Source organism: Protopterus annectens, chromosome 10.part0, assembly GCF_019279795.1.
Source record: "Protopterus annectens isolate FY-2018-M chromosome 10.part0, PAN1.0, whole genome shotgun sequence".
NCBI lineage: Eukaryota > Metazoa > Chordata > Ceratodontiformes > Protopteridae > Protopterus > Protopterus annectens.
Genome location: NC_056744.1, coordinates 1,066,673,542 through 1,066,745,630, shown reverse-complemented (window position 1 = coordinate 1,066,745,630; position 72,089 = coordinate 1,066,673,542).

Here is a 72,089-nt window from a genome sequence, read left to right as displayed (position 1 = left end):
CACACACACACACACACACGTATATAAATATATATATATATATATATATATGTGTATATATATATATATATATATATATATATATATATATATATATACACACACATTCTAATTGTCTTTTATGTTAACTGTGCATAATGTACCTTTACAGTTGTATAAACTATGTTTATGTTCATTTTGGAATCTCAACAATCCTTAAAATATGTATTTTACATAGACTTATAGTTTATAGGTCGATACTACGTAAGCAGCCACCAAGGTCATTAAGAACCTAGGTGAATAAGTTCCTTGAACAACTATGGATTTCAGTAATGTTCACTCACTTTATCTAGAAGTATTACCTAGGGTAACCAGAAAAAAATTTATTATTGCTCAACCAGTTATCAGGATAAACTTTGAATGCGGCCAGAGTACTACTTTTAGTTGACAAGTGGGTAGTTTGCTCTATAGATTGTAAATGCTTTGGGTTAATTATTTTTCCTAACCAAAAACAGGAAATCAAAACTAATCCAAAAAAAGTAGAATAAAATTTCCAGGTACCACAATCATAAACCAAATAATCCACTTTAATGCAATAAATTCACAGGAGCAACCACCATTAGCGCTTTCGTCTTAGCCACAAGACTTCTTCAGATACTCCTTCCATGTGTTACAGATCTTTTATATACAACATAATTGAATGTTAATTGACAATTTAAAAAATTGATTGACAATTTAAAGAAACAATGCCAAGTGACACTTCAAATTCATCCTAAAAAGTATCAGAAAACCATTGTATTAACCATCGTCCCTTTTTGAATTTTTGCCTTTTTGAAAAATATATAATAACTCCTTAACTTTAACAAATGTTAAAACCTTTACTTAAAAAAGGAATATTAAAAATACTAAAATAATACCATATCAGCAATTTAAATAATAATGCTTGTAAACAATAATCTTAAGGGCTATGGACCTAACCCTTCTAAATACCTTACCTGAAAAATTCACACTAAAGATGCTTTTTGTACTAAAACTGGTTTGACAAAAATATATTCGTTTAATCCAGGGGGTATGTTAGATTTTAACCTTAGTTGCCGTTTTAATTCTTTATTAAGCAACATATTCTTTAAATCACCACCCCCTGTATTGTTTCTAACTATGTCTATAATGCCATATTTGTATCCACTAAACAACCTACAATGGATCAAATATTTATATAAAACACTAGTCTCTTTCTTGGTTTTGACATCATAACAATGTTCGTATATCCTGTCTTTGAATGCCCTCTCCGTTTTACCCACATAATATGCGGGGCATCCATTACACCTAGCCAAATGCACTAGCATCTTTGTGTTACAGTTACCTTTGCAGAATTTAACCAAACTGCCAAGCCCATTTGCCAACTGTATATTATTCTCCCTCAGAATATTAGAACATTGTTTACAACTATCACAGGGAACTGTAGCCTTTCCATCATAATTCTTTTGAGGTAAAGGTACCTCAAAAATTCTTTTAAAATTGATACCTGTCCTAAAAGAAAAAGAAGGTCCTTGACCAATCATTTCAAACAGTTCCTTGTTATTCTTCAACATACTCCAATTGCTCCCTATTATTTGCATAAAAGGTTCAGAAAAACCATTATACTCTATTACACATGCCCTTTGATATTTATTAACAATTGCTGTTTTAGGGTTATAAATACGATGTGTGGTAACATTATTGATATTATTATTATTTGCCCTATCTATCAATGGCTTACCTAAAAGTGATCTATATTTATGTCCCCAACCTCTATAAACTTCTTCCAATACCTCATCAATCAATGTATCAGGGTATCCCCTCTCAACGAACATAAGTTTCAGTTTCCTAAACTCATGTTCTAGGTCCTCATGCTCTGATGTCATATGGTCAATACGCACTGCCTGCCCTTTAATTAAACTCCTTTTCATGAACATGGGATGATTACTAGAAAAATGTAAGTAACTATTACACCATGTAGTCTTCTTATATATTTTGGACTTAAAACCATTTTTAGTTTGTAATATAGTAGTGTCCAAATAATTAATAGCTATCTTATCCCATGTATATGTAAATCTAAGAAAGGGGGTGCTGCCATTAATGTACTCAACAAAATTTTTTACACAATCTTCCTCTCCTGCCCATAATATGAATATATCATCCAAAAATCTAACATATAGACAAATGTTCTTCATATAATCACTTTGAAATACAAATTTATTCTCCCATTCTAACATAACTAAGTTCGCATAAACTGGTGCGCATGCTGCCCCCATTGCAACACCACTAATCTGCTGATAATATTCACTCTGAAAGTGTATATAATTATTATCCAGCACTACCACCATCAATTCCAAAATTAGCTGAATTTTATCATAGGGCAAAGTAGATAGTTTATAAACACTGTCACTGAAATATTTAAACCCCTCAGCTCTAGGTATACTAGTAAATAAATCATTAACATCAATAGTAAGAAAATTCAAGTTTTCCTGCCAAACCTCATGGGTTAGTTTACTCAAAAATTCCCAAGAATCTTTGATTAAATGATTAGTGTTTACTACTATTTCCTTCATCCAGTAATCTATAAATAATGAAATGGGATGTGTTTTTGAACCCTTAGCCGATACAATTGCCCTAAATGGAGGCTCCTTAATACTTTTATAATATAATATATAATATTATAAATATATAATATAAATTGTCAATCATTTTTTTAAATTGTCAATTAACGTTCAGTTATGTTGTATATAAAAGATCTGTAACACATGGAAGGAGTATCTGAAGAAGTCTTGTGGCTAAGACAAAAGTGCTAATGGTGGTTGCACCTGTGAATTTATTGCATCAAAGTGGATTATTTGGTTTATGACTGTGGTACCTGGGCATTTTATTCTATTTTAATTATTTTTTCTGCCAGTGAGTTAATTTGTTGATGTCTCTTGGCAAAGAGACTTGTGAATCTGGGCAGGAGGTTGAACAGGGCAATGTTTTTCTGGGCTTGATAAGGAAGGCAAACACCATTGTGAAGGATCAGTATTGATTCAGTAAGCAAATTTATGTTAACAAATTAATAAATAAATAAACTGGATTAAATGGCTTTTGATCAAATGTGGTTGGTGTAGTAGTTGAACAAGTCAGTGAATTTAGGATTAGAACTGAAATTTAGGTATGGATAAATAGAATCCCCTATGACACACATATACACTTGCCTTGTGGACTTTGTTCTTGGGGGATCACTGGGTGAAGGCTTATGTGTGGTGTTTGTTTTTGGAGTATGCTTTAACATTTGCTGAGGATAGGTGTTGCCATTTTACAGCTTAGGAATATTTGAGGTATGGAGAGGTTTCTTTTAACAGCCTCAGCATAAAAAGGTCTGTGTACGTGGTGAGCAGTATGTGTGAATGATGTAGTGAATGTGTTCTTGAAACCTTGTTTGTAAGAGAAGTTTTTGCATCCAAGGAAGTTATGTATGTACATCTCTTGCATACTGTGTTAGTTTCTTTAAGGATTAAAAGATTATCTACATGAGACAATTTCTACATTGTCTCAGGATGCCCATATCTACCAAGCTGGCCACAGAGACATTAGGTAATTGCAAATCCATGTTGTTAGGACATTTATTTGGGTTGAGCCATTATGGTTTAGGGGCTTGGTTTTACAGGGATCACCTGAGTGGTGTCTAGAGTTAAGACTAGATGTTCGATAGTGCTAGGATCTGATATTAGAGCTGTTTTATGCATTAACTAGCTGCCCTAAGCTTAGCACGATACAAAGCCTTTCAGTGTTACATACTAAAGTCATAAGTACTAGCTTTATAGGCTACTAGCTTAGAGAGACTTACCTGATCAGCAAAGGAAAAAACAAAATGTATTTGCCTGCATTCTCCACCATTTGTATGTCATAAACAATGTATTTATATCCCACTGTCTTGAGTTGTCATTATCAAGCCTTCATCTTTTGGTTTAAATTCTCCACTCTTTAGCTATTCATTGCCAAATATTGATCAATGTTTAATTGCTCCAGCAGTTCTACATATGTACTGCTATAATTGAGAGGTTTCCTGATTTCTTTCCTTTTCTTCTGGTCAAGTTCCTTTTATCATCTCCATGATGCACTGTCTGATGTTATGAGAGGGGATAAGCAGTGACATCATGAAGGACATGCCCCCATCTGTTGTGGATACTTCCCACAAATGCTCACCCATCCACATTATAGCACCTGTCTTACTACTATTGTCTGTGCCTTACCTGCATTTCCCCAGCAAATTCCTACATGCTCTCCTGGAAGGGCCTGGAAAGCTCTCTCATCATTCCTCCTTTCTCCATGCCAGTTCCAACAACAGTCTGAATCAGTCGTCAAACTCAGATTACCAAGGCTGTAGTTTGTGTTTTATTTCATTATGCAATGGAGCTGACTCTTATGACTGTCTTCCTAACTAACCCATCACCCTTGTAATTATCTGATTTCACCCATGTGGGTTGATGTTAAGGGTGGATCTGGTACCTCACTATATATCTCATTCTTTGCTGTTCTCTACAGCTATATCACTCGTATACACACGCACACACGCACAAACGCACACACGCACACACACACACACACACACACACACACACACACACACACACACACACACGCACACACACGCACGCACACACACACTCCATTTGGCTAATTTCCTTTCTTAATATATTTATATATTGTTTGGGGATTACTTTTTAGCTTGCAATACGTATGCCAGTAATTATTTTCTTTTAAGGGTGACCATCATGCTTATGAATGCTAGCATTGAGCACTAAAAAGTTTAATTTATTAGGGTAATTTTATAAGCACAACTATTGGCAAAGTTTGATATTTTTTGTTAACTGGTAAATACCTTAGAGCTAATTTCAGCTGTAACTCAGGAATTTTGTTCTTTTTTGTTGACTTGTTCAGAAATGCACAATACTGAAAGAATCAATTACTTCAAATGCAGGATGTAACTTACTTGCCACTTGCTACTTTACTCACTATGCTATCCATTATTTAGGAAAGAAACCTATCCTAAGAAAACCAAACACTTGATACATTAGTTGCTAAGATATGCTAGTAGTCATGTAGAATGTAATGTCATTACAGACAAATGATATGATCCTCAGCTATGCTATAAAGCAAAATAAAACACCTTAAATCATCCTGCTCTGCCCACAATAAGTGAGTTTTTTCTTGTTTTTGGCTCCCTGCAAGACATTACCCAATAGCTGCTCTACCTGCACTTGATCAGCCTGTTCATTGTGGGGGAGTTGGGAGGTGGAAAGTCTTGGGCTAGGTTAGAACCCTATGACCTGCTTGTTCCTGCCTAGGAATCCCAATCAACTTTCAGTTCCTCAGTAAGAGTAGGTGGTAGGGAGCAGGCTAGCTTACTGGTCCTGTTCAGTGTTAGCCCATCCTATGCCACTGGGAGCACGCCTTCTCCTCTTGGTAGTTCTTATGATTTCTGCTATCACTGTCTTCTAAGTTCCTTTTGTCTCATGAGTGCGAATGTGCTCAGACCATACAAGTTTGCCAGGCTTGGACTCCACTGGATGTTATACCTAATGCTCCTGCTAGGTTAAATGCATATGGAGAATCATAACAGCATCCCTCACCACAAGATGGGTGAGCCAGGAGTGTCCACATACTCCTATCCTCCTTGGTCAACTGCTATATGTACCACAGTCTCTAAATGAACTTGGGCAGCCTGCATTGTATTCAGGGCTTTATGTACCAAGATAACTACTTACTGAATACTCTTGAGAGTTTATGTTTTTAACAAGTAAGCAGTCAAGCTAATAAATACAGACATGCACCTATGTAAATATAAAAAATGTTTCACTGAAATATGTTTTTAAATATTTTAGATGCAAGGCATACTGTGCCACACAACATTTGTACTGTGGGATCATGGTTCTGACTGTGACTCAGGCAACCAGCATTTGATTAACAGCTCCTGCACTGGATGAGCCAGTAAGGAAGGGGGAGAGGTGAAGAGGTGTGGCTCACTTGTTTTTACCAAGCAACTGGGGAAGGGTGCGTGCACTCAGAGGCACAAAGGGCAGTGTGATTTCCTTCATGGAGACCACCACTCATGCTTTCAGGTACAACCCTTGTACAAGTGAGGGGATGTCCTTCATATTTAGCCCATTGCATGTTCTCTTTCTTTAGCCCGCCGCATGTCTCCTGCCAGGACCTGGACTTTACCGGGTCCTGACAGAGGCTAGGGCTTAAAAACAAACATCTCAAAACTCCACTGATTGTTGTCTAAATGGTGGTCTCTCCCAGCTGACATTTGCTCCACTGATGGAGAAGAACTGTAACAAATGACACAGAGGACTGATGATCCACATCAACAGGCAGTGGAGCACAAAGACAGAAACAAAATTTATATTGTTGAATTCATATTCAGAAATAAAAGGTGTGATCAGAGGCATAGTCTTTCCCTCTGAGCACTCTGAAAGTGATCTTCTTCTTCTTCTTCTTCTTTCGGCTGCTCCCGTAAGGGGTCGCCACAGCAGATCAACTGTTTTCATTTCTTCCTGTCCTCTGCATCTTGCTCTGTCACACCAACCACCTGCATGTCCTCTCTCACCACATCCATAAACCTTATCTTAGGCCTTCCTCTTTTCCTGTTACCTGGCAGCTTCATCCTTAGCATCTTTTTCCCAATATACTCTGCATCTCTCCTCAGCACATGTCCAAACCAATGTAAACTTGCCTCTCTGGCTTTGTCTCCAAACCTTCCAACCTGGGCTCACCCTCTAATATACTTATTCCTAATCCTGTCCATCCTCGTCATACCCAGTGCAAATCTTAACATCTTCATCTTTGCCACGCCAAGCTCTGACTCCTGCCTTTTTGTCAATGCCACTGTCTCCAACCCATATAACATAGCTGGTCTCACTACCCTCTTGTAGACCTTCCCTTTCACTCTTACTGGTACTCGTCTGTCACAAATCACTCCTGACACTCTTCTCCACCCACTCTATCCTGCCTGTACTCTCTTTTCACCTCTCTTCCACACTCACCACTACTCTGAATTGTTGATCCCAAGTACTTAAACTCATTCACCACCTCTACTCCCTGCATCCTCACCATTCCTCTATCCTCCCTCTCATTCACACACATATATTCTGTCTTAGTCCTGCTGACCTTCATTCCTCTTCTCTCTAGAGCATATTTCCACCTCTCCAGGGTCTCCTCCACCTGTTCCCTACTCTCACTACAGATCACAATGTCATCTGCAAACATCATAGTCCACGGGGACTCCTGTCTGATCTCGTCTGTCAACCTGTCCATCACCATTGCAAATAAGAAAGGGCTCAGAGCTGATCCTTGATGTAATCCCACCTCCACCTTAAACGCATCTGTCACTCCCACCGCAGACCTCGCCGCTGTCACACTACCCTCGTACATATCCTGTACCACTCTTACATACTTCTCTGACACTCCCGACTTCTTCATACAATACCACAACTCCTCTCTAGGCACTCTGAAATGATGCAGAGTATTTATTTTTTTGCTAATATTAAAAACTTGCAGATGCTCAAAACATTCTAATATGTTTAGGATACTTTCAAAGGGCTTCTTTACTAAAATAAAGTCTGGAATTTCAGAACTGTAAATTTTTTAGTCAGTTGAGCCCACTGTACCTCCATCAAGTAACATTACTGCCTTTTTTAGACATGCAAATTCTAAATATGGTATGAAAATGCAACAAGTATTCTAAAACTGTTACAGTAGAAGCCTTTAACAGGATGCCTAGTAATACAGCAAATGTACATGTATCACACTGCACAGTAATCTTCTTTACTGCATTACTATAAAAAATTGATTTATGTATTTGAAAGTGGGATGTTGTTGTTTTGACATATCATGGTCTTCAGCAAAATAGCAGCTCAGTATTGTCTCATAGTTTACTCATTTCATTCAAAGACTGAAGTAACATAAAACAATTGATTATTTTCACTTGTGTGCCTTCCAGCTGTACAGCTGAAGTAAAGAGAACTTTCCACCAGGCAGTTCTAATGTGATGAAGGGTTAAACAAAGAACCAACAAGTCATACATCTGAGTCCTGGCACACTTTTTCCTGCAACAAACCTGCACATATGGATATGAAGAGTAATGATGGTAGCCTAATGAATCATCGCACCATTGGCAGCTCTGCAGTGTCACAGTGTGTAGTACTTTTGATTCATGCAGCTGAAATCATCAGCCAAGAATGTGAATCACTGGCTCAGGAATTTGATTTAGGTGAATCTGCATGCAGATACAGCTGAAAAAATGTACAGTTTTTGCTGAATATTCCTGATTTTGTCTTCTGTTTTTGTCATGTTCACCATAACATTTTTGAGTTTCTGATGTATCACCGCAGATCACAACCAGTCAATAATGCCAGACAATAAGAATTTCATAGTTTTATTGTTGATAAAATTAATATTCATGCAAAACCTATTGTTCTATTACATTTTTAAGTGAATTAGAGTAATATTTGAAGCTTGTCCTTGATTTTGGAAGTTTGTCCTACCATTATTTTTGTCTTTGTTTCGAATTCTTGAGCAAACAGGTTGACAGGTACAAAAAGAACAGCAAGACAGGCAAACAAAGAAAAAAATGATTTTTAATTAAACACAGGATATCTTTACAAAGACTGTCCCAACTTTATGAATGTTAGGGATGCCACTGCCTGAGACCCTTTCATTCCCGCATCTATATATGCATATAGGTTCAAAGGTTCATAGGTAAGTACTAGGCTAGCTGCTCTTGTGGGCCATTTAAGCCTATCCAATTTCCTTTTTGGTGCTCAAAATTTATTTGTTTATTGACATTTGATTACCAGGAAAGTCCAACTGGGTAGGAGCTCATTTTCAGCGGAGACCCAGGAAGAAAAGCTTCAGAGTATTGCAAAACATGGTCAAACTAGTGGGTCTGTAGTTCTGGATAGTTTGGTAATATAAAATATATTGCAACCCTCCCCACATTCACATGGGCACATGTACAGTTTGCCTCCATACCTATCAGTTATAGTCACTTTGTTGACTGTATCCCCCTCCCGCTATGTCTCTCTGTCTCTCTCTCTCTCAAGCACACAGACACAAACACACAGGCACACATGCATGCACACACATGCATGCACACAGCAGTCATAATCTCTCTCTCTTTCACACATACACACACTCATGAGCGTGCGCGCACACATGCACACACACACACGAACACACACACACTCACACAAAGCAGTCATAATTGCTCACAGAAACTACATACAAACACACACAGCAGTCATAGTCTGATATACACCCACACCCACACAAACATATCCACACATGCCACGCACACAGACACACACACACACACACACACACACACACACACACACACACACACACACACACACACACACACACGCATGGACGCACACTTATGACATGTTAATAAAAAGGCAAGCTATGGCACTTTATCAAAAAGGCAAGCCAAATATTCCAAATGTACTTACAATGTTTTCAAAATGATGGAATTAGCTTTGCACTTTAATGTAAAGATGGCAGTGATTTCCTACTACTATAATCAGATCTGCTGTGCTAGATCCAGACAGCGTTGTATTATGATGCCACTCCTGGACTGATTGGGCTGCACTGCTGGCTCAGTGATCATGCTCCTCCTAAGATTCCTCGAGCCTTTGTAGTCAGATCACTTGAAAGAAGGATTCTGTAGCAGTCTTCAGCAATAATTTCCTGACAAAAATAAATAGATAAATAAATAGAACATTGTTATCAGACAATTCTTATTTTAGAATCTGGGAATAAAAGATTTGGATATCTGGTGTGTGTGTGTGTGTGTGTGTGTGTGTGTGTGTGTGTGTGTGTGTGGGCGGGGCGTGATATGCAAGAGACTAGAACTGAGAATCCAGTTGGTTACTGACACAACACCACACCCTCATAAGCTGCAATTAAGAATCTGGGCTTTGTTGGTGAATATTCAACCATACAAGGCAAGCACAGCAAAAAAAAAAAAAAAATATAAATATATATATATATATATATATATATATATATATACATACACACACACACACACACACACACACACACACACACATGCACACACACACACATATATATATATATATATATATATATATATTTTTTTTTTTTTCCAATTTGTGTTGTACATTCATATCTTGCACTAGTGCAGAACTAAGAAGAGGCTTAATTACTACTGCTTTACTGAATCTAGACACATATTCATGGTAATGGCTTGTTGTATACAGCACTACCATGCACATCATTTTTTCACTGTTTCCAAACATAAGCAATAGCAAAGAAAGGTGGATAAACAGAGTATAAAATGTAAGGAATACAGTTTGTCCACTTTTTGAACTCTATTCATACCAGCAGGTTTTTACTGTTGTGTTAAACATGTCCACATATGCAAACAGCATTAGGTTGTAACTCACTGAATAAAATACTGACCAGTAGTCTATATAACTGAGGCTGAAAAAATAATTACAGAAGCAGTATTAAAATGTTTAGCAATATAATACCTAGTGAGGTTTGAAGCTGAATATGGATTCCTTAAATGAGTATGCACTTAACGATTTGCTAATGCACAAGTATTTTGTACAGTGTAATGAATGCTATGCATATTTAAAGGTAACACTGGTGATCTGTGTTCCTCATGTCAAAAGTTGGATGATTTGATTTCCATTGTTAGAAGTAAATGTAGACTTACTGATGATGATTGTACTTGCGCAATTGGCATGGTTGGAGAACTGTTGTTGCATATATTAATGACTGGACTGGTGAGATAAACAATGTTAGGCAAACAGCAAATAGAACACATTTAGGAAATTATGCATGTATAGTCTGCAAAGATCATTTACCCCTATGAAACAAGATGATGCCGCTGACAACTTTGGAATTCTGCGTGCAAGTATTCAGCAATCTGAGGATCCAGTTTGTTTAGAAGGAAACAAAAAAAGAAAGAAAGGAAGAAGTTCCCTACAAATTAGGAAGAAAAAGAAACTGATTGCAAAGGAAAGAGAATACATAGTAAAAATGACACTGTTTTGTTATGTAACACACAGGCTACAGGGAATGATAAAATTTATGTATCAGAAAACCCTCAGTCTACATAAAAAGGCATCATCTTTCCAATGGAGAAGGTAGAAAAAAGTGGCAAGGTGCGGGTGAAAAGGAAGAAATCAAAACTGAATGTGGAAGGATTGAAGAACATTACTGTAAGGAAAAAGAAGAGAAAGGCAGATGTTGACTACATGACTCAAGCTGTGGATTTACAATGCCAGCTGGATGAAAATGTAATACACAATGAAAACAGTGGGATTAATAAGACTAATAGTGATGAAGCTCTATCCTTCGTAACAATTGATAGAGCAGATATTACTGTATTAGAAGCTGAAAATTCTTCAGAGGTGGCCAGCAAAGATATTCTTGTAATTGGAGATTCAATTATGAGAGGACCTGATACTTATATTTGCAGAGATGATAATGAACATCAGATAGTTTTATGCTTACTAGTTGCCTCTGAACGCCTTAATGTAAGGAAGTATGGACCTGTTTTTATTCATATTGGTACAAATTATGTCACTGGCAAGGATTCTCTGACTGTTAGTAGGGGAGTTATAGCCATCTTAGATAATATAGCTTGTACTGGTGTTAGAACGTATTTCTCACAAATCACCTATAGAAAGGATAGTCAGGTCTCTGTGAATGAAAAGATTTCTTGGGTAAATACCTACATGGAAAAAAATGTCTTGTTTTAAAAAATGGAAATGTGTAGAGCATCAAAGCCTTGTTGTGGACACACATGTTCAGACAGGATGGTGTGCATTTGTTAAGATCAGGGAAGATAATTTTTGCAGCAGATGTTTTGCAGTGTTTGACAAACACTAGGCAGAATTTTTGCCAGGTTAAAAATTTAACAGTTCACAGACAGCAACATTTGATGCATCTCTGGTGGTTGTTAATGCTAGGAGCATTAATAATATTTTTTTAATTGGAAAATTTGCTATATTCCCACAAGATTGGTGTTGTTATTGCTTGTGAAACATGACTAAAGAACAATGACTGAAAACCAGTTCTGTCAGGGTATAAATGTTTTTACTGTAACAGATATTCTAACAAAAAATCAGGTGGAGGTGTTATGATAGGGATTAAAGATAGCTATGAGACCTGTGATTATTACATGTTCAATGATAACACCAATACTACAGACTGTGTAACTGTGACAATAAAGACAACCCTGGAACATATAACAATTGTTGGAGTGCACAGACCACCAAAGTCAAGTGCAGATGACCTTGAGGAATTCATACATTTCTTACATGAAATGCAGGAGGGAATAATAATATTAGCTGGGGACTTAAATTTACCAGAAACAGACTGGAATAATATTGATTCAACAACATTAGTAAGGAAATTATTCACAGCATATGTTCAGGAACAACAGTTGCTTCAGATTGTAAAAAAAAACTACCAGGGGATGGAACATACTAGACATTGTTTGTATTCCCAAATAAATTACTGTAACTTCAAGTCAAGTTTTACCACCACTGATGTGGTTATAAATGTTAATTTGTTGCTAGATAATTCTGCCAAACTGAAATCTAAGCCAATGCACAGAAGGTTAATTACAGATTATATGGAAGCGAAATAGTTACTGTGTAAAACTAACTGGAGTGAGGTGTTCAGTGGAAAAACTGCAGATGGAATATGGAAAGTTTTGAAAGAGAAATTACATTTTTTTTTTTCAAAACAAGTTTATTGTTTTAACATATAAGAGAAATATCATAACAATTTTATACAAATAATTAAAAATAGGTATTATTATAATATTCAACAAAACAACTAAAGTATTTACAAAGACATCCACTACAATCAGATCAATTAATTAAACTAAAATACTGTGCTATTGAAATTAGAATTTTTTTAACAAATTTTGTAAATTATCCCATACAATAAAATGTGATGTTTTTCTAGTTGTTCTCATTCTAATTGTGCTTATTTCCATATGACACATTATATTCATAACATTTTTAAATTCATTGAACGAAGGAGGTGTATCTGAAATCCAATTTCTAGTTATTATTTTCCTAGCCACTGCTAGGATAGACCATAACAAGGGAAGCTTAATCTTTTTAACACATTGAGGTACCGTGTGTTGAATAATATAAGAGACTTAGAAATAATGAAATTATCTGTAAAAGAGCCTGCAAAAATTCATTAATTGACTTCCAGTATTCTTTCAACTTCATACAGTCATAAAACATATGAGCCCAGTCAGCATTAATTTCTACATTACATCTCTTACATAGATTATCTTTATTATTAATTTTATTCATCATCAAAGGTGTATAAAAAGATCTATGTAAAAATTTCCATGTATAAAGTCTCCAGACAATGGAAGATGTAGTTCTATAAGCAGATTCCAATATATATTGTTTATCTTGTTGAGTTGGTGGGTCCCCATTAATAGAGGTGAAATAATTCCAGTATGAATCTACATTGTAAAAAGTTTCTTGTCTGATAATTTTATGTATATATGAAAGTTTACCTTTATCAGAAACTTTATGCTGTAAATTTATTATCAAGTAATCAATCAGTTTTGGAATAGATTCTTTAACTGTTATAGACATTAGATCTATTCTATCAATGAGATGTTGTCTAAAGATCTGAACCTCTAACCAGCAAGTTTCTCTTAGATCAAATTCTTGTTTTAAGAAATCTAGATTTTTAACTTTATTATCAGATATCAGCTGATACCAGTACTTTAGATTATTATCTATAGCTAAATGAGCTCCTTCAGAAGTAGATGACATAAGCATACCCTGAGTATAAATTATAGGGAATACAATAAAATTCCATTCCCTATACTTAGGGTGCATGAATATAAAGTTACGATAACTAATAATAATATTTAATGGGTAACAGACCATATGTTTAGGTGTAATAGGTGAAGTACAAAATTCCTTTAGCAACCACAACATGGAGTTATTTATAATCATATTTTTATGTGTTAAGGAGATTTTCATGAAGTGCATACTAATTAGCTCCCAATAATCTTTCCATTTTGACATATGACCGATCTATTAATAAAGTAATAACTTTTATAATAGAAGAGATAATATATAAATTAAAGTCTGGAAAAGAAATACCCCTTGAGACCAGCTATTAGTATGTTTCTTTAATGCAATCCTAGGTCTATTAGGTGCCCATAAGAAATTTAACATTAGTGTATCCAGTTTCTTGATAATTATTTTTGTAGGTGAAAGTATTATTGTTTGTATTAAGTATAAAATCTTGGGGAATATTATCATTTTAATAATTGTAAGTCTCTCCTCCATAGTAAAAACATATTATTCCAGGTATTAAAAAGATTTTGTATATTAAGAAAACAGGTATTATAGTTATTATATATAATAGATTTAATATCTTTAGATAGTATTATACCTAAATAAGTTATCTGACCTGAGTTGGGTACATATTTAGTAAAATCACTAATGAGAGTATTTTTTCGTGTATATATAGGTAGTATTTTAGTTTTTTCTTCATTGAATATTAAACCAGAAATACTTTTAAAATTCATCATTTTATCAAATAAAGACTGCATAGAAACATTAGATCCTGCTGATGTAATTAGAACATCATCTGCAAAAAGTTGAATTTTTGATGTTGTATTTTCTTCTATTTCAAAACCCTCTATGTCAGTACTGTTTCTAATCAAATTAGCCCAAGGCTCCATTACTAAAGTGAATAATAGTGGAGAAAGTGGACATCCTTGCTTTGTACCTTTAAGAATGGGTATTTTTTGTGAAACATATGTTCCTACCTTAATATAAGCCAGCGTTCCTTTGTATAAATGCTCAATTAAATTTACAAATGCATCAGAGAAATTTGTGCATTTCAGTAAGGTAAACAGATAGTCCCAACTTACTGAATCAAATGCTGAACCTATATCAAGACTAATAAGTGTTAAATCTTTCTTTTTCCTATTTGCAAAATCAATTAATGTTAAAGTTCTTCTTATATTATCAAAAGTATTTCTATTTACAATGAAGCCCGTCTGATCTATGTCTATAATGCCGGGGATAATTGTCTTCAATCTATCAGCAAAAATACTCATAAACATTTTATAATCAACATTAAGTAATGAGATGGGTCGATATGAAGAACATCTAGTTGGATCTTTATTAGGTTTTAAAATTGGTGAAATAAATGTATATTGCCAAGATGGGGGGGTTAACTCAGTTTGGGCCAGAATAAAAACCTTATGTATTAATGAATATGTAGTTTTAGAAAGGATTTTATATATCTCTGGTATAATACCATCATTACCCGGTGCTTTGTTTGATTTAAGCTTATTTATTTGTGTAATAACTTCTGTATATGAAATACTCTTGTCCAATAGTTTAATCTGTTGTTTATTAAGCTTTTTATTCATGTTTGTGGTTATAAACTTCTTTATTTTATCTTTAGGTTCCATGTTAATGTTGTTATGGTTAATCTCGTGAAAGTGATTTCTAAATTCATCCAGTATTTCTGGTATACTAGAAACATTCTTCTTTTTCCTTAGAGAAAAGATTTCTTTGATATGGTTTTGTTTATTCAATCTTTTTGTTTTATTTTTAAGTCTATGTAAGTATTTGGGGCTTATTGAATAAGACAAAAACTTGTATTTCTCTAAAGTTATTTTAACTTTATGAGTTAAAATTTCTTTGTATTTCTCATTTAGTTTGTTTATTTCTTCAATAACTTTCTTGTCCATAATATTTTCTTTATTATTATGTTTATAAGAGTCTAGTTTACTTTGAATATCTAACAATTCCTTATCCCAAGATTTCCTTTTGTTATTATACCATCTGATACTTTGTCCATATAGATATGATTTTAAGGCATCCCAAACATAAACAATGGAGACTTCAGGAGTATTATTTATGTCTAGAAAATGTTGCACTTCTGAAAGTATATATTCTTTATAGTATTTTTGCTGAGTTAAGTATGCTGGTATCCTTTTGATCTGAACATTAAGAGTATTTTTTATCATGAATTCAAAAACAATTGAGTTATGATCAGATATAGGACATGAAATGATTTTGGAATTAATTAAATCTGTTACCATCTGGTTAGAAATAAAGACCCTATCTATTTTTGAATAAGTTTTGTATCTGTTAGAAAAAAAGGTGTATGGTAATGATTTTGACTCTATCTGATTATTAATATCATTCAAATGATAAGAATTAGCAAAATCATTTAAATGTTTTGCATTAGATGTAATTCTTCTTTTCTTTATAGTGGTAGTATCACTTTCATGTAGTATACAATTAAAATCACCAGCTAAAATAATATGCCCTACAGAGAATGATATGATCTTATCAATATGATGTTTCACTGTATTAATACCAATTCCAGGTATCCAATATACATTAATTAAAGTGTAAGTCTTCCCATTAATTTATATTGTAACCATACAAAACATTCCTTTGTCATCCTGATAAGACTTAATGGTTTTAGGAATGGGCATACTTTTATTCCATAAAATAGCCACTCCTCTTTTTTCTGAGTGTGCTCTGAACTAACCAATACTGTATACTTATTAGTGGCTAGTTTATCAATATCTTTTTCAAGAGATGGGTTTCTTGCAGGAAGACTAGATTGGCCTTGTGTAGATTAATGTATCTTATTAGGCTTGCCCTTTTACACGGATTATTCAATCCATTAATGTTTAAAGAAATTCCTTTTAAAGATGTCATTTGGCATTTTTAAAACTCAAGAATCTTATGATCGAAATAACAAATAACAAGATAAATAATGTTACATCTCCTCTTTTAGGTGTACCTTTAAATATAGCTGTATTTATTAAATCTCTTATGGGATTTTGTATAGGATTCAATTTTGTTTGTAGAGACAATGAGTGTACAAAATATATTGTGGATGTCAAAACTATATATATATATAACAATGAACAAGTGAAAATAATGTAAGGATTAAACCTTGCATCCCGCCTGGAGTTGAAAACTCCAACTTAGAGCAGTATTTACTACTCAAGTTAACCCCCTACCCTAAGCAGCAGTACCTCAGCTACCACCTTATCAATTTAATACTAGTTATATTTAACTGAGGTTAACAGTTTTCAATTCAATTATCTATCAAGACAAAACTACACATTTGGTAAAACAGCATCATATAAACTAAAATAAACTTTTTTTTTTTTTTTTTTAAAAACTGTTCATACTATTATATAGATCTATGTAATATATAACACTTGTATTCTAATAGCATTCAAATAATCTTAATGTTAGAAATCAAGAGGAGAGAAAATTATGTTCTAACATTCATTTAAATCAAAAACTTTGGCTAATATGATTCAGACATTACATGCATTAAGATGCATCTATTTTCTGTCATGTGAATTCTATCAACAGCTTCCCAAAAATCTTGAATTGTTTGTATATGAGCATTTACTTAAACTCATTATTGTCAATAGAGTAAAATATTGTATTCATAAAATTATTATAAATCATATTGCATAGTTATGCAGATTCTCAGAAACACCTGCGTTATTACCTAAAAAAAGCCATCACACACATAAACACAGACACACACACATACATATACACACACACATATACACACACACACATACCCACACACACACACACACACACACACACACACATACATATACACATACACATATATACATACATACACACACACACACACACACACACACACACACACACACACACACACACACACACACACACACACACACATACACATATATATATATATATATATATGATCTCACTGAGTTGTGTCTTTGTAGAGCACTATCCTACTTGCTGTCCCTAGAATAAATCTGTCTGCTTTATACAAAATAATGCACAGCAAACACATATTAGTAACCAGATTTTACAATCATGCTAACCTACTGCTTTAAAATATATCACATGACATTTCTTCCAGAATAGAGTTATAAGATTATTTATGCTTGTCAATCAGATGAATTAAATGAGTTATAGTAAAGTATATGTTTGGGACACAAGTTTTAACACAGATTATTATGCTACTGTTAAGTAGATTTTCAAAACATTTAAATAAATGTTTCATTTTCTATGCCTTCTAAAATAAGATATTTACTTGCTACAAGAAACTACATCATCTAAACTCATCATAACTGACACATTTTATGAATAGAGTATTTTTCCTGAATCTGTGGTGTGTCAGTGTGATAACCTTGTCAATGTTTATACTAACTGCTTTCAGTTTCTCTGTGAAAATTCTGTGAGTGAAGCTTCTGAGGAAACTCATGGACACTGTGCATGAGACAGCCCACATCCCAGATTGTCTCCCTTAACATTTTGGCGGAAACTTATTAAAACTTGTGGCAAACATTCATTTTGTCAATAGAGTAAAATATTGTATTCATAGAAATTATTATAAATCATATTGGATAGTTATGCAGATTCTCAGAAAAAAGCCATCACACTCACACACACACACACACACACACACACACACACACACACACACACACACACACATATATATATATATATATATATATATATATATATCTGATCTCACTGAGTTGTGTCTTTGTAGAGCACTATCCTACTTGCTGTCCCTAGAATAAATCTGTCTGCTTTATACAAAATAATGCACAGCAAACACATATTGGTAACCAGATTTTACAATCATGCTAACCTACTGCTTTAAAATATATCACATGACATTTCTTCCAGAATAGAGTTATAAGATTATTTATGTTTGTCAATCAGATGAATTAAATGAGTTATAGTAAAGTATATGTTTGGAACACAAATTTTTAACACAGATTATTATGCTGCTAAGTAGATTTTCAAAAACATTTAAATAAATGTTTCATTTTTATGCCTTCTAAAATAAGACATTTACTTACTACAAGAAACTACATCATTTAAACTCATTATAACTGACATATTTTATGAACAGAGTATTTTTCCTGAATCTGTGGTGTGTCAGTGTGATAACCTTGTCAATGTTTATACTAACTGCTTTCAGTTTCTCTGTGAGAATTCTGTGATTTGAAGATTCTGAGGTAACTCAAGGACATTGTGCATAAGACAGCCCACATCCCAGATTGTCTCTCTTAACATTTTGGCGGAAACTTATTAAAACTAGTGACAAACATTCATTTAGCAGTGTAAATGCATCTAAACATGACAGAACCTCCACAATGTATTCCACAGATCATCACAGCCTCTATGCAAGTGAAATTAAACTCAAAATTACCAACAAGCAATAAAACTCAGCATTCTTCTCCCAACTCAATTTTCATACAAATCCTATTATTCACTGTGCCCACACAGTCAAAAGCATTTCTATATATTAATAAAGAAAAGGAAAAGAGAGTAGAAAATAAAAGGGAGTGAGGCAGAAATAAAAAATGTAAGAGAAAGCTGTAAGAAGTATATACAATGGAATGTTACTTACTGTTTATATTAATAGAGTTAAAAATAAAACATATTATTTACTCTTATTTAGTTCTGATTATTATTAGTTAAAGCATGACAGATTATTTACAAACAAGCATAAGCAGTATAATCAAGAAAGTATAATTAGAAATAGCATTTGAAGAACTTATAAACTTTTACAAGAAATAAATATGTTATTATTCTATTAATGATATTTTCATTACTGTTCTCTCCCTGCCCTCCGCACCCTTTACCCACTACATAATCTAAATAGAATGTCATTGTTTAAACAAAGAAAATAATAAAAGAAGAAGGAAAAAAAAGATAAAGATAAAAAAATGTATCAAATTACTAACCTTACTTTTTTCAGAAAGAAAACAAATCGAGTCACAGCCTGCCATTAAATCCTCAGGCATTTTGACTGGTTATGAAACAAAACATTTCTTTGCACATAGAGAATAACTTTGATTAAATCTTTTCCAAAATATTTGTGACTTTCTGGAAATGCAGGAACTATATTCAAAAAGATTAATAATGAACTAAAATGATGAGAGAGAAAAAACATATAACAAATCATTTGTTTTTTAGTCTCTTCTTCTTCTCTGAAGTCTTCCAGGAAGCTTCAGTTGCCAATCTCTTTAATGAAGAACTAGCCCATTCCATTTCTTCTATTTTATCCAAAATCCTTTTTCTTTGACAAACAGTAAAGCAGAGTGTAAATCATCAAGACCTTAGGACCATCAGGAAGGAAGATTTTAAGCTTGGCAGGAAACAGAAGGTATGTTTTAAACTGTGCTTTTTAAGCTCCCTTATTAGTGGCAGAAAAACTTTTCTTTTAGCAATTACCATGGAAGAATAGTCATTGTCAAAACGCACAGTTGTCTCATTAAACTTAACAGGAGCTTTAGCCCAAGCAGATTTAAGAACCATCTCTTTATCAAAGATGATAGAAATCTAACTATAACTGATCTAGGATAGTTTTTGTTAGAGTTAGTATTAGCTATAGATATATGTGCTCTTCGATACCAAAAGAGAATGCTTCTGGTAAATCTAAAGTTTTAGGGAGCCATGTTGTTAAAAAGAAGTAATACTGTTACCTTCAATATTTTCTGGCAGTCCAAAAATCCTAATGTTATTAAGCCTAGATCTATTTTCCAGGTCATCCAGCTTTGTTTGTAAATGTGTATTTTGTTTCAGCAGAAACTCAATGTTGATTTCCTCTTCTTGTATTTTATTTTCCATGTCATTCACAGCTTCTTCTATGCCTGTCATCTGGATCTTCTGTTGTTGCAGGTCCATATGTAACAAGTCTATTTGTTTTGTAGTTTTTCTATGAAAGTGTCTATTTTAGTATCCATTTTATCCATCTTAGCAGTAAGTTGCTGGACTATAATTATCAGAGACTGAAGTTCTTTCTTGATGCTGGAGTCTTGAGAATTTGTCTTACTGGAACTCATTTCAGACTGATAAACTGACAGGAAAATTTCCAAAGTAATTTCTGACAGGAATATTATTAAGATTTCCTTTCTTTTTTAGATATAGTTCAAGAACTATATAAAACAAACATATTTAGAAAGAAAATTACTTCAAGAATTAATTTTTTAAGTAATTAATTCCTGTCAATGTAATGAAATTGGTGGAGCTGAAGAAATCTGCTGCTATCCTGTGTTCATCCTTGGCCACGCCCCAGAAATTACATTTTTTGAGTGCAAAAAATCAAACAAATGTTTAACATCAGGATCTAAGCATGCAACATCAGGGGGCTATATTTCCATAAGAACAAGATATCTGATTAAGGTAAGAGACAAAAATATAAGAAATGGAAGAGAGGTCGAACTACACCTTTGAAAACTGAAATAACCAAGCTGGACAAACAGATTAAGCACACTGTGAGACAAGATCAAGAATTTTTTGAAGAAAATTTATATAAAGATATTGAGCATAATAGGAATCCTTTTTGTAGATGCATAAGATGTGGAAGGAGTAAGACACACAAATTGATAAACTGTGCGCAGATTCTAAAATTTATTCTCAGACACAACAGATTATAAATATATTTACAAAATCTTATACAAAACAATTTGGCTCTACAAAAGGTGTGATAAGTTGTCCTAATGACATCCAGGTAACCCCAGATACTGGAATCAAATTAGATTATATTGAAGAAGAACTGTGAAAATGGGTCCAAACAAAGTGCAGGGAGGAGATGGAATTAGTAACAATGACCTGAGAACACTTCAGCAAGAACTTAGAGTAACATTATATCTATTATTCACTAGGTCATATAAATATGGGGAGATTCCTCAAGATTGGAGACATGCGCTTATTAATCCTGTCTTTAAGGGAAAGGGTAGTAGGACAATCCCAGAGTCATACAGACCCTTAAGTCAACTTTCATGTTATGGAAAAATAATGGGGAAGGTAATATTAGATTAGTTATTGTCAGAACTGGATAACTTGGGACTTGAAACCATATATCAGCATGCATATGTCGAAAACAGATCTATTACCACCTGTAACATGATATTCTATAACAATATAGTAACAGCTATTAATGAAAAACTGTGCTGTGATGTAATTTATATAGATTTAACTTCAGCATTTGACAGGATCATACTCAAAACACTGATAAGTAAATTAGTACAACTAGGTATTGGCATACTCTTGATAAGATGGATAGCTGCAAGGCTTACAAACAGGACATGGCAAGTATCATACAGCAATTGGACATGCGAAATCATTGGTTACAGTCAGGGTGTCCCACAGGGCTCTGTCCTATGCTCTTACTTGTTTAGATTAAATCTTTCAGACCTAACTTATTCAGCTGAGGTATTCTACAGTCTATATGTAGACGACCTGAAATTGGGTAAACTGATTACATGTGTCACAGATAAAGCATGTCTGCAAAATAACTTGACTAAATTGACTACTTGGGCACAGGAGAATAATATACTGATAAATACATCAAAAACTAAGTATATGAGATTTGGGGAGACATAAACTGAAAGGTGAATATTTAATACAGCACACAGTGATTGAAACTGTAGACTCATTTAAGGAACTGGCTATATGGATAGCTTCAGCTATGAGCTTTTCTAATCATATCAACCAATTGGTTACTGATAGTTATAGAATTATTGGTTATATAAAAAGATTTATAAAGTCTAGGAAATCAAAAATAATGAGGTCATTGTTTGCTAGTTACATAAGACCCAAACTTAAGAAAACAAGCATGAGTAAACTGGAATGAATACAGCGGTAATATACCAAAGGCATCCATGGATATGAAAATTTAAGTTATTATGAAAGACTAAAATATCTAAATTTGTACAGTGTCTCTTACAGATATCTAAGAGGAGATCTTATTCAGGTATATAGGACATTTAGAAACAACTACCTCCTGGAATGTTTGGGGTTATCACAAAGTACTAGAGAATCATCAGACAACCTATGTAGAAGATTCTAGAGGAATGAGAAGTGTACTAACTGGTTCTCTGGCAGAGTAGCTGATGGCATGGAACAGACTACCAAATTACATTAAAGCAAGCACTAGTTTAGATAATTTTAAGAACAGCCTGGATGCTTATTATGGGAACATGTGTTTTGGCATATTGGCAATCAAGAAGGGCATTAATGCTTATGCTTGAAATATTTGTATGTATGTATGTAAACTGTTTTCAAACTAATTGTCAAAATGTGTGTGGCAAGAACCTGGTTAAAGTTGTATTCTAAAAACTATGTTCACTACAAACAAATAATAAAAAGAGAACCATTAGTAAGACACAAAATATGGAAAATTAAAATGTTTGCATTATTAAATCTACATATGGGACAAATTAATATAATCTTAATGGTAACATAGTAAGGATAGTATCAGATCTAGGAAAATGACACTTTGTGTTTATATAAAATGCCTTAGTAATAAGGAAAACTTTAAGTGAGGCATTACTGAGCCAGTTACAAAGCTTTATTGTGGTTATGCTGATATACAAACACTTTTGGGAGTATGATAGAATCTGTCACTATGGTTTTTGATTTAGAATATGACATAGTGATAGGAAAGTGTCACAGTGGCACAGTGTGTAGCATTGTTACCTCGCAACAAGTTTTTCTGCCTGACTCTCAGTTTGTGTGTGGAGTGTACGTCTTCCAAATGTCTGCATGTTTTTTTTCCAGATGCCCCGGTTTCCCTCACTTCTCAAAGACATGATATGTTGTATATGTATGTATGTGAAAGAGACAGATATGGAAGAAACGTCTGGCACTGTACTTCTGTTCCCTATTTACTTGATAGCAGCTGTTCACAGAGTTGCTGTTGAGCTGACTGAGACTCTTGAATTTGAATGGATGGATAGTGATATAAAGATATTTTCCTTTGTTTGAAAAATTACAAAAACATGATATACCAACAAAAAATGTTAGTTTAGAAGTAGAAAAGGCAGGACCTCTAGAAATAAGGTCCGGATACACTAAAATATTGCAACATGCTGACATGGAGCAATCTACAAGAACAGAATTTGTAGAAATAAGGAATCCATACACTAAAATATTGCAGGCTGCTGAGACAGAGGAACCTGTAAGATCAGAACTAGTAGAACAAACGAGTTTACAGATTAAGGTAATATATAACAGGGAGTAGGAGGTCACTGCAGCCTGAAAATGTTGCATATCAGAGAATAAAAGTGCTATTATAACCTGAGAACATAAGAATTATTGCAGCTTGAAAGTATTGCAAAATTTGGAGTGGAAATAACTAGAACTGAAGTGAAGGAAGTACTCACTGAAGGAATATATTTTAACATAAGGAACTTAGGAAGTAAGGATAATATTCATCCTGGGTAATATAGATCATGAGTGGAATTCTAAACTGTCACCCAAAACAGAAAACTCGGGAAATGGAGAATTCTAAGCATCAAGTGAGTATTGAAAAAAAGGAGTTTACCAGTAAGGGAAGTTAATTTAGCCAAACAGGTAGGAATTATAACTGATCAGAGTTCTAAACCTACTTGTGTATGGGACAAAAAAGGAAGACTCTGGGAGGCAGGTATTTGTAAGTAAGAAAAACAAAGAAACACAGATGAAACTATACTTCATCAGTTTAACCCATTTTTGTAACTAAAAGACAGAAAAATAAAAACTTTAGACAATGAAACAGGAGCAAGGAATGTGATGCTCATTTCACTCTGTGGGAGAAGGAAATCAACTCAGGCAAGAAAAATATAGTGAAAGATTGGTGTTTATGTGCCCTGAAATAAAATGTGAAAAAAATGTGGTGATTAGATGGTAAAAAGGATCATATTGATCATATCTGTTATCATATACAAATCCTGATGACAGATAAATAGAAACCCTAGACTGTAAGAGATTTCAGTTGAGGATGAACAGACATGACAATCTGAAGAAACAAAATTCAGTACAAATCAGAGACCTACAAGGCGTGTTAGCATGGAAACAGAGTGGATAAGAATAGCAATAGAAATGCACTTGAGTAAATGCCCTCAGAACAAGGTGTATACAGAAAGTGAGACAAGCTGGACAAGGTAGAGTTCTGAGCCTATGTTTGCTAGTGTAAAGCAAAGAATGCAACTGAAGGTGATCTTTAAACAACAGCAATATAGGAACCAAGAAAAATAAAACCGGTGATAATTTTTGTTCTGAAATACCCTTTGTAGGGAAAGGACAAGATAAGGAAGGAAGGAAAAGAAAATGAGGGTGTGGTATATATTCAAACTAAGATGGGGAAAAGCAATCTAAAAGAACAGATACTTCTCAAGGATAAAACTGAAGATGATTTTATTTACCATCATCTTTAGCTGGGAAAGACATAGCAGAAGCTGCAGTGTTAGTATTTTAGTGGAACAAGTGACATATTCCACCTCAAGACAGGTGACTGAAGAAATTAATCCTGCAATAACTGACTTACAAGTATATGAAGTAAACTTTACAAAGGTAGATTACTTGCATAGTTAGAAAAACATGTCCCTTATTGCAGCAAATTGGAATCAGAAAGATCAAAAGAATAAGGGAGCCAAGGTCAATAGTAGCCTTGCATTATGTAATAGATCAAACCTAAATTTTCTAGCTAAAGCTAACTGACAACAAATGTGGTACAAAGCATTGGACATCCATAATTTAACTGTGGTATAACATGAGACACAGGCTAATATGGTGGCTATAGAGGTTTTGGGCAATGTGGATGGGTTAGTTGCACAGGATGACATCTTTGTGTTTACGCTTAGAGAAGAAAAAAAAACTATATATATATATATATATATATATATATATATATATATATATATATATATTATATAAATATAGTATCCTGAAATCCAGTCTCTCATTCGTAGTCCACCATTGCCTTCTGGTCAAGAAATGATATATGTTGATTCTTTGCTTTGAAGTTAAAACAAAAGCAGTATATTAAAAATCTTATCTCCGTTAAAATTAAATACAGCTTTATCATCATAATAAATTTTAAGTACGATGACATCAAATGAAGAACACAATAATTTCTTAGTGACATCATCACTGTTTGGATTCCTAATATATTTCTGTTAATGGGACTGGACAGTCTTAGTTAGCCCCATGATTCAATACTGGAAACGACTGCTATTTATATGATGTGCCATCTTTTCCTTTTTTTATTTGACCATGGTTTAAACTCTAGCTTTTTGGTTGATTCTTTCATCTACTCAGCACTGCATTCCCCAGTTGCTCCTTTCTGCAGAATCATAGCTGGGACCATCAGTGGGTTGCCCCATGGCCACTTAGGAAGTCTGCCTTGTGACATTCATTGTCTAGAACCCAGTGAGTGAGGGGTCCAATAAAACGTTCTGCATCAGATATATGGAGCCATTGTTAAGGTAAAGGCTCGTGAAGATTCCAAACAGTACCAGATGGCCTGATGCATGCATTCACTCACACAACACTGGGCATCACTCTTCTTGAGGTGTGTGAGTATTCTTGTCTTCACCAAAGGTAGCAAATGAGACATCTCCCCCACAAACTCCCCAGGAACAGGAGAAGTAGCTGCTGGGTTGGCTGTTTCATCCTGTCCTTCCCTGCTGTCCCTGTCAGTGGCATTAACCTGTTCCTGAAGTTAGATCACTGGAAGTACAGATAGAGGTCAAATGTCTGGACCTGTACCATCAGGCCAGCTTGATGGTTGTAAGTAATTTCTTGTTGCTTGCAGTACTGCTGTCTGTATCAAGTGGTAGTGTAATAGTATTTGCTATTCATTCATTCATTTTCTTTCCAAAGCCCTAAAATCAGCAAAATCACTTTTATCTTCATTTTTTTATTTGCTTTCCTCCACCCCACTACTTAAAGTTGCACTTGGATATGAATTTCAGCTCAGTTTGCTTGGTAGATATCTGTACTAACAAAATGCAGATGCAGTAAAACAATAAGTAAAACTATAACATTGTACGAATTATTTATTATTTATTTATTATCTGGCAACCTGGTAGGTGGACTGGTTCAGAGACCCTTTTCGGTCATGACCCAAAGATTTATTTATTTATTTATTTCCAGTTTGATAACTGGGGATGTCCACTGTGCCCGAAAGCCCATTTTCAGTGGAGGCCCAGGGAGAAAAGCTCCATATTACAAACACATTGCACACTTAAACAATTTACAAACAAGTAAAAATAAAATTTTTATACAGTAAAAATAAAATTTTTATACAATTGTATTGTTAGCACAGAAAAAATACACATACATATGAAATGCAAATGAAGTAAATCAGAAGAGAAGAGTAGGAAAAAGGAGGTGCAAAGAAATAAAGCAGAACAAATGTCAGGAGGAGGGAAAAAAAAGAACAGTTAGACAAAGATTCATTTTATGTTTGTGGTGAAAGATACATTTTACGGTAATGGTCAAAGATACAGTTGCAAGAAGAGGCATTATAGGCAGTGGGGAAGTGAAGATATTAAAAGTATTTACATAGAGTTTATATATGGGGAAAAAAGATAAAGAAGTTGAGGGTGGGGGGCTGAAGACAGAGTTGGAAGAAGAGGGGCAGGAGGGAGAATAATGAAAAGGGGACGTAATAGGATCTAGGTAGGAAGTATACAATTACATTTCCAGTTTTGGGAGAGGTGAGAATGGAGTAGAGATTTGAATTGTTCAGGGCTTGTAGTGATTCTTAGCAGGGGAGGAAGCAAGTTCCATTTCTTTGCTATAGTATAAGAAAGTAGTAGGTGGCCAGGGGGTCGTTTAGGTTTCTGCACTGAAAGAAGATTTTGGTGGGCTGATCTTAAGGGCCTGAGACGAGTGTAGAAAGGCAAGATATTAGATAGTGCAAGGCAAGCAGTGGGTTTAAAAATTAGTTTGTGGGCAGTAGTAAGTTGGAGGTAGTCAAGATGATTAGGGAGTTCTAGCCATTGAAGACTATGGAGGGAAATGCAATGGTGTGTAGAATGAGTAGAGTTAGTAGCGAATTTGGCGATTTTGTTGTAGCAACTTTCTAGTTTTGAGGAGATAGAAGCTGTGAGGTTGGTCAGAAGAGGAGCACCATACAATAGAGAAGGTAGAAGGAAAGTGGAGGTGAGGGTTTGTCTTGTAGCTAATGATAGAAAGGGAGCGTTTCTATAAAGCATGCTGAGCTTCTGATGGGTTTTTTATGTTTAGTTGAATATGAGCATTAAATTTCAGGCGTTCATCAATGGTAACACCAAGTAGTTTGGCACAAGTAACAACTTCTGTTGAGGAGTGGTAGAGGCTGGTGATCTGGAAAGAGTGCTTAGCAAGTGGGAGGGCTTTTGAGGGGGAGAAAAGAATGATATGGGATTTATTGGCATTAAGGGAGAGATGGTGTTGAAGCATCTAATTCTCTATAGTTGTGAAGGCCAATTGGGTATTGGCCTGGAGCTTGGGGAACGCTAGAGGCTGAGTACACTAAAGTGGAGTCGTCTGCATATTGCACTATTTGAGAGTTTGGAATTGCAGAATGAAAATCATTGATGAAGACATTAAAGAGCATAGGTCCGAGAATAGAACCCTGTGGAACTCCGGTAGGGGTAGGAAGGAAGGTAGAGGTACCCGTTTGCCATTTCACAACTTGGGATCTCTCTGAGAGATAACTTTTGAACCAAGAAAGGGAATCGAGGGAGAGATTGAGGTTAGAAAGGTGGTTAAGAAGGAGTGTGTGGGATACAGTGTCGAATGCCTTGGAAAGGTCAAGAAGGACAGTGGAGACAATATCTCCAGAGTCACGGGCATGGTTGATAATGTCTAAGAAAGAGAGGAGAGCAGTAATGGTACTGTGGCCAGGACAGAAACCGTGTTGAGTAGGGATGAGGAGATGGTTATTTAGAAGGTGGGGCATGAGTTGCAGGTGGATACATTTTTCAAGGACTTTTGAAATTGGAGAAAGAATGGCTATTGGGTGGAAATTAGAAATGCTATTATATTTGCCTCCTTTATGAAGGGGCAGGATGTAGGCAGCTCTCCATAGTTTGGGAACATAACATTCCTGGATGGATCTATTGATGATAATGCTGATGGTTGTGGCGATACCATTCGCAGCGAGCTTGAGAAAGAGTGAAGGGATATTGTCGGGGGCATTGGAGCATGGCTTGAGTTTGGAAAAAAAGTTTTTTGATACAGGTGGTTGACACAGGTTTTAGATAAAAAGTGGGAGGGGGTTTAGGGGAGTAGGAATGGGGAGACGAGGGGGAAGTAGGTTTAGGGGTATTGGAAGGGGTGGATTTGGTGAAGGTTTTAGTAAGTTCAGCTATAGAGTTAGTAAAGAAGGAGTTAAAAAGGGTTGCTATTTCTGTGTCGGTCTTATTGTTGTCGGGACAGGGATTGGATTTAGTTCCAGGGTGTAAAAGGGAGTTGATGGAATTCCAGAATTTTTGGGGATTTTTTGAGAGGGTAGACTGTAGTTTGGTGTAATATGATGCTAAATTAAATATAAAAAGGAGTGGCATATCTATTTATTTATACATCACTTATTAAGTGGGTGGATTTCATAGGGCCAGAGGTCCTTTTACAAGGCACTACAGACACCTTAGCTCCCTTTATGACCTGACTTTACATGTCTGACAAATGTAAGTGTTATGTAATTTAAGAGTCAGTTTAGCGACACCATAGGGGTGTTTAGTCTTTCACTATTGAAAGACTGACATAAAAAAAGAACTTCTGACTCACTGTCATGTCAAACTATTTCATGGAATCAGGATAATTAAATCAGTGGCAATCCATTTTTGTGATAGTGAATGATTTGAAGCAGCAAACTGCAATTCTCTCATAAAATGTGATAATAATGGCATAACAAACTTAGTATGCAGTTAGTAAAGTTTTTTATGCATCAATAGGATGCTGAAATTACCTGAAATAATGCTTCTCACTGACACATTAGTAAGAAAAAATGTGAAAACAAATGATGTTCATCGTGTTTCACTGTTGCAGTCATGACTGTAGGGTTCTCCCCTGCCGGCAGGCAGCCCTCGGTCGGCGAGAATCCCAAAGTCTGGGTCCGGCGTCGGCTGTTCAACTCTGCTCCCTGATGTCAGAGTGCCAGGAGTATAAAGCTGACAGCCGATGCCATCTTCTCCAGTCTTTCTTGCCGTGCGGTGATAGCAGTTCGCAAGTGCCGGTCGGTTGACTCCTGACGAATATTTCTACGTACTTCAGTCCGAAGACTTTCTTCTCCACTCAAAGCTAAGTACCCCGTTGGGGAAACTTTTTTCTTGCTCCACTCCGATGTCAGAAAAAGTTAATAATTGTATTTCTTGTGGGAAGCAAATACCTCATAAGGATTTTCATTCTTACTGTATTCCTTGCTTGGGCCCTGACCACGACATAGCTAGTTGTCGGCTTTGTGCTAGATTCAATCAATGTACAATTAAGCGAAGGTACGATTTTGCTTTTCATTACTTCGGTAGATGATTTAACTACAAAATGTCGTCGGATACGCTTCCATCTACCGGAGTTCACAAGCGTCCCAAGGATAAAGACAGGCCTCCGAGGTCCAAATATGATGATAGCGCACATGTGGAGCCAGCTTCAGGTTCGGCCGTCGTCAGTGAGGCGCTTTTGCAGCCCCTGTCATCATCCATTTCAGAACCAATGGCCAAAACGGACTCTCATGAGGAGCCAACCAGGCCTTTAAATATTTCTGTTGCAGGACCTTCGGACAACGCTCCTTCAGATGGATCCGGAGCCGCTGTGCAGGTACCGGCTTCCGAATGGGTTTTCAGGCCTACTCAGCTTCAAGTAAAGGCAAAGCCAAAGACAAAGGCAAAGACTCCTTCTAAAACAAAGACTTCAACACAGGCCTCTTCTGAACCGGCTCCCAAGCCACAGAAACAGTTACTCAAGATGGCGGAGGATTTACTTACAATGATTAGGGGTTCTCATCCCCCTCCAGACAAAAGGCCAAGGCAGGATGTTTATTATAATTCCACTGATCAGGCTTCTGTTTCCTCAGTTTCTTCTTCTGATCAGGAATGTTCTTTTCCTCCTTATGAGGATTCTGATGCGGAAGAATCCATTCCTTCAGCTTCTCCTCCTGAGGATTTTTCTTTTGGGGAAACTCTGCATGAAATGAGGGAACATTTTCACTGGGAGGGACAGGAGTATTCAGAATCCAAGAAAAGACTGAGGGATTTTCTTCTTCTTACCCAACATAGGCCCCTGGCTATTCCTCCTGTTTTGGATATTGTGGATGATGCCTTTTCGGAGGCTAATTTAACCCCTGATTCTTTTCCTCCTGCTCCTGTTAAGCCTGATGGGAATCAGGAACCCTGTAGTACCTATCAGTTTTTATTCAAGAATCCTACTGCTGACCCTGAAATCATTTCTCAGGGCCCTAAGGGTGTTAAGGCCGCTACTGCCAAAAATCCTATTCCTACTGAAAAGGATTCTTGAGCCTTGGAAAGATGGGGCAAAAAGGTGTACACTTCTGCTACTTTGTCCATTAGGGCTTTAAACTGTCCGTTTCATATGATTAAATATCAGCAATTTCTCTTGTCTGTCTTAAAACAGAAATTTACTTCCATTTCTGCCTGTGCAAAGGATAAGGAATTACATGATTTATTGCATGCCACTGAACAAGTTGGGAAGCATGTTTTACACTGTGGATTTGATGCCTTGGAAGCTTCTTGTTGGGCTGCGGCCTCTGGCACAGTCATTAGAAGACATGCATGGCTAAAGGAACAACATTTACCTGAACAAGTAAAGGCTAAATTATTGGATGCTCCTGTTCAGTGTAATGTTTTGTTTGGATCTAAAGCTGAAGAGGTGATTAAAAAGATGGAGGATAAGGCGAAATCCATGCAAACAGTTAAAGATTTCTTACAAGTACAGCCTCCTAGATTTAGCAGGAATTGGCCATCAGAAAACTGGTCCTTTCTCTCTTCAGACAGGCCTCAAAGGGGTAGATATAGATGCTCCAGAGGGAGGCCTCAAACACAAGCTGCTTACAGACCAAGGCAATGGACTGCTTCTACCCCTAGGGGAGGAGAGGACAGGCTACAGTCTCAAAGGAAACAAACTCAATGACTCCCTCTGTTGGGCTGCAGGAACGTCTTGCCTGGAAGCCCCTCTCGGAGGAAAACTCTCTCTTTTTTACCAAAATTGGACTCAAATAACCCAGGACAAATGGGTTTTGGATGTGATTTCAAGAGGTTACAAATTCCATTTTCATACTTTGCCAAGGCCAAGCAGATGGCCAGACCTTCCAAAACATCAATGGACGGAGGCCTTAAACCAATTGGAGGCTCTTTTGGCTATGAATGCCATAGAACTGGTACCTCTTTCAGAGATGGGAAAAGGGTTTTATTCAAGGCTCTTTCTAGTCCCAACAAAGCAAAATTCATGGAGACCCATTCTGGATCTGTCGGTCTTGAACACTTTTCTAGAGATTCCAAAATTCAAGATGCTTACTCTACAGCAGCTACTTCCAATGCTGTCCAAGGATGCATGGATGGTGACTTTGGATTTAAAGGAGGCATATTTACACATTCCCATCAGGCAGGATCGCAGAAAATACCTCAGGTTCAAGGCCAGATCGAGGCACTTTCAGTTCTCTGCTCTGCCCTTTGGATTGTCTACTGCACCCAGGGTCTTTACCAAATGCCTGGCTCCAATAGTAGCTTACTGCAGACTCAAGGGAATGCAAATTTACCCTTATCTGGACGATTGCCTAATTCAGGCAGACAGCAAGGATGTCTTACTCCAACATCTGGACTTCGTACAAAACCTCCTAAAATTCCTGGGATTCTCTGTAAACATAAAAAAATCAAATTTGACACCTTCACAACAGATAACTTTTCTGGGTGCTCTTCTAAACACTACAACCCAGATGGCATTTCTGACATCCGAAAAACAATTACAACTGGCAGCAACTTTCAAAGCCTTGGCAACTCTAACCCATCTATCTGCAAGGAAATTCCTGCAGGCTTTGGGTTACATGGCCTCCTGCATCCTTCTCATACCATATGCAAGACTACACATGAGGAAAATACAGTGGTACCTAAAAAGTGTATGGTCTCAGCATTACCACAGTTTGGACATATTGATTCCTGTCCTTCCTTGTCTTCAAAAGGAATTTCTTTGGTGGTCCAGGGCATGTGCTCTAAACAAAGGGAAGCCCTTCCGTCTACCTCCTGCCTCTCAGATTCTGACCACAGACGCCTCAGATTATGCTTGGGGAGCCCATTTTCAGGGCAATTGTCTGCAGGGCCTTTGGACAAAGGATCAGAAGCACCTGCTTATCAACTTAAAGGAAATGTTAGCCGTTCAGAAAGCTCTATTGGCTTTCAGGAATCTCATACAACCAGAACAACTACTAATACGGACAGACAACAGCACAGTTATGTGGTACATAAACAAGCAAGGGGGATCTCATTCCTACCCCCTTTGCAGACTAGCCATGGATTTATGAAACACAGCTCTAGCTTGCAATCTGGATCTTCAAGCTCAGTTTCTACCAGGGAAACAAAACTTACTGGCAGACAGTTTGAGCAGAAACCTTTCGGATCCACACGAGTGGATGCTGGACACCAAAATATTCAGGATGATAACAGCAGTATGGGGGTGTCCTCACATAGATCTCTTTGCATCCCATCTAAATCATCAGCTACAGAATGTTTGCACCAGGATATTCAACAGAGAGGCTTGGAAAGTGGATGCCCTGTCATTCAGTTGGAGGAACCTCTCGGGATATGCCTTTCCGCCACTACCTCTTCTTCCACGAGTTTTATTTAAGATAAAACAGGACAGACCCAAGATGATTATCTTGTTGGCTCCGAATTGGCCTCAGCAGTTTTGGTATCCAACCCTAATAAACCTATGCCTGAAGCCCCCTTGGATTTTACCTCAGTCTCCCAACCTTCTGTCCCAACATCAGGGTCAGGTTCTACACTCTCATGTCAGAACTCTCAGCCTGGCGGCCTGGTTAATCCAGGGCCCTTGATTTCTTCTTTTCTACCCAAGCAGGTTATGGATGTCATTTTAGAAGCTAGACGTCCTAGCACTAGGAAATCTTATGCAGGAAAATGGAAAAGATTTTGTTCCTGGATGCAGGCTCAGGATTCTGATCCTCTTCTTCCTAACATTACTTTAATTCTACTTTACTTGACGGATCTCTTACATAAGGGTCTCTCTTTCTCTTCCATTAAGATCCATGCTTCTGCTATTTCTGCTCATTATAATACAGACCCTCCCATTTTTTCCCACCAGCTCATGAGACAGTTCCTCAGAGGAGCTAAGAACTTAAGACCTCCTAGATCTCCTATTCTTGCTTGGGATCTCAATTATGTTTTGGAAAAACTAACCTTGCCTCCTTTTGAGCCTGCTGCTTCTGCTGACATCAAGTTTTTATCTTGGAAGACAGCTATCCTGTTGGCACTAACCTCTGCCAGGAGAGTTTCAGAGTTACAAGCTCTTATGGCGGTAGAACCTTATATTATTTTCCATCAAGACAGGGTATCCTTGAGGACTAATCCGACCTTCATGCCTAAGGTGATTTCCAAAGTGGCTTTAAATCAAACTATCCACTTGCCAACCTTTTTTCCCACTCCTCAAAATAAAGGGGAAAGGATCTTACATTCCTTGGATGTACATCGACAGCTACATTTTTACCTGAACAGAACCAAGGACATCAGAAAATCAGAACAATTGTTTGTTTCTTATGCTTCCAGTTCCCAAGGTAAAGCCATTTCTAAACAAACCATTTCTAAATGGATTGCTCATGGAATTAGAGTTTGTTATTCACACCATGGAAAGCAAATCTCAGGGAGCATACGGACTCATTCCACCAGAGCTGCTGCCACTTCTGCAGCCTTCCTCAGGGAAGTTCCTACCAAGGATATTTTGGAAGCTGCAACCTGGAGTTCAGTGCATACTTTCTCTAAGCACTACAATTTGCCTCTCTACTCTAAGTCCAGGGCAGGCTTTGCCTCTGCAGTCTTGCAGGGCCTTTTAGCCGCCCCTTCTTCTTTATGACCACCTCCCTTTCTTTCAGCTTTGGGATTCTACCCTACAGTCATGACTGCAACAGTGAAACACGATGAACATAGTACAGTTGTGTACACCTACCATAAATGTAGATGTTCGAGTGCCTTCACTGTTGCAGTCTGGGTTTCCCTCCCTCCTATCCCCTCTTATTTTTACTTTTGTGTGGTTCCTTTCTTCACCATTCTTCTGAGGTGTATTTGCAAAGGTTTTGGGATAATTTTCATTTTGGGACTCCTGACATCTGGGGCAAGAAAAACTGGAGAAGATGGCGTCGGCTGTCAGCTTTATACTCCTGGCGCTCTGACGTCAGGGAGCAGAGTTGAACAGCCGATGCCGGACCCAGACTTTGGGATTCTGGCCGACCAAGGGCTGCCTGTTGGCAGGGGAGAACCCTACAGTCATGACTGCAACAGTGAAGACACTTGAACATCTACATTTATGGTAGGTGTACACAACTGTACTTTCCTACAGCACAGGGGTACAGCAGAGATAAAACATCCCAGAGTAAAGTAAGCGTCTACTACAAGTGCTCACTGCCGATTGCTCTAATTGACAAGATTCATAGCTTCCTCAAGCCCAATCCTAGTAAATTACCCTGCTGTCTTACCACCTGATCCTACTGATCTACAAACCCCTATCATAACCATAATACTAACCCTAAAACTCCCACCTGCTCCCTAACTGCAACACTCTCCTCCTTAAACCTAAAGGCTTTCATAACTCCCTAAATATAAAATTATACTCCACCCTCCCTAAACCTAAAGTCCCCATTTGATCTTTGACCCTAAAACTCCACTCCTGCTCTAAACTTTCCTCCTGCTCCCTAAACCTATAACCCTCTTCCACTCCCTATCCTAAAGTCTCCAATTACTCCCAAACCCTAAATTTCCCTCCTACTTCCTAAACTTAAAACTCCCACAAATTTAAACCCCCTCCCCATCGCTGCCTAAAACCATAACATGCACTCCGGTCCCCTCCCACTCTCTCCCTACAGCTGCCAAACTAACTTTGCCTGAACTTGGGTACTATGTTCAGGTGAGGTGCTACTGGTCTGCTCTCTCCCAATGACTAGCGCACCTTGCCGGAACATGTAGTTGAGTCTGAGCATGAGCTGCGGGCCATGTGAGCTACAAGACTCCTGAGTCACTGACTGTGAGAAAGTGGTATTCGAGTGTCTGAGACTCAGTTGCTTATAGACTGCCCTATTTTTAGAATGCATCAATAATAACTGCAATTTTTTAGGATGTGAGTTTTTCACAGTCAAAGGTTCCCATCTACAAAAACAAGAAATTCAAATTCAGAATTCTGGGTAACACTGAAAATGTGGGACCTGAAAGTCTGTTAATTAAGCATAGTGGATTCTGCTGAACTACATACTTTGTATGAAAGGTTGCAAGTCTTGCATCGCATTTTTCATTTGGTGGAAAAATTCTTGCAAACTATGGGGCATAGAATTTGAGAAAAAGTAACCTTTTATATATTCCTTTGTAGAGTTGACATCTTTTAACTAGCTGAGAGTATACTTATAACTAAAGGAGACAAATACAAAAATCATTTAAATAAATAAAAATGATGGTTCCTAGCACAGGTGGTTGTTAAATGCAGAGAGTAACCTACTACTACTGAGTTATTAATCAGTGGTCCAACAGCTAGACTGAGATTCATATCCTACACAAACCTGCAGAATCATAACTCATCCTGCTAATAGTTCACTTAATGAATGACCACTGTCAGTGAACTAAAGTGCTAAGACACTTAGCAATATAATTTCTGCATTTTATAGCTATTTTAGTGAAATTTTAGATTTACTGCTGTTTAATGTTCTGATTTTGTCTTTTTGCTCATTTGTAAAATGCCTGGGATACAAGTATGTAAATATTCATAAATAAATTAAATAAATTCATTTTGATCCAGGAGTGTAATTGGAATGTAACGTTTTTACTAATAGCCTCATATTGTTGCCTTTGATCCACATTTCCTTTAGAAGTGTTCACGTATCAGCAAATGTTGCCTATACGCAGTTGATAAATATATGCATTATGACTATCAGTTTTCCTCTACAATGAAAGAAAGGGTTATTTTTAAATGAGCAGTTTATGCTGTGTGGTTTAGATTACACTGAAGAATTCATATTCTAGCCTAAGTAAACCATTGTTCAGGAAAAAATGGACCCGGTTATGCACAGAAAGTATATCTGGCTCCCTTGCAGTATGACTTTGGCCTTTTACAGGCAGGACAACATAATATATGGCATTTTAATAGTCTGCATTTATGGTAACATACATCACTGCTGAAGCTGTGAATAATAAATAATAATAAAGCCCGTAACTTTTGACTTCCATCTAATTCAATCATCCATCAGGATCACTGCTTTTAAATTGCATGAGTCTTATTTACTGGCAAATGGTGACAGTAGTTGCTTTTATCCACTCTAGAAGATTCATGAAAGCATTCAAGGCTAACTACTTCATCTGCTGCATCAGAATTGCTATGTAGCATGAGCATCTGGTAGTTAGTATCATACAATGGCATGCACTGACTGCAAAGACTATCACACAATATTATCACATAAAATGACAACACGGTCTGAAGCAATGAACCTATGCATCTGACGGCCTCATTAGTGAGTCTTCATCCTGTCTCTACATTGCTGATTTAGACTCTATCACATCATTCACCTTTTTTGGTATATCATTTGCCTCATAGTAAGTTATATTTTTAAATGAATACTGCAGTTGTACATATGAATTTTATCATATTTTGTGGTAGGTTATTCAGTGTTCAGTGTATGCTTGTTTATCTTACGACAAGGCAAATGATTGCACTCTTCTTGGTTTTTCTGCACAATAGTACATTATGATTGTAATTTCGGTGAAATGTATTGTAGTATATTCTCCAAGGTGGTCCTCTAAATTGCTTTAAAGTGTGTGAGTTTGTGTGAGTAGTGTGTCAGATATACTTATGCACCTTATGGATATACTGACATCCCAACCAGGATTATTTCTCTGCCTTACACCTACTGTGTGCTGGGATAGGCATTCACACCCATGTGATGACAATGAATAAGATAAAGCAGGTGTCAGAAAATATAATTAATGATTTTCAAGGATGACAATTCCTATGAATACAGCATACCAATTATGTGAAAGAGTGAAACTATAATGTTGCTTTTTTACATACCTTTTAAGGTTTCATCTGTTCCCTCAACTGACCCAGTAGCTCCTTACCATCACCCATTTGGCCCATTTGGCCCTGCTAAGGGGCTAGGACTTGACCACTGGGGCAACTCATCAAGCTCCCCATCTGTGATCATACTCAGCCTCTGGTAAAATGAGAGACCTATGACCTAGTCATTCCCTCCCACAGAGATAACCACCTTTCCTATTCAAAGTGGAGGTGGGGCCTATCCCCTCCCAGGGACAAGAGCCAAATGTCCTATTCATTCCCCAGGTTGTGCTTACCAGCCCTGTTCTTTCTGAGAGGCGAGGACTGAATGGTCAGGAGAGGGATAGTCAGTAGGTCAGGTGGACCTCCCTTCTCCTCTTGAATTCCTTCTCTTCTTGGCAGCTCCCTTGGACTCCATGATAGTTGTCCTCACCTCAGAGAAGCATGTGTACTTTCATATACATGCCATTCCCTGATTTTACCATGTGCACTACATTTCTTGGCAGTGTGTGCTCAAGAGACAGTGAGCCAGAGTTGTGACCCTCCCCTAGAATGGACATGTTGACAGTTGTTTACTCCCATTTTACCCATACCTTTCAACCTCTTAAAGAAAGAAATCTGGATAAAACCATAAATAAAACTGGAACAATGGCCCAAAAATAGGGACATTTTTAAAATATGATTTATTTAACATTTGTTTACCGGGAAAGTCCAACTTGGAATGAAGCCAATTTTCAGTGGAGGCCCAGGGAGAAACGCTCCAGCTGCATCTCTTTGTAACATGGGAGAAAACCCATATGAACGCAGGGAGGACATGCAGACTCCACACAGAAAGCACCCCAGCTGAGAATCAAACAGGAAAACCTTTTGCTGTGAGGTGATAACACTATCACTTCACCACTGAGCTACCACTGCACCATTGCTTTTACAAACTTAGAAAGTTGATAGAATAACAGGTTTTAGATTAGCATGAACTTTCCGAATGGTATAAAGTCGAAAACTCAAATGTCTGTCATTATTTTTTAACTTCAGTCTTTAATATTTTCTGAAAAATAGACCAAAAATATGAGGCAAAAATCTGGACATTGCTCAAAAATCTGTACAGTTGAGAGATATCATCCTCCCTGGTTCCTCACCTCCAGCACTTGTGCTACTCCTCAAACATGGATCATTTATATCACAGACAGAGGTTCATCACTCTAGGCCATGGGGACAGGCTCTCTTAAGACTTGTTTTGGGAAATAAATAAAAATGCAAATCCGTGACAAAACAAAGCATCTTAAGGCATTCAATGGAGGGCAGCTTGCTTTCAAAATGACTTACCATTGTACTCAGGTGGACTTCAGATGTGTAAGGGAAACACTGACTTAGAGGCTGATACTTGAAAAGGTGGCAGGATGTTGTGGGGGAGAATTGCTAAAAGAATTATGCTAGATTGCTGAAACATAACAAAATACAAATTGTGTATTATGTATTAACTGGTACAATGTTCCATATATAGAGAGAAATGGAACAAAGATACTTTGATTTCTTTCAAGATAAAATCTAACAATACACTTAGAATGAAACATTAAATGCTTCTTGCTTTGTGTTCTTCACATATTTCTTTTCTGCTATTTTTAAATGCAGACTGTGGCTGGCAGTAGCCCTGGTGGCAAATATATCTTCCCACATGTGCTTTAGTGACAGAGTCAGAAGCACGATTTGCATTTTTCTGCATTCAAGTGGTGCATTTAAATCAATACTACTTGTACTATAACATTATGTATTACCAGAACATTTATGACGTTGAACTTCAGCTCCTTTCAGAATCATTTGACAGAATTCTCCATTATGTTCAGTAATTGCTCTTTTTTTCCATGGGTGCAGTTAGATTTCTCTTTTGAGTTTTATATAATTCTTCTCTTAGATAAACTTTCATAAGAATCTGTAAAGAATGACGGAAATTTAATTTTCTAATCCAGTTTCTCAAGAGTGAATCTTTGAAAATTATTCTTCTCAGAAACAAGTTTAGGTTCATTGACTCTGCAAATTTAATTTCACTGATAAATGTATTTTCTGTTACAAATGCAGGGGTGTTGAGGCTGGTCTAGGGAAAGGGAATGTAGAGTAAAACTGACCATATGGGAACTTTCAAAAGCAAAGATTTTCACTTATGGTATTACCCATTATAACTAGAAACATCTTTATGCTTTGAATGCTTTGGGCTTTTAATACGAATGTGGTGTGCAATAATTTCCATATGGCACTTTACCCCACAGCATCTTAACTAAAAAAAACTATAAGACAGTCCGTGGCATTTCAACAGAAAGCACATTTTACAAGGGCAGTGCCAGACTAAAATACAGCTCTAGCAGACAATAGCTTTTAATCATTTACTGTTGAAGAAATGGCTAGAGCAAACTGATTTTCCATCAGTGAAGGTGATCTCTTTTTATAGCTTTCAGTACTGGTACTGTTTCTGGTAAATGTGGTTAGCGTTTGGTAAGTTCACTTGTGATATCTAATATGTAGTCAGAGCCAAGATAAGTGAATTATACATTTGTCAGTTCTGTCTCAGCATATTGACGATTTTACTTCATATACTTTTTCGGGTAACCACACTAAGTTTTAAAAAAAGTGTCTTGTTGCATTTTTGAGTTCTGGGCTGAGTCAGTTATTTGTTATTGGTGTGTGAGAAACAGCTGTAGAGATGAGACCACTGTTGATCACAATTAAATTATTATTTTTTTATGTATTTTACCTACATCAGATAAATGAATTGAAATACAACTACTACAAACAAGTCTGTTTTAATTGTGATGATCTATTTCCAGACACATATAGTTATATCTTAGGAGAAAAATGTTGTACTAGAAATTTAAAGATCATTATATCCTTGTTCTTCAAGCATCTTGGCATAGCACAGTCACTGAATTTGGAGCAGCATTTTCCATCCGCAGTCCTGAAGTGCATACAGCTGCTCCCGAACTGAAAGGAAAATAAGTATCAGAAATCTTGACCTAAAGCATTGTGAGTACTTGAATGAGCTTTTCACACAAGTGTCTTGTTGATACATCCAGATACCATATATGCTATTCTAACCTGCTCCCGTAGCATTATCTCTCAGGTATGCAGTAACATCTCATCTTTTAGCTTCCCCCTTTTCATCCTACACATTGCTGTACTTGCAAGGTGACCATAGTATAGTATACCCTTCATACGATGTGGTCTGTTACCTCTTAAGACTAAACTAAAGCTACTGTTCAGTAATGCATATGTGCATTTCTACTTCATCTAACAAACTGCTGTTCAGCATCTTGGTCTTATAACAGAATATTGGGGTCAACTGTTAACATCAAAAAATCAAAATCAAAATTCAAAATGCCATAATCTAAAAGTCATTCCACAACCATCACAGAAACATGAAGATCCGTAAGTTTTGCAGAGGGGCTTTGCTTCATTCATTGTGGGGGCTCTGCCCTCATGCTCTTGATCTCTAATTATACTGCATCTGTCACTGCAGAAACACAGAGAAGCAGAAAAATATTAAAACATAAAAATTCACATTGCTCCTTTATTTTGAGTAGTTTACCATCAAAGACACCATTCAATGTAGCTGACAATATTACTGCAGTTGACTCAATGTGGTATTGACATTGAAAGTCAGCACTCTGCTCATTCACACCTGCCAATAGTCACTTAATGAAGTATCCAATTTCTGACTGTTGGCAGGCTGGACAGTAACTCCCTACAGCTTTCTGTTACAGTTACGTTTAAATGTGAGGAAACAATAATTTAAATTAAACAAGTAGCTTTTATACCTTACATGATTAGCTTAAATAATTTAAGCATGTGTAAGCTGCATAATCTTGGCAGTGAATACTGTGAATTCAGCATAGACATTAAGCTACAATATCACAACAGCATTGTATAGTCTGAATTAGACAAGGCAGCCCACATAACATGCACTGCATGCATGGAACAGAGCTGTGTGTGAAAGGCACTGCTGGCATGAGTATGTTAAACATACAGGATACTTTAAATCTTGACAAAATGAGACATGGCAAATGACAGTGTCCACTTCCTTAAACTTCTGTACTTCATCTTCACTTTCAACTCTTCTTGTACTGTCTGAAGAAGTAGTGAGAAACGTACCCCCAGATTCACTATCCTTCCATGCAGGACTACCTTAGTCCTTCACGGAAGAGACTGTTTAGGAACAGGATGGCAACATGCCACGCATATCAATAAAGGTGCACTGCCTGAGCTCCTAAATGGACACGGAGCGTGAATGAGTGCAGAGGGCATCTCTTAGAGCAGAATATACACTCCCTTGCAATGAAGAATAGCAGTGTATGAATAAGAATAAGTGAGACCGCTCATAGGTGTTCGCATACCCCCTGCAACATTCCTCCAAGTTTACAAGAGCAATAGTTAAAACATTAAATATAAAGAGGTTTTTTTTTTATACAACAGAGTAAATTTAACGATAGGTGCGTGGGTTTGCCCATCACTTAGCTACAGTTAATGCAGCTTAAATGGCACAAGAGGATAAAAAGCAAGATATATGCAAATGAAGCAGTACAGCAATAGTGTAGTGGGCAGAACATTCACCTTACAATCAGTCATTCCCAGTTTGAGTCCCACTCCAGTACAATCCATTTTCCATGTCAAATCACTTTATGATCAATTTATTTTGTTGCATAACCTACAACATAACATATATTTGTGAATTGGAGTACTGCATTAAATGCAGATGTGAAGTGTCATTGTCATAATGTTGTAAAGTCCACAGAAAATCACAAGTGCCCCATACAGTATATGTACACAGGAATCAGGGATACAAATGGAAGGTAAAATGTGTAATGAATGATAAATCCATACAGTTTCCAAATCCACCACTGTCCCAAGAACCATTAAACATTACTGTTGAAATTAATACAGTGGTAAGCAGGAGTACACATTAGTAAGCAAGAGTAAGAATATTTAAGCAGTACTAAGTGGGAGTAAGCATATGTAAGCAGTAGAAAGTGAGTTTAAGCCCGTTTGCATGGGGGTATGCAATAAACACACAGGTTAAGCAATATTGAAGCTAACTCTTTGTAAGCATATTCAACCGGAGGTTAACATTGCTTACCTTCATGCAAACCCACTTACAATTGCTTAAAAGTGCCTTAATTACTCTGTATGCATCAGTCGCTGTTCTGGCCAGAAACAAAATAAACAGCTGCTGCAGGACTTGAACCCAGGACCCTATATACTATACTCACTGTAGTTAACCACTAACCACTAAGCCATCACAGCAGTACATAAGATTGAGGTATCACCAAACAGATCCTCACTATAGGACATACAACCTGAACATGTGAAAGGAATCTATATGCAGTTTTATATTGTATAACCTACTACAGGACATAAATATGTGAACTGGAGTACTGCATTAAGCCCAGATGTGAGGTGTCATTGTAATAAAGTTTTGAAATCCCCTAATAAACACAAGGACCCCATACAGTGTATGTACACATGAATCATGGATACCAAACACATATATAACATGTAATGAATAATAGATCAATGCCAAAATGCAAATATAATGCAAATTAAATATTAAGCAATGCTAAGCATTGCACAGCCCAGCTTAGCAGGTGTAAGCAATGTGTAGGCCAGCTCAGTCTGCCAACTGGCTATACCCCTTTAAGCAATGCCAACCTTTGGTAAGCAGGTTTACCCATAGCTTAGCATTTTCAAAACCGTCCAATCATGGCAAAGTGTTGGAAACCAGCCCTGGTTAAACCCAACAGGTTTGAATACATCTCATAACTGGTTGTAGATTCCCCTTGTAGGTACTATGTCTGGAATGGGAGAGGGTGTGCACTTTTGGGCGCAGTGCTAGAGCATCCAGGAGTCCAAAGTCATGGCAGGACTTCCTGTGAAAGACCATGACCAGAAACTGCTGCAGGGCCAGTACCAGGGTTCCCACCAGTGCCATTGGCATACCCCGAACTGGTGAGCAGGTCAGGCATCACTATGCTGACCTGAAGCGGTGAAAGGGGGATCCCTTGGATCAGTGGATCCAAGAGGCTAGGAGGACAGGGGATGTCCCAGCCATGTGTATCAGTCCACTACCTGTTTAATAACTGCAAGCTCATGTATATTATGGATAGGTATGGCTAAATATTCTTCTTATGTCTTTCACAGTGGCAGGTGAACGGGCTGTGAACCAGGAAGCCCATGGCTATAGACTGCAGAGGTTGTGATGCGAGGCATGTTAGTAATACTCTTGCATGTACTGTCATAGGAAATAAATCTAAAAGTAGTAGCAAGTTAATTGCCTGTATAAAACCTGTATTGTTTAAGGCATGTACTGCATACACCAGAGAATAGGGCATGAAGAGTCTCATATAGGTTGTATGTAAATAAAAGCATAATAGCCTGACAATAAAGGTATAACTGCTGGACTGCATGTGCTCACTCTGATATCATATGGTAATGTAGAGTTGCAATCACTTAATAGTACTGTTGTAGTAAGCACTGTTACCCACACTGTGCTGCATAAAATAAAATGTGTGGAAATGTCTGTATATGACTGTTGTAATGCCAAGAGGTCAAATAGTACAACTGAGAGAGACTTAGAAAGAAAACACTGAAAAGACAGACAACAAAATCCAAATAGCACACTCAACTGCGACGTGAACTGTTGTATTTTTTGCACACACAGCCATGGTTCGAATCCTGGGAGTGGTAGTAGGCTGTATGCAGAATCATACCCCACAACAGTACAGATATGTCCAGAATATCCAGTAAATTGGCCCATAGCTGCTGCCTGTCACCCTGTCCCCCTGGCAAATCAGTGGGATGATCCCAGATGTTTAGGCAGCAAACAAGACATACAACTGATTGTCAGACATCTATAAGAACAAACCTGTCACTCTAGCAACTCCCCAAAATGTTATGAGAGTAATTAGCCAAGTATGTCCCATCTCCACCCCCATGTTGTCAAGCTGTGACCAGAGTGTGTACAGTAACAGAGTAACACATATGTGCATAATACTAATGTGGAAACTGCTAATTAGAGTGACAACATGCAGGTACTGCTAACAAACATTGCTCTCACAGGTCTGTCAGATACGAACACTGTGCCTAGAAATAAAAGATTAATATTCTGTACTGGTACTGTTTACTCTGGTATTGTATGGTATTTTTAGTGTTGCATTTGCTCAAAATAATAAAGTATTACTCATCCCTGTCACCCGCACTCTATCCTGTATAAGAGTGTTGTAATTACAAGGTCAGAATGTAAAACCACAGGAGAATTATAGACAGAAATCAGACAAGAGATACACAGCAATATCTATATATCACACTCAACTATGATGGACAGTGTTTTATTTTTAGCAGACACAGTCATCGTTCAAATCCTAGGAGTGATAGTAAGCTGTATGCAGAATCATACCCCACAAGTGTACAGAAATGTCCAGAATGTCATGTTATTCAGCCCATATCTGATGGCTGCTACCCTGTCCCCCTGCCATATCAGTGTGCTACTTTCTGACATGTAGGCAGCATTTCATGTCATATAACTAACTATATATATATATATATATATATATATATATACATATACAGATATAGATCTATAGATATAAAAGAGAACATAACAAACACATTTATGACCACAGGCACTGTTAATGGGGGTGAGGGGGCCTAAGTTACATGTTTTACATAGTGATATTACCCCCCCCCCCCCAGCCAAACAGGTCTGCCCTGCAATACAATACCAACTGTTGCAAGTCCCATAACCAGGACCTGACACAACATGAGCACAGGATGTTAACAGTAATCCATCCCACCTGTATGATGTCAGGCTGGTATCAATAACATATCATGCAGTACAGACTGTCTACCATAGGGAATCTACAATGTGGAAGCAATAAACATTCCTAAAATACATAAACATGCACACGTATATATGCAGATATATATATATATATATATATATATATATATATATACACACACACACACACACACACACACACACACACACACACACACACACACACACACACACACATATACACACACACACATATATATATATATATATATATATATATATATATATATATATGTAACTACACATACACTCACAAAGATATGTATATGAAGATACATATTTAGAGGGTGCACACCATACTGAACAGCCATTATTCCTAAAGTTGCCACCTTATCAAATGGACACTGTATGAGTCACCCATACAAAATACATTTGTTGCCTGAAACATATACCCACAGAGAGTTCAAAGGATTTAACACCAAACACAGGTTTGCATACATGAGAAAGTTTTATTTGTGTACTATTACAGTTGTATATGCCATGTCATATAGCTGTTTAGACTGTGAAATACATATAAACAGATTAATGCAACTCTCAAACAGATCAATTAATACAGTATTCCAGAAAGCATAACATATATTGCTGTCCAGGCCAAGGCCTTCAAGTAGTACAACAGTAAAGACAGACTGGGCCACAGGATAACAATCAGTCAGCAGTAAGTAATGCAGATGTATAGTTCAACAGCCTCTAATTACACTCTGTACACAATCCCTAGGGGAAAAAGACATCAGTTGACACAATGGGATGTATCTGTTACATAACAAGGCATAACTGAAACCATCACAATCACACTGACAAACAGAACAGTCTGTATGGCAGGAAGCAGTAGGCCTGCATTTTCCCAAGGTGAATTGTATGGTAATGTACATCCAGATACCTTAAGGCAGCTTACTCTTGATATCCCTCACATGTTGTAACAGCCTAGGTTATTTATGCTGCATCCCCTGCTAGACTGACATACAGGGCATATACCACTGTCACATACACTGACCTCTGGACTGCAGAAGGGCACACATGTATTGTGCAGAGAAGCCCACGCATATATGGACCCAACAACACAATATGTGTGGGGGCCCCAACAGCAGTGGAATGGTGGCAGGAATGGTAGCATGACATACTCACAGGCCACTACATAACAACCCCTGACAGCATGTCATATGGACAAAGCCTGGTATGTAGGTGGAGGACAGAGGCTGGAACACAGGCCCATATGTGAAACAGTGTTGTCATGCACTTAGCAAGTGTCTAGTGTTACAGGATAGTCTGCAACATACCCTTAGTCAGGAATATGAAGACAGAAATGCAAATGGATGTAGCCGTGTACTGATAGCACTCAACACACACACTACCAGTGATATATCCGAAAAAAGACCTGTGTGGTGGACAGATAAAACATAACAGGTACACTTCCGGCCATCAAGTGGATATGCCCACAGTTGAGAGCTATGCAGACAGACTGCATTCCATGTTAAACTAGTATGTACACACAAATCCTGTAACACTGGTGCAATACAATGCATACAACACTTCTCACACTCTGTCTGTAGTTCTGGAACCTCATACAAATATGTAGCTGGCCTGAGTGTTCAAGTTCTCTTGTAAGAGGTATTGCTACCTGCTGTCTGTAACACTGCTGCCCACACACAGGAAGGATGTCCACCATACAGGAAAGTTAAAGGGACCACACCCACATGATGTAGGGATTTATAGTAGTGAGTTGCCATGACAGTGGTAATTGGAAGTACTACACAGCATGCTACATGTAGGCAGCAAGTGGAGGACACTGATTGGTGCAGAGGTCATCACCTGATCATGTGCATCACCTACAAAAGCCATGCTGCAATCTATTCCAAGCAGTTCAATCCATTTATTGGAGAGAGAGAGAGAGAGAGAGAGAGAGACAGAAAGAGAGAGAGAGAAACCAAAACTGAAACTGAAACAGAAACAAAGAAAGCAGACTAAGGCCAAAGCCAAGGAGAAAAAAAAAACCTCTTTGCTCACCAGTGGGAGTGGGGAGCCTTGAGCAGCCTACCTGTCCCTGTAGGAAGTGACCTCAGCACAAGAGCTGTAGTAATTGGTTGTTTTGGGCCATTTCTAGCTCTTTTGAAGTTCCCTGTTTAAAATCCGCGTTTGCATGGTTTTGCGCGGTTGTGCGCATAGCACAGCACCAGTTAAACAAGGTTTAACTTCTTCTGGCTCTGCCAAGTCTGCTCTTCAAATTTTCCCTTAAGGAAGCTCTACTCTTAGTATAATCAGACTACTCGCTATATTATAAGCCTAGCACTTGTTCTCAAAACTTCTCTACTAAGTAAGCACTCTCGTACTAAATAAGCACTACATCCACCTACCACCCCTGTGAATATCCACTTCCCTTAAAGGCACAGCACTCCCTTATACTGTTCTAGCATGTTGAGTGGTAGGTTACTGGCATCCTCTCCAGTTCAGCTGGTTAATCTGGGTATCTTGAGACAATGCTACAATTGTCTCATGTACACAGACAACCCTCTCCTCCTCCCAATAAACACAAATACATGTGAGAGATGCAACTATATAGCCAAACTGGAGGCTGACCTCTCTCAACTCAGGGCTGGCATGACCAGACAGGAGGAGATGGTAACCACACACACAACAAACCCAGTCCCACATAGAGCTACCACAACTGCAAACCAAACACATAAAAACACAAAGACATACTCGGAGGCTCTAATAAAAAAATTACCAAAACCACAGGGGCTCCCAAAGCAGACATCCAAAAATCCACCACCTCAAAACAAAACACATGCAACACATACTTCAATAAATCAGTGTGTCAATCAATCACAGCCCTTAAGGCCAAACACTATGCCTGATACACTAGTAATAGGTGACTCTATAGTCAGACACACTGATGTCCCACTTACCAGGCTGAACAAGGAGAGGGTGACTGTGAGCTGCCTATCGGGAGCTAGGATCCGCCACATAACACACGCACTCAGGTCACTCCAAAGCAAGTACAAATATGACTCCGTTATTGTCCATGCTGGCGTGAATGACCTGAGACGTACCTCCCTGGACTACATGAAAAGAGACATAGAGGAGCTCTCTGATTATGTAGCCTAGGCTGGTATGACCCTGACCCTGAGCAGCATCTTGCCCTCACAACACACGCACTCAGGTCACTCCAAAGCAAGTACAAATATGACTCCGTTATTGTCCATGCTGGCGTGAATGACCTGAGACGTACCTCCCTGGACTACATGAAAAGAGACATAGAGGAGCTCTCTGATTATGTAGCCCAGGCTGGTATGACCCTGACCCTGAGCAGCATCTTGCCCTCACCAAGAATGATGCCACAATACAAAGACAAGATGATCAGCTTTAATAATTGGCTCAAGTACTGGTGTCATTCTAAGGGGATCCAATGTCTGTCTACCTGGGATGACATGTTGGACAAGCCACGCTACTTCGCAAGGGACGGCTTGCACCTGTCACCACTGGGCTTCCGGATATTGGCTAAGGCTCTTGCCACCCCGATAGTGACATTTTTAGGCAAGGCTCAAAAGACAAACCCACCTCCTTAGAAAACAAAAATGGAAAAAAAACTAAGGGCAATGCTGCTCAACGCCAGAAGTCTAAATCTCAAGATGCAGGCACTCAATGCACTCCTCAGTATGGAGAACATCGACGTCTGTGCAGTAACTGAAACCTGGTTCAAGGCTCCTAAGAGCACCCCAGTGCTACCAGGCTATACCTCGTATCATGCTTTTCGGCCCCAAAACCCGGGCCGAACCACAAGGGAGGGGGAGTGTCCATATTCATCAAGGACACCCACACCTCCAGGTTAGTAGCAACACATGAAGCATCAGAGACCATACAGGTGCAACTAACCATAGGCAAAACTGCTATACAACTGGCAGCATGTTACAGACCACCCTCCCAATCTCAGGAACCCCACTCAGCCTTCCTGAAGACATTGGAGGATATGAATGTATCACAAAATACCATCATACTGGGAGACTTCAACTATCCAAACATAGATTGGATACATTATTCTAGCCCTAACACCCTAGCCCAAAGGTTCCTGGAATTCATAAATTCAAATGCACTGGAACAACTAGTCACCTCTCCCACTAGGGAGATAATATACTAGACCTGATCATCACAAACATGGGGACAAAATGCTCCACACGAGGTATACCCCTCACTAGTGAGATCTGACCACAAACTAATCACCCTGGATATACATATCCCACCTCCACCCCCAGCACAAAAGACCACAGTGAAAAACTTCTCAAAAGCTGACTTCACTCTTCTTAAGACTGAGATGGTATCCTTTAAGCCCACTGGGCCAGTGGATACCACATCCCACAATGCCGAATCCTTCACAAATGCTTTCTATGGACATCTCCAAGAATGCATGGATCATGCAATCCCAAATAAATCCATGTCCCTCTCCACCAAAGGCAAGTGTCCTGTCTGGTGGACCTCAGCCATTAACAAATTGTATAACAAAAGAAGGAAGCTACTGCATGACAGAGCAAATCCCATAAAGGGAAGACATCTCTGATCAACATTAGCAGAAAACTACATTCTCTCATAAAAACATCCAAGGCCAACTTTGAGAGAAAAATCGCTAAGGACACTAAAGGTAACCACAAAGCCTTCTTCACCTATGTTAGAAACCTGGATGGAAACCCTCAGATATGCTCAGAGCTAGTTCACAACAACAAAAAATACACTGAACCCATAGATATTGCCAACATTCTGGCTGACAGGTTCAGTGCAAATTTCTCCCCTCCCTCACCTCCAAAAGAAGAAATACTTATCCCAGCTGAATGTAATCTCCCTGTCATCTCAGATGTCCAAGTAAGAACCACCCTCAACAAAGCTAAAAACTCAGCATCAATGGGACCTGATGGTATCCCGGGTTGCGTGCTATGTGAACTCCAAGAGGAGCTAAACCCGCACATAAAAATGCTATTTAACCTTAGCCTTACTACAGGATATGTACCTGAGCACTGGTGTACAGCAACAGTGGTCCCACTCCACAAAGGGGGTACCTCTACAGACCCTGGGAACTACCGCCCCATAAGCTTAACCAGCCTGGTCTGCAAAGCTATGGAAAGAATCATTATGGAACTCATAAACAGAGACATAGGGGACCTACAGACACTTGACCCCACCCAGTTCAGCTTTGTAAAGGGCAGATCCTGCCTTTTGAACCTGGTTGACTTTTTCAAAACAGTCACTAGAGCCATTGATGAGGGCAAAGCAGTCCATACAGCCTACCTGGACTTGGCTAAGGCCTTCGACACAATACCCCACTCAGGCATCATAGATAAGCTCAACAGCTTAAACGTAAACCCTTATGTCACTAGATGGGTTGCAAACTGGCTAAAGGACAGAACCCATAAAGTTAAAATCACTGGAGCAATGTCAGACTCAAAGTCAGTCACAATTGGTGTCCCACAAGGATCTGTCCTGGGACCCCTCTTGTTCAGCATTTATTTCTCAGATGTTAAAGCAAACATGGGAGGGTTGTGGTTGACAACGTTTGCAGATGACTGCAAACTAGGCGCCATAGTCGATACACCAGCAGACACATACATCCTACAGAAAGGCCTCACAGAAACGGACAACTGGTGCCGGAGTCATGGCCTTAAACTAAATGCCAAAAAATGTATAGTCATCCCCTTTGGGAAAAACAAAGTACCCACAAATTATCACATAGACAGCAACCCACTGAGTACGGAAAAAGTAATCAGAGACCTAGGGACCCAAGTCGACAGTGACCTCTCATTTCACACCCATGTTGCCAAAGTGGTTAGAAAAACATTCTACCTTGCATACCTTATCATGAAGGGATTCACATCCAGATCCAAGGATTTCATTGTACCCCTATACTCCTAGACCCATGATTGAGTACAATGCCCCATTTGGTATGTACCTCACCCAGCATTTGCAACAGCTGGAGAGACCACAAAAGTACATCACCAAGAGGATCAAGGGTCTCCAACATATGTCTTATTCTGCCAGACTAAAGAAACTCCAGCTCTATTCAGTAGCATGCCGCCTGCTCAGAGGTGATCTCTGCCTGATGTACAAGGCCATGTCCAATCAGGAACTGATGGACATGCTCCACCTCAAAAAATCCAAATCCATCAGGACCACGAGAGCTAAAGACTTAAACCTCGGCACAAGTATGAATAGGACATGCTGGAGGGATAGATTCATAACCCAGAGGCTTCCCATGCTTTGGAACAAGATCCCAGTTCATGTTAGGCAGTGCCCCTTGCTGACTCTCTTCAAGAGAAATCTTGATGAGTGGATGGGAGATTGTAAGTTTACCCCAGGGGTCACATCTGTGTCACTACTAGACAGGGGCACAGTAAACTAATTCTATTATATAAGGGGACCTTCATTGTGTCACTACTAGACAGAGGCACAGTATTCTACATCTTTTCTGTGCATTTTTGTACCATTTCATGGGGTGGCGAAAGCCACATCACTATGGCTAGGCTTACAAATGCCCCAGGGCAGATAGCCTAGTACTAAACTATGAAACTATGAAACTACAAGGAAAACATCCAAAGCAGACCTCATTCCCACAACAGGTATGTGAAGTATATATGCAGTTAACTGACTGTAGATCTTGGTCCATATTACTGGGTTAGATGATGTGGAATGATATATATGTGCCATCAGGTGTTGTTGTAATGATGTTCAGCTGAACAATTGCTATGAACAATAGAGTCTGTCCCTGTGGGTAGTGGGCCATACCCGTCAACTGTGCAGAGCAGCACTGACTGACAAAATGTAAGCCAACATAGTGTGTGTTGTGTAATGGAAAGGATGTATATTACTGTGGCCAATAGCTGGTGGTGCAAGTAATTCCATAATGATGGACACATGGGTTCCAGAGCCCACCACTTGCAGGACACTCAGGTTAACATGTATTGTAACATGCTGAAATGTCATAGGTGTGTAATAGGCTTACCTGCAATCTGGCCCTATATACACATATCTATCTATATATATATATATCTATATATATATCTATATATCTATATATATATATATATATATATATATATATATATATATATATATATATATATATCTCCCCTAATGTTAGGCTGTGTCCATATGTGGCACCTGTCAGTGTTGTAGCAAGGCAGAACAGTGCAGCTGTGCAGGAAGGAGAGTTAGAGATTGTGGACCTGATCTCTGAATGTACCCCATATATATAGGTATGTATATGTGTACATATATATATATATATATATATATATATATATATATATATATATATATATATATATATATATATATATATATACATCTACAGATATACAGACACCCTTATGTAGACACATATATATATATATATATATATATATATATATATATATATATATATATATATATGTACATACACACATATACAACATAAAATATATCTACATATATATATATGTATATATATATATATATATATATATATGTGTGTGTGTGTGTGTGTGTGTGTGTGTGTGTGTATGTCTACATATATACAAACACACATACACATATGTATGTAAATACATGTTCCATATATTACCACCAGAGTGCTGCATGCTATGTGTGAGGGAGCATCACACATAGCAATACACACAGATATATACAGCTGTAGGCTGTAGGTGTGTGCAGCATGGACGGTTATGTCACATGTGACCCCCTTGTTGGGACCACATTGCTCTTGTCTGTGAAGTAGGGAATGGGAATATGGGGAAGGATAGCAGGTATATTTGTGGAGGTGGCTTGGGTGGGTAGATATAGAAGACAGCCTACCAGGGTGGTATATGACACATGTGGTGGGTAAACACCCTGGATGGTGTGTGTGGTCTGTGATCTGGAAGCCCTATGAGCCCCCATATGGAAACAATGGGAACAAGGTCCCCGCCCATTGCTAGTCACAACAGCAGCTCCACAGCCCTGAAGGTGCCTGGCCTGGAGGCTGAGCAGAAGGAGCATGTGGACACTGTGATTGTGTACTAGGTGCCTCAAGGTGCTGTAGCACATCCCACAAGTTTCTGTGGAGACCCCTATGGAACAGACACTGGACCTGACCTCGGGTGATAGGATCATGTCTGTGCGTGCCCCTAGGGGGGGAACAAAATCCCCTGAGGTGGTTCCACCTGAAGGTAGTGCTGGACCAGTAGATGAGGAGGCCCCAGGTTGGGTCCCACATGTGATGTGGCCTGGTAACATGGCCAGATATGGTGGGAGAGGTGGTTCTGCTGGCAACTATTCCCTAAACATGCTATTGTGTCACTGTTATAGAACATATGTGGGCAGTAATAGTCCACACAATCCCAGAACATGTCCAACAGCATGCATTGATATCCCCAATAGCACAGAATGACAGATGTGCAGCAATCACATAGCAAGCATACCACATACATATATGGAGCCATAGTGGCCCTGACAATGGCATGCAGGTGAAATAGTCCATAACAGTCCAGCAATGATAGTGTCTCCACAGATAACATGGCTACAATAGTCCGTAACAGGCCAGCAATGATAGTGTCCCCAAAGGGAACATGGCTACAAACACATAGCACAAAGCGTGTTACAATACAATATATGTCCCAATGGTAGGTAAGCTGTAGCCATACCTACTGAGTTGTGTAAACAGTTTGTTGTCACTGATATGGTGGGGGGCTAGACAGATATGTCTATTGAGAACTATGGTAACCTTGCTGTGTGAGTTGTTCAGACCTGTTACCATCTTTGTGTCTTTCAGGCAAGATGTCCCACGGCCATTTACCAGTGTATTCAGCGGTGGAAAATGAGGTAATTTTGAACCACCTTATACAGCACTATCAGGTTCTGTTCAGCAGGACAGCCCATGAGCCACAGGACTGGACCACCCTGTCAAATGATCTAGTCCACAGGGTCTTTGATATCGGCCTGCATAAGCGCAGTTATGAGCAGGTCTGGCATCATTGTAGTGACCTGCTTCGCAATGCTCGTCAGCATGCTGCTGCAGTCTGGGGGATCACTTTGCAACAGGGGGGTCATGCCATCCATCCCCCCGACATGTGTTGAGGAGCTCCTCACCAGCCTCGTGGCACCTGCCCACCTGCACACCCAGCTGGCAGAGACCATTGTGGAGATGGGTACTGCCCACACACACCAGCTGAGGAGTCTGCAGGTAAGACCACAGGGCACATTAGTAGATCACTGTTGCATACGCATCCACATCTGTACAGGTAGATCATGCATATGTGAGATTTCATATATATAGTCTGTTGGTGCATAGTAGTAATAAACAGATGTGCATAAGCTGTAGTATTCTGGACTTGTACTGTTGATGTAATATAATGCTGCACCCACCCTGTAGCAATGGCACAGCTGTGGCCACCGCCATCACATCTCTCACACTCTTATGTAGGTCCCTTTGGTATGCCACCAAGGCAGCAGCCTGTAGCTGTTGAGAATGGTTTATGTTCATGCTTGCTAATTCACTGGGCATGGAATGGCTATGGTATATTCCATGTACACATCTAACACACCTACCCATAATACATGCTGTACATGTTCACGTATTGTTGCTGTTAACTGCACTGCATCACAGTGTTGACCATGATGGGGTATCTGAAAGGTATTTCAGACACCTGCAAGATAACTAACATCCTGTTATTGCAAAATGTGTCCACAGGGATGAACATCATGGTGGGACACATGGCCTACAGTTGGAAGATGTGTGAAACATCACCGTTATACAGTGCTACAACAGTGTATATATCAGTATTACAATGGCAACTGTTACAGATCAACACTACGGCATATCATATTACTGTGGTCCACAACCCTTAACACCTGCAATGTGGTCCCAACATGAGCAATGAGTGTGTAATATGGAACTGTAGGTTAGGGCAGCAAATATGAGGAATACATATCTTCACAAACACTGGTAGCATATATGTGCACACACTCCAGAGAAAATATAGTGGAGGCAGCTGTTGAGGTACTGCCTGCATGCATGTGCCATGGAAATGCACCATTCAGCAAGTACACATCCCTAATGTCACACCACATAGTGGTCAGCTGTCCAAGACGTTTGGCCACCAAATGTGTACACTTACCTGCAACAGAGGCAGGAGTGGCTTGCACACATTGTACATGACATGGCATGGGCCCCATACCCAACAGGTAGCACCCATGAGCTGCACATGTAGCCATACCTCACCATTGCATATGCCATGGCAAACAGTGCAGACAGTTATGTATATGGCAAGTATGTATGGGACAGGAATGATGTAGAACTTAAACAAATGGCCACCCAAGACAAATGCTGTCACATTTAGCAAACTGGTCATGTGGGCTGCCCACTAACATGCCACAACACTGAGGGAGTAGCAGGAATGTCCAGCAAGTACTGGCTGTGTGGTACCCATGTCAGCAATTGCCTGGACTCTGCAAGCATGTGGCCTGTGGGTTAGGGTAAACAGATGTGACAGTTGTACCACAGGAAACATCAGCCAGGCCTCTCCACAGGTAGTGTATGCATAACAGAAGAGGTTCCCAACAGTCATGCGCTGCAATATGTACTTGTATACCATGACCACATTGGAAATGTACAGACAATATTATGTAAGATACAGGTGCTGCACAACCAATGCTTCACCCCACCTCAGGCCCACCATCCCCATCTGTACTGTGCTGGTGCCAGTGTACATCTGTATGTTTGTCAGTCATTAGCTGGGACTAGGCTGTTACACGTGGTGTTCAGTGTTTGGGACACTGCAAACTGACACACATGTGTAGGCCATAGTTGTTATGCATCTGCAAAAAGGCTGAAGGTGGGGAGGATGTGTCATCATGACACACCAGTGCACTGCAGCAGGGATCCTAAGGATGCTAAGAATGGCTGTATCTGCACACAGTCAGGTTCAGGAACTGTGGCAGATGTAACCCTAACTCCACAGCAATAGTGACAGCAGTGTGTGAACTGCAAGGGATGTGCAGATGAGTAGACCTTGCAATCATGCAGAGTTGGGGGACATGTGTAGGGCAGACTGACCATATACTGGCAAATGCAGATGACCCATGCTAGTATGCCCCTGCCACGAATAGTAACTGCTGTAGTACACATAATAATAAGTGCAACAAACTGTCATGATAAGGTCGTGCACACATATGCACTCATGGAGTGTATGCATTGTGGTAAGCATCTGCACACCTAACACATTTCTTAGATACTGCATGTGAATGTGCAGGCCATATGTCACATATCAGGCTCATGTACTATTAATATATGTGGTGATGTGGTCCCATGGCATATCAAGGAAGAGTGCATCATATCAATAAGGGTGTGTACACTCCCCATAGCCACGGTAATGTTTGACGGTTGTTGGTGTAATAGTATCGTATTGGTCATACATGCACTGCTGATGTTGAGATCTGTAAACCAGACATCAGGCATTCACAAATGACATCTGTCCACATATCATCCCAGGTATGTGTCACTAAAACACATAGGGGCTGTGAGCATTAGAGCACACATAACTGACACAGTAATATACATTCGGCAATGGTTTGTACACCTGTGAGGATTGGTGCACAGTACATGGGAGGGTGCAGAACAGGTGCACAACAATACTGTGTACATGGGTGCAGTGTTTTCTAGTGGAAGGGGCATCACCTCCTAATACAGCCCATGCATCACACACATGTATGCTGTTGCTAGCATGGATTGACTATAGCTGCACTGCATGCTGTTGAGTGCCATATGTTATGCATGTTGACAGATGGGTAATGGGAGGACTGTGTGTACTATTATTGTGCAACCTCACCTGTAAGTGTGTGTGTGTGTGTGTGTGTGTGTATGGCTGGGGGGTTATTTTGTCTGTAAGTGCAATCTGGTGGACTGGAGGGGGGGTTGACGCATGTAGGATGTGTGTGTGTGCATGTGTGTGTGTGTTTGTGTGGGTGTCCATGTATGCACATGTGTGATTGTGGGGTTGTTCATATGGCAGTACTTCTCTTTGAATTTGTGCAGTACATAGACATGGACTGACACATGAGACACCAGGAATACTTTTCTGATATGTAATCACAGGACAGCTGATAGTATACTAAGGTCTGTAGCATGGAACAAGCATTGGGAGGGAAAGTAGACACCAGGTATACCCTTAATATTGCAATCAGCTGAAATGTGAATGACTACCCATGTATGCAGTACTACAGATGCATTGAGGAATTACTAGACAACACCAGGGAGTGTACCCATATATTACTGTTGTCCACATGATAAGTTGATTGAGCAGCAGATCTGGCATGTACTGAGCAATAGTTACGTATGACACCTCAGTGCATGACATTATGGAGTGAACGTAGTAGCCCCTAACATATGGGGACCATGTTCACGATGTCCGGACATACCCAGGGTGAACACTGGTGACAGCAGTGAAGTCATGTAAAACCTACTACATTCAAGTCAAGGAAGTAATGGAGTAACAGGTCTTGTGTTGTGATCTCTCGTCTAGGCATTTAGAGGAATGATAGTGGTATTAATGAGTGTATGTTACCAAGTGTGATGCAGGATGGGGAACTTATGTGAATAAACGGGTCTATATCAATAATTCAAAGAAGTAAAAGGTCGAACGTAAAAACGTCGAACCCACAACATCAAATGATGAAAATAGCGAAGCCTGCAACATCAAAATCATACCTAGGGCAAGATTTTGGTGGGCCGTTCCGTGGCTTTGCTATTTCCTCCACTGTGGTGCGAGAGTTACGGACCTTAGGGTTAGGGTGCGGGTTAAGGTAAGTGGATAGTTAGTAATGTATGTATTGTTTAGTGTGGGGTTGTGTTTTGTTAATTGTATGTGTGTGGCTTATTTATTTTGGTGTGCTTGTGTTGTGTGTATGTTTCCCGGAACAGCAAATTTTTTCCCTCGGAATAAAAAATCGCTATTCTGAGCATTCAATGTTATCAATATTCGAAATTCCAAGTTTGAACACATGGTGTTAGATATTTTGGAATTTCGAATATATGATATAGACCATGAATAAACATGGGACCATCTGTAAACTCAGGGACAGGTATGTATTATGGTGGAATGTCAGTGTGTGTGTGTGTGTGTGTGTGTGTGTGTGTGTGTGTGTGTGTGTGTGTGTGTGTGTGTGTGTGTGTGTGCATGTGTGCGTGTGTGTGTGTGTGTGTGTGTGTGTGTGTGTGTGTGTGTGTGTGTGCGCACGTGTGCGTGTGTGCGAGTGTGTGCATGTGTGCGTGTGTGTGTGTGTTTGTACTGTTATGTAATGCTGTACAGGTCTTAAAGTGCATTTCTTGTTCTCCCCCACAGATGGCGAGGTGGATCACGGTCTTTCCTGCAGGCAATCTAATGTTGGTGTCCATACAGACATCAAAGATGATGCTAGGACTTTTGAGGCACAGCCGGGGTTGTCAGAGGCCAAAACTGCACCATTGTTTGACATCCCCATCTTAGCCACCCCAACCCCGCACACAGTTGCAGTGCCTATACATACCCCATCACCAGTGGCCATAGCAGAGGGATAGTTGGCGGTTGGTGGCAGTGCACAGGAGAGTGTGGTGTCTGTGCCTACTGTGTCTGGTCACAGCAGGGATAACCGGATGTCCAGTTGTCTGGCAGGGCACTACATAGGCAGATGTACCACAACTGGTACCACCAAGCACATGTTTCAGACTGTCATGGGGGCGTAGGCATGTATGGAACTGTACACCAGGCCTCATCAACTATGGTTTGTCAGTGCTCAAACATGTAGTGGGAGTGGGGTGAAGGCCGCATGGACGTAGGCCAGCAACACCACCAGCTGGCGGTTGACGTGGACGTGCCAGGACACCAAGGCACTCCCGAAGTGGCAGTACCAGCCCCAGCACTATTGGGGGGTGCTGTCCTCACCACAGCAGGCCACGTGCATGTGGCCCTGGTCAGTCTCAGGAGGGACCTGGTTCCAGTGGACATCTGTCATCATCAGCGGAGTGTAGCACATCACGGCCTGTACTTGGATGTGCTCATGGAACCCCTGGCAGGCACAGTCCACATGTCTATGGCCAGAGGCGGTTAACTGCACACCCTGTCAGGTATGGTCTGCAACTGTCCAAGAAACACTTGTATAGGGCAGCCACATGGCAGAACTGTGTGCATGCATACTCACACACAATACAAACACACCTAGGGCAACCTCATACCTACATACACCACAACACCATGCCCATTTCAACTAATTACACCCCTCACCCACACACATGATGGCAAATGTATGGCCCACCCTTGGTCTCTGGCAAACCAACAACACACCCTGTGCATATGATGATACCTGTGCCACATCCATGTCATCCATAACATCGATGCAGGGACAGGCTAATATGGTTCTGATGCACACGGTGACTGTACTACAGTGTACCAATGTACTACTGTGTAACATGTTGTCAAGAATAGTGTTTACTGCATACATGTCAGGTAGTTATAGCTGTTAGTAACACTGAGTGATTGTGGTCTCCATAAAGTTATCCTTTTGTGTTGTAGGTGTACATGTGTCAGCAGGAGGATGGTCTGCAGTCATATTCCACAAGGGGTACGGCACTGTGGTGATACCATGACTGTGACATATCCTGGGTACAGTTGAACACATGTCACAGGTTTGTCTAACAGTTACTGCCTGTGCCACATGGACAGGTGGCCTGCTGGGACATTGTATAATCAGCAACCTGATGTAGATCCATCCACATACAAGCACGCTCTTACTTGGCAACACTGGGACTAGACTCCAACCTAGGTATGTAGTGCTACTGAAGTGTGTGGCTTTCATTGCACACACCACACAGCGTTTAGGGTGAGGTGTGTTCCAGGTTACATGTTACATGCAGAACATCCCCAGACATGTACAGTATGGTAATGGGGGATGTAATGGTTGTATATGGACAATGCATAGTGTGACATACCATCATATACACATTAACAGACACATAACAGGCATACAGTGGTACATGGGACTTGTACCAGATGTAGTATGGTGTAATGACAGTGTACACAGCACCCACATCCCACAGTGGGTACTGTACTCACTGGAACCCATGATGAAATTCTGACATACCCACCAGCACACATTGCCCATGACTGTGATACTAGATATTGGAGTGTGTTCCAATGCAATTGGCTATGGGAATGTTACCACAGCTGATCCATATGCAATCAGCTAGAGGGGAACTGCAATTTATGCAGAGGCCATCAGCTGATCATGAGCATCACTTGCAAAACTCAAGCTGCTGCCTAAGCAAAGCAGGTGTACTTCTCCACATCCACCAGAGAGGGAGTGAGAGAGACAGACAGCGACAAAGTAAGTCAGGGAGGTGGTGGGAGAGTAAAACCTAATCATGCTTGCACCACACACTTATCAGTACCAGGTTTTAAACTCCTGACTGACTATGTATTGCTATCACACGTCTATGCAGTTATTGCATGTGCCACATAGCTTACATGTTGGGGAGCTGTCCAAAGATATATCTGATGGTATGTGACATTTGCAACAGTGATATAGGAGTGATAAGATAGGTGTAGTACACGTGCCTGTCCACATGACCAGGTGTCGATGTCAACATAGCCTCACTCACTCAGGGACTCACACACATTAACACAGTTGGCAGGGTCAGGAATATACTTCCTAACTAGCTATTTTGCCACAATACAGTGATACACAGGTATCACATGCACCACAGGAGTTATCCAGATGATATATGGGCAAAGGGTATGTGAAGGTATCTGACATCAGATGGCATGCTTCAGTAGGTCAATGGGAGATGTAGTGAGTGTGCATGGGGTTGAAAGCTTCATACTCCACACACACAGACACAGGGTGCCAGTACTGACATGCATGGGTGCATTGCTTCACAGCTGTGTAGTGGTTGACTGTCCCAGAAGGCTGTACAAGGCTAGGTAAAGGGTATACCTTGGCATAAGTCCACATGACAATGGTCTGCAGTGTGGCTCAGGGGTGTAGTGTCTGGATTGGCCAACACTGGTGGGTATTGTATTCACCATCCCATCATCTGGGTTACTATTGTGTGTGGCCAGTGCTGTTCAATGCTTTCCATGTATGTCTTCTATAGTCCATGACATGGACAGTGTCTGGGATGTGCACACATCCCACATGCATGTTCAGTAACATGTGGGACTGTACCTGGGGTGTCTGGCCCATGCTGTGTACACATATTGTTATCATCAGATGTGCCAGTCCTGGTTTTGTGGTGGGAATTGGTAATGGACATCAGGTTAACCCTGCACCTACATTGATAGCATGATACAGGTATTCCATGGTGTCAGTGGCATCTGTCCATACAGGGCATGTGTTTAAGGCATGGTATGTCCTTTGTGGGTCACATTTGATGGCACTAGAGTTGTTGCAGGCATCCAGTGCGGAACATAGTGAAGGTGCACTGTTTGCAATTATGTGCCTATTGTAGTGATGGGACAGGGTGCCATGCCCTCTGTAGTCCACTGCAATCATATTATGGTTTCTATCTGTGGGCAATATGCAGGGTGCTACCAACAAAGCGGTTGTTGCCTAGGCAAGTATGTTTCTGTATGAGACATGGGTTGAGAGTATTCTCTGGGTAATACAAGGGTTGCCTAAGATGTTCACCAGGCCTTGATGTCACATATAGGGGTATGGATTGGCAATCCCAGCCTCTCGGCTATTTGATATATGTTACCCTTGTAAGGTGGACATTGTGACATATAATAGGACCACCATATAACAAATTTGCAAAACCCACTCTACAAGGAGCCCAGTTGTTACACACTGTCAGCCACCTCCACACAGGACATGCATGACAAGCTCAAACACACCATCTCACACACACACACCAAGTCTCACAGTTGCCATGTCTGGGATTGGAACTCCTACCTAACTAGTTTGTCACACTACAGCCTTACACAGTTATATGACGTACCACAGCAATTACTGAAGTACTTCTTCCCCAAAGGTGTCTTTCAAAGGGAATGACATCAACAGGCTTGCCAAAGAAGGGCAATGGAGGTTGTATTGACTGTGAATGACCTCAAAAGCATTGCTCCCTACACAGACAAACAAACACACATACAAACATCCAGCACTTGCCATGTCTGGGAATACAACTCCTACCAAACTAGTTTATCACACTACAGCATTATGCAGTTATAGGATGTACCACAGAGATTACTGTGTTACTCCTTCCCCAAAGTTGTATTTCAAGGTGAATGACATCATCAGGCATGCCAAAGTAGTATATTTGAGATTGTAGTGAGTATGACTAGCCTAAAATGCATTGATCCCTATACAGACACACACACACACACACACAGTTGCCATGTCTGGGATTAGAACTCTTACCTAACTAGTTTATCACACTACAGCATTATGCAATGATAGGATGTGTCACAGAGATTACTGGGTTACTCCTTCCCCAAAGGTGTATTTCAATGTGAATGACATCAGCAAGCTTATCAAAGTAGGGCACTGGAGGTTTTAGTGACTGTGAAGGGCCTCAAAAGCATTGCTCCCTATACAGACAAGCTAACACACACACAAACACGCAGACATCCAAACTTGCAGTGTCTGGGAATAAAACTCCTACCTAACTAGTTTATCAAACTACAGCATTACACAGTTATAGAACATGCCACAGTAATCACTAAGCTACTTCTTCCCCAAAGATGTATTTCAAAGCGAATGATCCCACACAGACAAACGCACACACAGTTGCTACATCTGGGATTAGAACTCCTACCTAACTAGTTTATCACACTCCAGCATTATGCAGTTATAGGACATGCCACAGCAATTACTGGACTACTCCTTCCCCAAAGGTTTATTTCAATGTAAATGACATCAGCAGTCTTGCCAAAGTAGGGCACTGGAGGTTGTAGTGACTGTGAATGGCATCAAAAGCATGGCTCCCTACACAGACAAATATCCACACTTGCTATGTCTGGGAATAGAACTCCTACCTAACTTATCACACTATAACATTATGCAGTTATAGAATGCACCACAGAAATTAGGAAGCTACTCCTTCCCCAAAGATGTATTTCAAAGTGAATGACATCAGCCAGAATGTCAAAGTAGGGCATTTGAATTGTAGTGAGTGTGACTAGCCTAAAAAGCATTTATCCCTACACAGGCAAACACACACACACACACACACACAATTGCCATGTCTGGGATTAGGACTCCTACCTAACTAGTTTATCACACTACAGCATTATGCAGTTATAGGACGTGCCACAGAGATTACTGGGCTGTTCCTTCCCCAAAGGTGTATTTCAAAGTGACTGAAGTCAGCAATCTTGCCATAGTAGGGCAATGGGGTGGGCAGTTTGTGTGCATGGGCCATAACCCATTCATCTAGAGGCAGACACACCACACTCAGGCACACACAGATTTATATTCCACAGGTATGTGTATACAACTGCTAGATGACTACTGCCTCGTACCGTCATGTTGCACAGTTAGCACTAGCACCACAGAGTCTATAATGCTGAGAGATTCCAGAGGCAAATGTCTAAGGTGAGTGACATTTACACATCATGTAGTTGTAGCCATTTGGCTCTGTGCTGGGTGGGACAGGCCTCATGATGGAAGGCACTTTGTCACTGTCACTCTCTTCCACACATCTATGTACGTGTACTTTTGGCATATTATAGAGTGTTGTCCTTTGATATATGTGTGTATTCCTATCCAATGTGTGTGCAAAGCATGACTGGTGCATACTGAGGAGTGTATGCACTAACATCTGCAACTGTCAGATATGTATGATCCACTGTTGTTGCCAAACATGGGCTTCATTTCTTTAAGTATGTGAGCATGCCCAGTATGACCTTTCAGTATTCTGCTGTCTGACATTGCCTTCATTTCTCTAAGTGTAGGAGAATGCCCAGTATGTCCTTCTGTATTGAATGTGTGAATCCATTCCAAGTAGATTGTACTCCAGTGCAGACTTTTATGTTCTACACCTACAGCTAGCAAACTGTTTCTGCAGGATATCTGTTGATCAGTTGACAATATGGGGTCAAACTGGGCAAGGAATAATGGATTCTGTAGGTAACTGTGGCTGCGCTACTTCTGCTACATGGTCCTGGTGTTAGCAAAGATATTCAGACATGTGTACTGTTATACACTGTGATGTTTTATGTCATCAAGTACTGTCAGGTAGACAAATTTGCTCACAGTGATGTCCTGGGGAACACAGTGTGAATGCAGCTGTGTACAGTATTGTGGTCACATGCCTACATCTTCTTGCAAACTAATGCTATTCTGGAGGAGGAGCTGCAAACACTTTTGGGGTCTGTGTAACTGGTTCAGCACCTTGGTACAGTGATGGTAGAGGATCCCATACTTGTATATCCATCAATGTGACAGTATGGCCTTATCTTGCTGTGGCAATACCTCACAGCTGTACAGATTCACACATGTTACCCGGAGGCAGGTGTCATAAGTCAGGACATTACCCCTATTGTGGTTTACAAGCAGGTTTGTAGCCACCCATTCTTGTGTTTGCAGCCGGGGATAGTATGTGCACACGGCTGTGTTTCGGACTTTGCACACTCCATGCTGCCCATACTCCCACCCCCACCCCTCTAATATTCTATCCTCTTCTATACATTATGCAAACATTCTCTGATACTTTCCCTATAGTTATCACCTCACCACAGCAGTATATTGGTGTTGGTCCACAGTTCATGCAGTAGGACATGTTACTGTGGTTTGTCCACATAGCCTTGCATATGGGTTCTGTGGACTGTGTTATGTTGTTATTTGGGAGTCTATGACATAACATACATTGGCAGTACGGATGAGACACAGGCCTTTGGCAGAGGACTATAGGCCATTTGGTAGTGATGCAGGCCAGCTGTAGCAGGCCGTTACATTCTGTCAGTCCTACAGTCCCAGACTGCAATACAGTATATTCCCCTGGGGTGACAGGATAGGTGTGCTAGGTGTTCATGCCAATACTTTCTGTCAGTATTGATCCAGTGGTGTGGATGCTGGCAGGGTGCTGCTTACAGCTAGGGACACACCTGCATGGGACACCTGCACTGCATGCTGCATTCTTTCACTATTGCCATACACAGGTGGGGGTCATATTGTACCCATTCCCAACAGCAGGGATAAGACCAGAGAAGTACCTGTGGCTGGTGGTTGGGTGAGCAGGGTGAATGTGTGCTATGGACACTACTTGCATCTTGCTCACAGATATGCATGGGGCATTCCACTTATGCTAGCTTGTGCAGGGACATCAGCTGTTTCTCAATACATCATTCCTATGACCTTTGTGGTCTGCGAGTGTTTGGCCAGATGACATCAGCATTCCCTACTACAAGCCCAGATAATGTGCTGCAAATCTGTATGTATAATTCTAAGGGTGTGTCCATTTAACGGTTGCACATTATACACTGTCTAGGGTACTTCCCCCTGTGTACTGCTTGTATATCTGGCCCAACAGTCATGCCATGTCCATCTTTCAGATGGTGACACATATTACTTCCATATATTTACAATGGCTTACTGCTAGAATGTGTTATACTGGGGAGCATTGTGTTTGGCAATACAGTTGTGAGGACTTGGCCTTGTCATCGGCAGTACTGGGCAATGGCCACCAGGACAAACCTCACCATGCATACATACTACCACTCTCACACAATATAAAACACACAGCAACCTAACACATGCATACCTGCATATTGTACACATGCTACAATCTATCCTGCTACCTTGGCCACCTCAGGTAATCTGTGCTCCACTGGTATTATACCTACACATACATGTTACAACATTTCTACATAGGATTTGGGGGGGGCGCAACTGACTGTTACTACATGTCTACATCGGATTGGGGGGGCACACCAGACTGTTACTACTTTTCTACATGGGATTATGGTGGCCTCACCTGTGTGTCACTACGTGTACATAGGAATGGGGGCACACCTGACTGTTACTACATTTTTACATAGGATTGGGGGGGGTACACCTGACTGCTACTATGTGTCTACATCGGATTGGGGGGACACACCAGACTGTTACTACATTTCTACATAAGATTGGGGGGCACCTCTGACTGTTGCCACATTTCTACATAGGATTGGGGGGAGGGCACACCTGACACTTGTACACATTTGCTATGACTGTACTGGTATGTCAGGTACTCCATTTCATTCTGTATTCTAACCTATTATGCTGATTAGAGGCATATCAGTGTTCTACAGGTCTTAGGTTTGAGTGACCTACATATCAGTTTCTAACTTCTTACCCTTCAGAACTAACACCCCACTGCCTGACCTGTTGTAGTCTGTCTGTGTAGGCTGGGGGGGGGTGCCCATAACCATCATTCAGAGGCCTTAGCACAGCCTTTGTTTGTGGTTGTCTACACCTGTCCTGCTGGCTGAGACTGTTGTTGGGTATGTGATTCTCCCTGACTGGCATGTGTGTGTCATATTGACACACATGTGGCCCAGCACATTTCCTGCAGTGGGTTTTGTCACTATGTGTAGTACTGGCTACTATGGTGACACCAGTATTTGTTACAGATCTCATGCTGCCAGTATAGGTGTCTACTATCTGCTGGCATCCCATTCAACCACCTGATTCCCTTGCATGCTCACATCCATACCATAGATATAAGTAACAACACATACTACTCCATTTGGCAATTGGTGGGAAGAGTGACTTACCTTGTGGCTGTGCCAGTATTGAGGATGGTGCTGGAGGGCTGCCTATGTCGGATGCACATAGTACACTCCCTACACATGGTTGAGCACAGGTAGTGTCATGGTGGCATCCCTTTTAGTGTATGTGCGAGTCAGAGAGAGGTGTCATTCCCTGAGTCCCTACTGTGTCAGTGCATGTGCTATGCATTGCCTCTTTGCCAAGGCCAGGGCATATTGAGCACACCTTCTAATGCCTACTGGGACAGGCTCAAGTTGTTCCTCCTCTGAGTCACTCGGTGCCTGTGCAGGCCTTGGCAATGGTGGGGGGCTGTGTGGCCCTGCCCCATGCTGTTCCTGCTGCAGCTGTTTACACAGGAACATATTGTGTAGCATGGCACATGTGATGACAATTTGAGTACATGTAGCTGGTGAGTACAGCAAGGCTCCACCAGATGTGTCCAGGCATGGGAACCGTAACTTGAGCAACCCAAACACATGCTCTATTATAATTCTGGTTTGTGCATATGCCTCATTATGGAGTTCTTGTGCGGGTGTGTGTGCATTTCTGATGGGTGTCATCAGCCACGGCTCCAGTGTGTAACCAGTATCCCCCACTAGATGACCATTCAGGATGTCCCCATTGGCAAATCTCTGGTACAGCTGCACCAGATGCCAGATGTGGGAGTTGTGATAGCTTCCAGGGCAGCCAGCACACACATTCATTATAATGCCTGGGCATTGCACATGACCTGGCAGTTAATGGAGGGGAAGCCCTTGCGGTTGATGTAGACCCTACCCTGCTCACCGGGTGGTGCTTTGATGCATATGTGCATGCAGTCTATAGCACCCACTACCTCAGGGTATTCTGCTATTTGGTGGAAGAGATGCATATTGCTGGCCAATGCCTCACGGGTGTTGGGAAAATATACATGCTCACTGGCATGTTCTGACATGGCATCCAGGAACTGGTGGAGTACCCTGGATGTTGATGCCTGTGTGGTCCCCATGATAACCCCAGTTGGCCTTTGGAAGGTAGCTGTGGCTAGTATTCTTAAGCCTACACATACCTTGGTATCCATTGGGTTGTGTTCCCCTCTGTTAGTTCTGTGTGTCAGGTGTGGCCGGCACAACTCAACAATTTGCTGTAGGAGGTCCCTGTCCACCCTATAGTGCTCCACTACCTCCAGCTCATGTAGCCCCTGGTAGGTTACCCTGGATCTGTACACTCTTCTCCGTCTCCTCACTGTAGGTTGGTTGACAGCATTCTCATCCCCACCACTCTCAGCCTCATCCACTTGTTGATGTATGATAGCTACTGCAGCCCCTATCATTTTGTTGTTTTTGTTTGTTAAAATTTCCCTGCTTGTATACATTGGTGGTGTAGAGTATGTGGGTAAAACCAGAGGGAAAAGTGTTTGTATAGTTTATAGTAGTGTTCCGGGCTGGGCTGCTGCATGTGTAATTGGCTGATTCTGATACATTTCACCTGCCAGCTATGCTAGTTCTCCTTGATTACCTTCCTACTGCTGTTTTCCCTTCCCATTGCCTTCCTGTTTAAGCCCAGGGGCGTGCCATGCAAACACAGTGCTCAAATGTGCACAGAGCTGCTATTTCCTGGTTTACTTTTTTTTCCTTTAAAACCCGGTGTGCGACATGCACACGCGCTTAGGCAATGTAAAGAGTGCTAGGCAGCCTCAGACATACACCCTTACTTACCTCTGCTAAGCTAAGGGCAAACCTAAACCACAGGACTCCACTTACAGTATGCCTGACACACACCCCTATGATGTCAGCTAACTCTTAGGCTTGAACCATGCTGTTTCTGCACTTACACTGTTGGGTGCTGACTAGCATTGACGGGAAATCTGGGATTCAGTATCATTCCCCTCGTTTGTATAGGATTGCCTGCTAATGCATAGTTACAGGTCCGACACTGATCCTCCCCCTTTAGCAACCACTATTCACTGGCCATGTTGTCTTCTGCCTGCCATTGAGTATAATGGCAAAATAGTGATTTTGGTTAGAACTCTTACTTCAGGTTATTTTTTACATTTTCAACCCAATCCCGTTTGTGCTCCGCTGTCCTACGCTTAAACAGCCGAAATCAGCTAAAAAAAAAGTTTTTTTATTTTTGAAACTGTTTTCCATGCTAGTGGCCATACATTTGGCCATTGGGATGGTTTCCCATAATACACTCACTTTATTTGGAGCTGTGATGGCTCCGTTTTCTAATTTGCAAAAATGTGCTCAGTTACTAACCAAGTACATTTCTCCACATTACACTAGTCCTGCATGTCCGACTGACAGCTTTCTGGATTGCAAATCCACCTCATTTGCATGGTTTTCATCTGCAAATGGGGTAATTTGCATACAGGAGCTGCATCTGTGCATGAATAGTGCAGGAGCACTCGTGCACGTCTCTGCAGCTTATTCCTGGATCGCACGCTGGACATATTGTCTCCTGGAGCTCCTGCACTCTTCCTGCACACCGTGCAGGGCTTGCTAAATCCATGGGTTAGTTTCCCTAACAGAGGGACAAAAGTATAGCCCATCCTCTCAGAGGCAGCCTCCTTTTTGGAAAAGGAACATCACAATAATTGTTTTGTGGCTCTGTTAAATGAAACAGTGACAAAGGACAACTGATCATATTTGCTGCCCAAACAACGCATTTGGTAAAACCATTCATTATTTATTAACTTCCCTGTAGCTTGTCAGTGGTTCTAAAACCACCTTTATAATAGAACATTTGTAGTAAAGGTACAAACAAAAACTCTCTCCAATAGGCTACTTTAAACAGGAATTTCCTCAAGATTATTATTTTTCCTGTTTCAGTCATTAGGAAATTTGAAATACTCTAAAAATGTTTTTAAAATAATGGTTTGACTACAAATGTTACTAATCTTTTTTGGACTCAGACCGCACAAACCTATTTACACCTGACCATTAAGGCAGAATTCTAAACTAATGTCCTTATTCCTGCTGCATATAAAACATCTTGACAAAGAAACTCAGAATTTAAAATGAAAATGCCATGAGATTACAAAATTTCTAACCTCTTAAACTCAAAACTGCCTAACAATTTTTACCATAGGTTTGTCTGGAAGTACCCAAACTTGACAGGTAGCATTCAGCCAGATCTCTCAACTTACTACATTAACTGGCCCATGGTTACATGTCTGTATCTCCCTCCAGAATGCAAATTGGTTATGTATTACTTCCTTTGTAACATATCTACTCATATCATGAGTAAGCCACTAGTCACACCTAGTTAATAAAATCAGATCTTTCAATCTCAGTAGTGCTTGAGGACTGAAAGTGAGACACCAGCTACCCCATTCATGTGTAGATAAAACTATCCAAAGTAGTGCCACAGCACTCTCATCCTTAGCACCATCTCAACACCACTTGGCACCATCTCTCCAGTAGTATCAAAACCAGTGCAGTACAGACCATGAAATTTTAAAGAATAAAGTAAAGAAGAAAAACTTTCAACCTGCCTCAAAAACTATCTAAATGCACCTGCTTTTAAATAGTAGGGACTTCATTTTGCAATATTTATTTTATTTAATGTTTATTAACCAGTTGTGTGGGTTGGTTCAAAGAACATTTAATGCCATTAGTCATGCCAATCAGCTAATGACAGCAGTCAGGAAGTGATAATCTACATAAAAAGGGAATCAAGACACATTATTACAATATAAACTCAATACACGGTCTCAATAAACACTAAACATTATGACAATATACACTCAATATAAAGTGTCAGTGGCAAGCAAATCAAGACATGAATCAAAAAACGTTATGACAATATACAGTCAATACAAAGTGCTAAAAGATAAAGCAGGAAATGTTATTTCAAAGAACCCACTGAAGTAAAAGATAAAAATGTACAACAGTTATTTAGGATGTCAAAAAAGAGAGAGAGAGACACAGAGAGATTTATTTCCCTATATCCTAAATGCAAAGAGACGGATGAAGAGGTACATAATTATATTCATTTTGGTGGGATGGTTATGTTTAACCTGTATCTCCTCAAGTAAGTGAGACTGGAGAGAAATCTTGAAAGAAGTACGATTGTCAGATTGTTTAAAGCTTTCAGGGACAGAGTTCTAGCAAGCAGAGGCTAGTTTGGAGAAATCTATTTCAGAGACAGAAAGGGTAAAGGTACCCCCTTCTGTAGGGGGTTTTGATGCACAAATTTCAGAGCAGTGAAAGGCATTACCTGTGATTAAGCAATTCACAAGTAAATATATGAGTGTGAAGGATAACCCTGTCACCACCGGTAACCATTTCCATTGCTATGGTTAAGGCAGTAGTTTTCAAATTTGCTGGAGAGATAAATGACTATATGAATTTTATTCTTACCCCACATTTTAGCTGATACATTCATCACTGCTC